Here is a 72,089-nt window from a genome sequence, read left to right as displayed (position 1 = left end):
AGCATTCTCTTCTACGCTGCAGTCTGCTGGGGGGGAAACATCACCAAGAGGGATACCGGACGGCTGGACAAGCTCGTAAAAAAGGCGGGTTCAGTGGTGGGAAGGAGCCTGGACTCTCTGGGGACGGTGGTGGAGAGAAGGACTAGGAGTAAGCTGCTGTCCATCAGGGACAACCCCAACCACCCCCTCCATCATGTCCTCGCTGGGCAAACCAGCAGCCGCCGCAGAGGGCGGTTCATTACGATCCGCTCCCGGACGGAGCGATATAAAAAATCATTTATCCCGGCTGCACTAAGACTGTTCAATGGCAACTAAAGTAGCAGTCGGGGTCAAGGCTCCTGAATCTGTATTTATTATTTATTTTAATCACCATCATCACTTTTTTAGTATTTTAATATAAATAACTATAGCCATCCTTTTAATCCACCTTTATATCAGATCTCACTGCTTTTTATATACTGTACATGGCTGGCCCAGTGTTGTTGTCTGTCCTTTATGTTGTGTTGTGTTGTTATGTGTGGTTTTTAGTGGAGTAGCGCGGCAAAATGAATTTCCCCACGGGGATAAATAAAGTATTTATCTATCTATCTATCTACCTATCTTCGGCGACGGCGACCCCTAATAGGACGCGATCGGCTCCCGCCCCCCAAAGATTTTGAAAAGCTTGTGTTGATAACGTCTGTCAACGGACCTCCGGCCGCTCCCCTCAACCACGCTCAACTCCCGGCTCTGTCTATTTATGCTCAGAGTCCCCAGCCAGAGTCGGCGTGGCCAGGTGCATCTCGTCAGGTTCATCCTCTTGTAATCAGGGTTCATTGTTCATCCCCCAATAGAAACTCTGGTCCACCACACTACTAAGGATAGTTGATTGTTGAAGTGACTGGATGAAAAGGTAATGTTGTGGCTTATATGCCTTGTTGTGATTTTAATAGATAGCTGGAACTCAGCCATATGTTTTACGTACCATTTTCTAGCATTGACTAATTTTAGATGCACTTGAATTCTACAGGGAAATGAGGTTTTCATTGCTGACCTTCATGTAACCGCAACGTGGGTCCAGCCCCACAACTGTGATCCCATGAGCCATTTCCCAGTAAGTCAAATGATTGAGCCGGTATTAGAATAAGATAAACAGCTATGTAGACAACATTGTATCCAGCATTACAATTGGCATCCCTTCATGGGACATCAGCACATTAGCTGTGTTGGTCCTAAATACTTTTTTACTGATTTCATCAAGGTAAATGAAATTGTTTCCTAACACTAAGCCAAAAAAAACACTACATGTATGAGAAAGGACTTCATCAAATTCTCATGTAATTCATAATCATGCACACCCCAGTTAAGTGTTGGATAAAAATGATAAATGCAGTACATGGTTTTGAACAGGAACATGCTGATCAGAAGGATGCCCTTATCCTTCCACTGTGGGTTCCAGGCCACTTTGTCCTGTGTGTAAGTGTACTATACCCATATATATATATACAGAGCATAACTTTATATGCAACATATGACATCCACAGTAGTAGATTATAAAGACATACAATGTAGTTGAGCATTTCTCAGCTTTAACCTTCATATGCCATTTGCTTGTGAGTTTGTGTCTATTGTATTACCCCCAAAGTGTCCTTTTTGCTTATTGTCCAGAATGCGTTATTCCCTGTAGGTAATGAGGCCACACCAGAAATACATTTTCTTTCTAGATTCGCAGTATTTCAAAACTCCAAGGGGATTCACCTCTGAAGCCTACAGAACACTATTAAGGTTGCCCCAAATATTTTTTGCTCTGGCAGTCACGTTCCCCTGATCTGCCTGGCGGTCCCCTGACCTGCCTATGATGTGTGTCCTGGCGGTCCCCTGACCTGCCTATGATGTTTGTCCTGGCGGTCCACTGACCTGCCTATGATGTGTGTCCTGGGGTCCCCTGACCTGTCTAATGTTACTGCCATTTCTAAAGACTTGTGTTCAATCAGGAGGCATTGTGGCAATGCATGCATTATGTACTGATTGTTTGTCCAACATTCAGAAAGGATTGGCTTCCCGAAAGCTGGAGTGGACTTGACACATTTCCAACACAAGGAAAGAGAGACACAGAAAATATCCTCCTCATTGAACTTTTGCAAATAAGCATGATCGACCGACTTGCATGGTGTGAAGTGGTTCTGAAGCAGCAGTGGTACGAATGTTGTTCCTTTTTTCTCTCCTGTAGGTGGTGTGTAGTGTACTTCTTTGTTTGACTTAGTTTTATTGGACTGCCGAGAGGCCTTAGCAGCATAGGCCTGTATGGCAACGGAGCCCTCTCCCTACCAATCTCAAGCCTGGTGGAGGAGTACAAATGTGCCAAATCAAGGCTGGAAATGACTCTCACAGAATCCCGGGATCCATTCGTCAGAGGTGCTGCTCCGATCCTAGCAACGGGGAGGAAATGGAAGCCATCTGCAGCAGTTGCGGTGGCAAAGACCGCCCTCAGACACCGGGATATAGTGGGGCATGTCCAACATGGCAGAGGGGGCCTTGGTTTGGAAACAACAACACCCACATGGCAAAAGGCTACTCCAACCGAACGGCGGAAGATGGTGGTTGAGGAGGTGCGCCACCAGGAGGAAGCAGCCAGGTGCGCCAAGGCAGTCTCCCAAGCCCAGCAAGGCCGCTGGATGAAGTGGGAGAGCGTGGAGAGGAGGAAAATCACGTGGAACGAGCTGTGGAGCATGGAGTCTAATAGGCTAAGTTTCATCATCAGAGCCACATATGATGTCCTGCCCTCTCCTACCAACCTACATCTCTGGTATGGAGAGGACCCAGCCTGTCTCCAGTGTGCAGCCCCAGCAAGCCTCAAACACATCTTGGTGGGTTGCAAGACCAGTCTAACTCAAGGAAGATACACCTGGCGCCACAACCAAGTGCTAAAGTGCTTGGCTGCCGAACTTGAGCACAAGAGGGTAACCACCAACGCCATGCCTCTAAATGCTCAGACTACCTTTCCACGGAAAACAATCTTCATCCGGGAAGGGGAGAAACAGCGGACCAAGCCATCACCTCCAGACTCAGGCCCACTGAACGCAGCCCGGGATTGGGAAATGCGGGTAGACCTCAGCCAGAGGCTCACCTTCCCACCCGAAATTGCAGCGACCAACCTGCGCCCAGACCTAGTCCTCTGGTCCAAGTCCTGCCGGCGTGTCTTCATCGTAGAACTGACGGTCCCATGGGAGGAGGCCATCGATGAGGCATTCGAACGGAAGAGGCTGCGGTATGCCAACTTAGCAGTCGAAGCAGAGGGGCGGGGCTGGAACGTGAAGGTGTGGCCAGTGGAGGTGGGCTGCAGAGGCTTTGTAGCCAGCTCCACCACAAGGCTCCTGAGGGCAGTAGGGATCAAAGGACAGGCCCAACGGAAGGCAATTAAAGAACTGTCCACTGCAGCAGAACGGAGCAGTCACTGGCTGTGGCTGAAACGTAGGGACCCAGCATGGGCTCCCAAATGACCACGTGGTGCCACCGTGCGACGCACACCCAGGCCTGATCAGCCTGTGGTGGGCCAACCTCGGCAGAGGGTGTCTTGTGATAAATGGCCGAAACACCCAATGAGGTCGGGGACCACAACTGAAGATGTGTCGTACTGGTGGCACCACGTGATCATTGCCAAATTCCACTCCACCCAAGAGGACATCTCCAGCTCCACTCAGTCAATTGTTGTGCTAATTATCTAGGGATTTTAACATCTAGTCCTATTAAGAATCCTATTCTTGGTTGCCCAGGGGTGTTGCTGAGAAAATTGTTGCGGGATCCTGGACAGAGAAGACTGGTCTGGATTTGGAGGTATTGTTTGAATGTTACTATCATATTATAGCTATAGTCATAATTACCTACTATTCTCTAACTGTAACTTTTCTTCGTACAGGGGCTTCCGAGGCAGACCAGTGGCAATGACTGTGGTGTCTTCATGATAATGGTGAGTTATGGTAATGCCACCAAGTGATATGGCACACTTGATTGTTCCTTAAAACCATCAAAAAATGTGTAAATGTATGTAACAATGACTGACCACCACTTAGACCTGACCAACATTCTGTTTGTGCATTTGCAAATAAAAAGGTGTGCAATAAAAGGTATTAAGGAACATTCATGTGTGCAGACCTCTCATATCACTTTCTTATGGAGTTATCAGCCATGTACATTTCATTGGATGTGTGTGACTACCTTCTCACTGAGTTATAAGCTGTCACATGGTAATCTTGGCTTTGTGTCTTTTCTCATTACAGTATGCCTGGTATTTCGCCATGGAGGCTACCTTTGACTTCAGCATTGTAAGTATTAACAAAACAAGAACCCATTATATCAATATGCTATAAGACTTTGAATGCAAATTGAGTAACTGCTCTTTCTTTAGGATGACATGTCTCTCATGAGAAGGTGGTGGTGTATTGTCTTGGTGGAAAACCTTGGGCTGGAAGGGTATGCTGCAGTGCTACAAAAATAATAATTGTATTTGTACATGTTATGTTAACACTAGAAAAAGAGTCAAGTGTGGCAGAACCCCAGAACAGACGGACACAAGAGGCAAAATAACAATAAAAGGATTTATTAAAATGATGGACAAAAATAATAAACCTACTCTAACTAAGTGGGGGGAATGTGTGGATGCCATAGAACTAGAAAATGTAAATGAGGTGTGAGTGGGACTGTACTCTGTGTCTGGGTGTGAGTGTCTAGCGTGCAAAAACTAGTGTGGTGTAGATATGTAGATGAGTGAAGTGTTTAAATATGTACGTGTACTAACCAGTCCAGAGCAGGGGGAATAGTCGGCAGGCAGGCAGGGGGGGTTAGGCAGGAGAGGATGTCGGCAGGCAGACGGGGGGGGGTTAGGCAGGAGGATTAGTCGGCAGGCAGGCAGGGGGTTAGGCAGGAGGAGTAGTCGGCAGGCAGGCAGGGGCATAGGCAGGAGGGGTGGTCGTTAGGCAGGCAGGGACATAGGCAGGAGACGTAGTCGATAGGCAGGCGGGGGTCTAGGCAGGGGAGGCAGGTTCCTTTGGGGAGCGAGGGTAAACAAAGAAAACAACTAGAGTTAGCAAAATAACAAACAAACAAAACTCGGAAGTGAAACTACTAGAACCAGAATTAGACAAAGGGAGAGCCAAACAACTAACCACATGGGGTCAATATAATCAAGCGTCGGAGGAAGGTTTCTGGGGCTTCTTATAGGGCTGCCTCTTCCTGAGATGATAGCCACCTGCTGTGGAAGGTCCAGCTGTCTCCACTTGAGCCTGATGAGGCTCAACGAGCGCCAACGAGGCAGGAACGAGCGGAGCCGAAGAGGGATTCACAACAGTACATTTAGGCCCTGTCCACACCTATACGTTTTTTTGATAAACGTTTTTCGTATATAAAAATATTACCGTCCATACCAGCATGTTTATAAACAATGTCTGTGTCCACATGCATACGCATGAACGCAATATAAACGCTGTCATTGAGCATTCCATACCAGTAGTCGGCGATATAATATTATCCCCATAGCCCCGCTGGCCAATCAGACGCCTCTGTCTCTCAATGTTCTCGATCATTAACTGTGCATTTATCTGTGAACAGGTTAAAAGTCAAGTTAACAGTGAAAGAACTAGAAGCACTTTGTTCACATCCATTTTCCTCTCTTGTGTAGCCTCGAACACCGTTGCCTGTTGTAAACATAGTAGTTACTGGTGCTAGGATATGACGTTGGAGGGAACAGCAAACAGCTGCAGTGCGCATGATCATAGAAATCTACGCGCATGATGACGTGACGAATACAAAAAGCTCCGTCTATCTCGTCCACACGTCAAAAATATACGGCGAATATACAGCGTTTTTAAACATCTTCACTCTGGCAGGCGTTTTTAAACATCTTCGTTTTCAGAGGGCAAAAACTTGTTTGCGTCTGGACGAACCCCCCAAAACGAATATAAAAATCCATGTTTATCAAAAAAACGTATAGGTGTGGACAGGGCCTTATTATCAAGAGGACTTTGGGGTAACACCTGGCCCTACAATTCAACCTTCCGGTGAAGAGAATGTGTGTTAATTTCAGATTTGGAAGGAAGTTTGCTCACTTTAGTGAGGAAGGCAGAGCGACCCTTCACGACAGTGTCCCACCTGTATTCAGGACCTATTCAAGTCTTAAAAGGAGGCATGCAAGCAACACCATGGTCAGTGCATCTCTCACTAAGTATCTATGACCGTGTGCCTGTTTCTGAATGGGCTACTGCTCCTAAAACACATACTCTGTAAACGAGAAAGTGAGAGATCGCGGACCGTCGCAGATCGTCTCATCGGGGATTGTCCAGCCAGACGTTTTGGGGGTCTCGGCTAGAACGGATATATTTCTTACGCAAACATTTACTGGGATTTACTACCGACGTGTGCGATGTGGAGAATACAAGTGGTGTTGTGGTTGACTTTCTCTGTGCTGCTGTCCTTGTCTGGAGGGGAGATGAAAGCCCGGAGCTGCAGCGAGGTTAGACAGGCTTACACGACCAAAGGTCGTTAACCTCCCTCCCCCACCCGGCGACGACCCCCCCTCACCCCTCCCTCCCCCACCCAGCGACGACCCCCCCTCCCCCACCACCCGGAGACTCTCTACCGAAACCGTGGAACAATGGACAACCCCCCCCATCCCCCAATCCTCACCCCCCTACCTGGTCTACACTCTGAGCAAACGCAATGTTATTATGTCGCCCCCCCCCCTCCCCCCCGCCTAAATCTACTGGTGTTTTTGTACCCCCCCCCCCACCATGACCACACACTGTACATACTTGTTGTTTTGTCCCCCCGCCCGAACTACCCATTGTACATATTATATGTCTGTCCCCCTGCCCGAACTACCCACTGTACATACTTTGTGTTTTGTCCCCCGCCCCCACCTGTGGTGTATGTCCCCACCTGTCCTACCCGCTGTACATACCTTATGTTTTGTTGTATTGTTCTTCCCATGTTGGATGTATGTTTATCTTGTAGATAGTACTAGTTATTTGTCTGTATTATCTTGTAGATAGTACTAGTTTGTCTGTCTTACATGTAACGATTAATTGAATATCAAGGACCCCAATTGAAATAAGCCAGTGGCTTTCTTGGGTTTTTATCCTGTTAGTTGACCTTGTATGTAATATGTACTTTCATGTACCTACTTCTGCAAATCTTCTAATAAAGTTTTCAATCAATCAATCAAACTCCATGCAACTTTATGGCACATGCAATATGTTTAGTGGTACTGTGTCATTCTGAATCCAGCCTGGATCTCTTTTTGAAGTAGTTAACCCTTTCATGTAAAACATACTGGCAATAATGGTGGACTCTGTACAGATGCCACTGGACACTGACGAGGACCACGCGTACTTCAAGAGGCCTTACAGCTTTCCTCCTAAAGAATTGGTTTATTCCATACATAGTTTATTGCATACAAACATACTATCCACCATTCAAAGCTGTACACATAGTCATGCTTATGTGTGTATCCATTTAGGAAAGTGATGTTACCATGGACAAAGATGTCAGAAGCCTGGATAGTGAAACCACACTTTCTATCAAGACACTTGAGGTAAGTAAGGAAGTGCAAATTATCAAGGAAAGAAAGTGACTCATTCAGTACTTAACTGCACCTTTTCATTGTAACATGGTTAAGCACTGTATTATTACATTTTAGGAAAGGGCTCAACAAGCCCAACACCAACGAAGAGTGACCAATGACTTGTTAGTGGATTTCATCACTCAGGACAAAGGCTTACTGCAACATCTTGAATCACTTCTTTATAACATTTTGTCTCAACAGTGAGAAGCAGCTGTCTCACCATTATGGTCGAAAAGTTGAGCAAAGAACAGAAAAGGAAGCTGAAAGACCATAGAGACAATGTTGAAAGAGCACTTGCGATAAAGTGCAAACAGCAATGATGTCACGGGGTAACAAAGAAAAGAACCTGTCATTGTTTGTTGCTGTCTCTTCACACAGAACCTTTTTATTTGTGTTCTGTTTCCCTCCTGGCGGTAGAAGCGCACCATTTCTGTTGTTCCTACTCCTCAACTATACACACGCTGCTGGTTAGCAGTGATTGGGGACTGGGAGTGACACTGTTCCCCTTTGCTCTCTATTTAAGGCACCAGCAAACAGTAGGAGGGGAGAGTGGTTTGGGAACGAGGGTTACGACGAGGGAGTACAACGAGACAGAGAGCGACAACAAGACAGAGAGCGACAACAAGACAGAGAGCGACAACTAGACGACCACCAGACGAAAACCTGCCGAGTACCAGAGGGACCTGCGACGTTGGAACGAGAGAACACCTGATACACGCCAGGCGCCGAGCTGTGGTCCCGAGCAGAGGGACGACTGGCCACCAACGGAGCTGTCCGTGTCTGACCACTGGGGGTTGTGATTCCAGAGGCCTGTTGGGAAACTTGGGAGGGTGCAGCCAGCGCCCTTCCCAAAGTTAAGTGACTTTTTGTTTGCTTACTTTGGAGGTTGAGGGCTAACCCTACTGTCTAGCATAGCTGAGAGCCAGTTGAAGGACTGTGGACTGTGTAGTTGCCTGTCACTCGTGCAACCTGCTGAGTCACTCTTTCCTGTCCTCAGCTAAGTGATTGGAGCCACGCTGGGTCGTGAGGATGCGCCGGACCTCCCCATAGGCGACGGGGTACAGTCTGGAGTCAACCCTGGGCAGAGCCCCGGTCAAGAGTTTATCGTACTATCCTATCCCATCGGACCCTGCTGTTTTTAAAGAGCCTTTTATACTGTTCCTGGTCTCTGACATTACTTATAAGATACACACCGGCTAGACCCCTACGGTCTAGTGGCACTTTTCCTGGAGGCGCTGTGTACAGGTTTTTCGCCCCTGCTTGCCTGCCATGCGCCGGGCTCCTTGGGCCTCTCCTCGGGGCCCCCGGCCGGCCTGCGTGCTTGGTCTGTTCTGCCGCTGGGGCACCTGACCCGGCTAGCCTCGTGCAGGGCTATGATAGTCTGAGCCTGGTGGCCTGGGCCGGGTGCGCCGGTGGTGGGGCGGGTCGGGCGTGTGGGGTCCCCCCGAGGGGCTTGTGGGGGGCCGCGGCTTTGCACTGGTGGGCAAACTGGTAAGTAGTCGCTCTACCACTAGAGGGCTGCAGGGGAATTTTCCTTGATGCACAGTGCACAGGTTTTTTACCCTTGCGTCCTTTTGACGAAGCTATCACTGGAACCTGGACACTGGACACAACACTGAACACTACACTACACTGGACACTGAACATCTGTCATTACGTGAAGCGCATTGAGTCGCATCTTGTGAGAAATGCGCTATACAAATAAAACTTGAATTGATTTGATCCCTTGTACACTTTTTTGGGCATTTGTGTTGCAACACACCTGTACATTGTGCACTCTACCCTAGGCCCTTATTTTACTCTAGACAGAAGGGTTGTAACACTTGTTATTAATTCCATTTGGTATACCTCAAACTTTCTTGCATTTCTGGTGTTTGCATTTGACATATTCTGGTGTTTGCATTTTACATATTCTAAATATGCTATCTACATGTCGCACTGGATGGGGTTAGTGCTGTTGACTCATCAGAAAGTAAAGACTAATTCACAGAGTGTATGAAGATTCCAGTAAGGGTTTTGTGAAGGAGCCCTAGTGCTGTTGACTCATCAGAAATAGAATGTTTTATTTAGCTCATCAGTGGGCACTCAGCACCATGGACACCTCCAGCCCAGCACCTTGCACCACGGTTCCTGCCCTGCTCCATGAATTACAACGATGATCGCCTGACCCTTGCCTGACTCCACCAAGTCCTTTGCCTGACCCCTCAAACCTGTTTGACCTAATAAAGTCCCACACCTGGGGTCATTGACATTCATTTATTTATATACAGTTAGGTCTGGAAGTATTTGGACAGTGACACAATTTCCATAATTTGGGCTCTGTATGCCACCACAAAGGATTTGAAATGAAACAATCAAGATGTAATTGAAGTGCATACTTTCAGCTTTAATTCAAGGGGTTGAACAAAAATATTGTATGAAACATTTAGGAATTGCAACCATTTTTATACACAGTCCCCTATTTTCAGGAGCTCAAAAGTAATTGGACAAATTAACAATCATAAATAAAATGTTCATTTTTAATACTTTGTCGAGAATCCTTTGCAGGCAATGACTGCCTGAAGTCTGGAACACATGGACATCACCAAATGCTGGGTTTCCTCCTTTGTGATGCTTTGTCAGGCCTTTACTGCAGCAGTCTTCAGTTGTTGTTTGTTCGTGGGTCTTTCTGCCTTTAGTTTTGTCTTCAGCAAGTGAAATGCATGCTTGATTGGGTTGAGATCAGGTGATTGACTCTGGCCATTGCAGAATATTCCACTTCTTTGCCTTAAAAAAGTCCTGGGTTGCTTACACACTATATTTTGGGTCATTGTCCATCTGTATTGTGAAGCACCATCCAATCAACTTTGCTGAATTTGTCTGAATCTGAGCAGACAGAATATCCCTAAACACTTCAGAATTAATCTGTCTGCTTCTGTCTTCTGTCACATCATCAATAAACACTAGTGACCCAGTGCCATTGGAAGCCATGCATGTCCATGTCATCACACTGCCTCCACGTTTTTTCACAGATGATGTGGTATGCGTCGGATCATGAGCCGTTCCAAGCCTTCTCCATACTTTTTTCTTCCCATCATTCTGGTACAGGTTGATCTTAGTTCCATCGGTCCAAAGAATGCTGTTTCAGAACAGGGCTGGCTTTTTTAGATGTTTTTTGTCAAAGTCTAATCTGGCCTTTCTATTCTTGAGGTTTATGAATGGCTTGCACCTTGTGGTGAACCCTCTGTATTTGCTTGTGTGAAGTCTTTCTTTTATGGTACACATGGATAATGATATGCCTACCTCCTGGAGACTGTTCTTCACTTGGCTGGATGTTTTGATGGGGTTTTTCTTTACCATGTAAAGGATCCTGTGATCATCCACCACTCTTGTCTTCCATGGACGTCCAGACCTTTTTGTGGTGCCGAGCTCACCAGTGCATTATTTTTTTCTCAGAATGTACCAAACAGTTAATTTGGTACCAAACTATTAATGTTCCCACTATCTCTCTGATGGATTTTTGTTTTGTTTTTACAGCCTAAGGATGGCCTGTTTCACTTGCATTGAGAGCTCTGTTGACTGCATGTTGTGCGTATACAGCAACAGCTTCCAAATGCAAATGCCACACTTGGAATCAACTCAGACCTTTTACCTGCTTAATTGATAAAGAAATAATGAAGGAATAAATAGCCCACACTGGCCCATGAAACAGCTTTTGAGTCAATTGTCTAATTACTTTTGGTTATTATAAGAGCTATAATTCATAAACCCTTCCTTCAATTTGGATGTGAATACCCTTAACCTAAAGCTGAGAGTCTGCACTTTAAGCCCAGTAAATTCTGTTGGAAATCTCATATAAGATACGTTAGATCCAAAGTATCAAGGAGTATTGCAGTATTGTGTAGGGCAAAACATATTCTGGAACAGAGGATGTTGTATACTCTATATTGTTGTCTTGTCTTACCCTATTTGAGTTACTGTGTGGAGATTTTGGGAAATGCATATAAAAGCACTTTAAACCCATTGATTACACTACAGAAAAAAGCTATGAGGATTGTACATAAGGTCGGATATCGTGATCACACAAATTACTTGTTCCTAATGTCAAATGCCTTAAAGCTCATGGACTTATTCAAATTTAAATTGGCACAGTTAATGTATAAAGCAAAGACTCAAGAACTCCCAGGTAACATTAACAAATGATTTATAGAGAGGGATAAGGGATATAATTTGAGAGGTAACCACAACTTTAACAAGGGTTATGCTCGCACCCATCTCAGGAGCAGGTGCATATCATTCTACGGAGTTACCATATGGAATGGGCTAGAGGAAAATATGAAGGAAAGCAGAAATATTGCTCTATTTAAAAAAAGGTTTAAAGAAATTATTTTTGTTAAATACCAAAATGAGGAAAGGGAAGGTTGTTAATCTTCTGGAAACTAAGGTGTGGTTTTCTGTGTCTTTTTCTTCTGTGTTACATTGTGGATACTGATGTTTGTTATTTATTTATTTTGTGTTGTTTCAGTATTAAGAATGGAAAAATTATGTTTATTTATTTATTTTGTGTCAATATTAAGAATGAAAAAGTATTAGAACGGATGATACTGAAATATATGTATTAATTAATTGGATTATATAATGTAAGCATAATTGTTAAGTATAAACACTAAACAGGGGTAGGACAGGCTTCTTCCTACTCCTTTTCGAACAATTGATAGGACTGTACTCTACATATTAGTTATTTGTTATTTATTATTTATTATTTTTTAAATCATGTTCGAAATAAAGATTCATTCATTCATTCATATTCATTATATGACTGTAACTTGTGTATGACTGTAACTAAGATGTTTAGGTAAACAGCTAAAATAACACAAATTCTGTCTGTGACCAAATATATATGGGCCTAACTGTAGAATCCATTGCTGGAAATGTGTTTATTTGGTTTGTTTAAAAAAAACTAAGCATTAAGTGAATAGGACGAAAATTATCTGTCATATCCATAAATACTTGAAATACGAAAATTATCTATCTCATAAATGATCTATCTCATATCAAAATATACCAACGCAGGTAAAATGAACTCAGGTGAATGAGGTTTGTGTTATGTTTGTTATTTCCAGTATTCCTACCTAGGAATAAACAGGCTGGGGTTTCTTAACTGGCTTTTAATAACACGTTGCACATCTGTCTTCCAGACACTCTCAAGCTCCAACCCCGGTCCCCCGGTCCGGGTACAACAACATAGGGCGGAACCAATATTATGTACTATAATAACAACACATCTTCCCTTCTTTCAAAACAAAACAACTTGTTCTTTTCTTGTAGTCATATAACAAAACATTAGTTTCTGACTGTTCTTAAATCTGTGCATTCCAATAATAAACCTGCATTTCAAACATGAACCTATGCATTCAAATAATAAGCATATGTATCACATATCTCTTTACAACTTTTTTTTTTTTTTCCACAAACATTTTCATTTACATTTAACTCTCAACAATAAGTGTCCTCTTTTCTTTACTCTGTCTCCTGCCCACAGTCCACATGGTTTTTAGCACTGTGCAATAAGTCTCTCAGGAGGTTTAACAGTCCTTTTAGGCCTGCAACAGGTCTCAGAGGGTGTGCTGCCCCCCTTTGGCATGACGGAGTCACTGCGGTCCGGAGAACTCTGACCAAACTGCTCACTCCTGGGAGCATCTAACACTTCTGCAGTGCTTTGTTGTTGAGAATCTGTCTCTGGGACCGTTACCTGTGGTCTTAGATCCACACGATTTCGTCTCAGAGCTGCACCATGGTCTGTCCGGATCAGGTATGAGCGTGGTGCAACTTCTCTTTGCACGCATCCTCCTTGCCTCCATGTGCCTTTTGTGTGATCCAGGATACGGATTGTATCGCCTGGCTTGAGGCTTGGTAAGTGTTTTGCCTTCTTGTCATGTTGCAACTTGTGTTTCTCTTTTTGTTCTTGTTTCCTTGTCCTCATTGTGTGCGCTCCTACAGGTGTCAACAGGTTCTCATGGATAGGAAGGTTAGTGCGTAAGCGCCTTCCCATCAGCATCTGGGCTGGGGACAAACCATTTTCCAAAGGGGCACTCCTGTATACCATCAGACTCCTCTGGAACTCCTCCTGTCCATCTTGAGCCTTCTTCATGAGAGCCTTGACAACCTTGACTGAACTCTCTGCGAGCCCATTGGATCTCGGGTAGTTAGGGCTCGAGGTGGCATGGTGAAAACCCCAGTCCTCTGCAAAACCAGCAAACTCGCTGCTGGAAAACTGTGGCCCGTTATCTGAAAACACCTCACAGGGAACTCCATGTCTCGCAAAGACTGTTTTAAGGTAGGCTATGACTGTTCTGCTGGATGTTGACTGCAGTGTTGCAACTTCCGGGTAGTTGGAGAAGTAATCTGTGACTACAATGTTGCTTTTACCGTTACAGTCAAACAAATCCACTCCGACCTTCTGGTACGGGCGATCAGGTACAGGGTGGGGCATGAGCGGCTCTGCTTGTTGTTTGGACCTGTAGGTGAGACATATTTCACATGCAGCTGTGGTGTGGCTGATGTCTTGGTTGAGCCTTGGCCAGTACATTACTTCACGCGCTCTACGTTTACATTTTTCCTCACCCAAATGTCCCTCATGCACTTTCTGCAGCATTTCCTTGCGCATGGATGACGGGATGACAAACCTGCTTCCTTTGAAGACAATGTCCTTAGCAACTGAGAGCTCTGATCTGCATGCCCAGTAATCTTGGATCTGACTTGGGCAATCACGCTTTTGCACAGGCCACCCTTTCAGTATGGTCTTCTTGAGCTCTTTCAGTGTCTCGTCTAGTTCAGTTGCTTTCCTGATCTTCTCTGTCCGCTCCGCAGACACAGGAAGTGATGTGACAATCATGTCAACATAGGCTTCTATTTCGACGCTTCTCTGTTCATTTGGACTTTCCATCTTGTTGACTGCGCGTGAGAGCGTGTCAGCAGCAAACATGAATTTTCCTGGTGTATAGACCATTCTCACGTCATATTTCTGCAGTCTGATTGACAGTCGCTGAATCCTCAGAGGACAATCATTGAGGGGCTTGGACATTATTGATACTAGGGGCTTGTGGTCTGTTTCCACTTCAAAAGCCTTTCCATATATGTACTGATGGAAACGTTCACATGCATATGTGCTGGCTAAAAGTTCCTTCTCTATTTGTGCGTATCTAACTTCAGCACTTGTCAATGCACGAGACGCGTAGGCTACGGGCTGCCAGCTGTTGTCATACATCTGTAGCAGTACTGCCCCTAGGCCGTACTGAGAAGCATCTGCCGAGATCCTAGTGCTCCGTTCTGGGTCATAAAACTTGAGCACTGGCTCCTTGGTTAAGATCTCCTTCAGCTTATGGAAGCACTCTTCCTGCTCATGGGACCATTCCCACTCGTTCTTCTGCTCTAGAAGCCATCTGAGTGGTGCTGACTGGGCAGACAACTGGGGGATAAATTTAGCCAAATATGTGACCATTCCCAGAAATCTCCTCACCTCTTCTTTGTTCTGTGGACGTTCCATGTTCATTATGGCTGACGTCTTCCTTGGATCTGGCTTGACACCTTGCTCTGAAATCACATCTCCCACAAAGGTAAGGCTTTTCACTGCAAACTCACACTTGTTCTGGTTTAATTTCAGATTGGACTTGCGTGTCAGATCCAGTACTTCCCTCAGCCGTGCATCATGTTCTTCTCTTGTGGATCCCCACACGATGATGTCATCCATCATGGTCTCCACTCCCTCTATGTGCTCATAGATCATATGGATTGTTTTATGGTAAACTTCTGGCGCAGACAGAATACCGTAAGGTAAACGCAGAAAGCGAAACCGTCCTTCTGGTGTGTTGAACGTGCATAGTTTTGAGCTTGCCTCATCAAGCTTCATCTGCCAGAAGCCTGTTGACGCATCCAGCTTGCTAAACCATTTAGCACCAGCAAACTGTGACATGATCTCTTCTCTTGTTGGTAGCTTGAAATGCTCACGCTTTATAGCCCTGTTTAGATCCCGTGGATCAAGACATATGCGTAGAGCTCCACTTGGCTTCTGCACAACCACTAGTGAGCTCACCCAATCTGTTGGCTCGTCTATTTTCTTTATGACGCCCATCTTTTCCATGCGTGCTAGCTCTTCTTTGAGTTTGTCTCTCAGTGCAAATGGAATCTTTCTGCACGCATGAACTACAGGAGTCACTGTGTCATCCACACATATCTTGTGCTCACCAGGCAAGCATCCTAGTCCCTCAAAGACATCGTTGTTCTCCTGCATAATTGCGTTGTGGTCTGTGCTAGTCTGGGAATTCACTACAAACACCCTTCTCACTAAGTCAAGCTTTTCACAGATACTCAGACCTAGGATTGGCTGTACGCTCTTCTCTACTATGAGCACCTGTGTCTTTAACTGCTGTCCCTTGTGCTTTAGAGTCACTATACAACAACCTTTAATTGGAACTGTCTCTCCTGTATAGCCTGTCACTTTTACTTTCACCGGGTGTATTTTGCTCTTAACTGTGAGGGTCTTGTAATCATGTATGGACATAAGGTTGACTTGTGCACCAGTGTCTATCTTGAATGGAATTATGGTCTCATTCACAGTTAATGGGACTAACCATTTGGCCGCATCTGCTGTGCTAGACTGTACTGAGTCAACCAAGAACTCCTCTGGCTCTTCTTCCACTGTGTCCACTTTCATCCCTGAAGCCTCAGCTTTGCAATACCTCCCAAAGTGGTTATCCTTCCCACACTTGTGGCAGACTTTTCCATAAGCAGGACATGACCTAGGCATATGCTTGCCTCCACATCTTCCACATCTACTGTTTGGACTTTGCTCTGTAGGCTTTTGCTTTCCAAACTGTTTTGGGCGCTGTCCCTCTCTTTTCACGGCATGCACTGCTGCCGACTCATCCATGCACAGCTCCTTTGCTTGTGCGCGAGTGCTTTCTGCTGCTCTGCACATGTGAACTGTTTTCTCTAGCGTTAAATCACGTTCACGTAGTAATCTTTCTCTAAGCCCATTATCAGGAATCCCACATACTATTCGATCTCTGACTAATGAGTTTCTTAAATCTCCGAATTCACATGACTTGCTCAAAGTAAGTAGTTCAGTTAAGTACTGATCAAAACTCTCACCTGTCTTCTGAGCGGCAGAGAAAAACTTATATCTCTCAAAAGTGACATTTTTACTGGGCACAAAGTACTCCTCGAACTTTGTCACTAGCTCAGTCAATGTTAAATTTCCCTCATCTATTTGAAAGGTGTTGTAAATGTCCAATGCATCTTCTCCTATTACATGCAAAAATATAGACGCTTTTAGCTTTTCATCTCCTCCCCCCGCCCCGCGGCTGAATTAAGCCAAGTGCTATAATATCGGGTAGTCTGGAAGCGGGAGAGGGCAGAGAAGGGTGGCTTCTCGGTAAGTTGCATTTGTAACTTTGATCATGACAACTAACCAGGCAAATGCTTAGTAGGCTACTCAAGTTGTAAAAGAAAATCAGGGGAGGTGGTGGATTTTATCATATGAGGACAATTTTAGCATCCCCTCAGCGTCAGTGACTTCAGTGTCAGTCACCGCTGGACTGGCCATACAATCTACCTGCCCGCTGGCAGGTGGGCCGCGCTAGTTTTGGGCCGGTCGGGCCGCCCCCCCCCCCCGCCCCGCCCCCCCCCCCCCAAAAAAAAAAATAATAAAAAAACTAGTGCGGCCGACCCCAAACTAGCGCGGCCCAAAATAGCGCGGCATCAACTAGCGCTGAATCAAGCGGCGGCCCCCGTTTATACTAACACATAGGCTGGCCCAATCACATGCTTAGGCCCTGCTGTCCATCGGCCCCCTCCCCCACTCTGATCCCTCGGCCGACAACCCAAGTGCAGTGTCATGTTCGTAGATAAGATAGTGAAAGGGGGTGCCCAGAAAATTAGGGAGAAAAAAAGTAAGAAGCTAGCAGACAGAGGATGCCTCAAAATGTCAGAAACTGACAGATATGTTCTCTGGATCGACTGTGGGGGCTAGGCCTACTACAGATACAGCAGCCATGTCTCATCACCGTGGAGTACGTCAACAGTGAGTGAGTACACTGGTTCACACTTGCATTGGTATACTTGCTGTCCATGTCACTTACTCCGCTCTATAGTTTTTTTTTTTACAAAAACAGACTGCCAGCATGTTGATCGGCGGTGTCGGACCGATTGTGTTGGTCCGGTCTGAGCCACATGGCAGGGCCTAATTTTTGTCCCAGTCCAGCCCTGGTGTCAGTAACTTGGTAAAAATGTCATTGCATATGTGCGTGCACCCTCGCACCTTGAAATAGCAGTAATACCACGTTCATTGATAAAATGACATAAAGTATGGAAAGAGGGGATGGCCGTTTTAGAAGGGGGACGACTTTGACTGTTTTTATTTCAGGGGGGATGCCATCCCCCCTCATCACCCCTCAACTCATGGCTGCGAACTCCCTTTGCGAACTCCCAGACACCAGAGAAAATGCAGTATCATTTAGCGCGTGGCCGGGCAAGGTCCGTTGTGGAACGCACTAGGCATGTTGAAGGGGAGATAGACAGCTCCGGAGGGATATAAAGAAAGACTGAAATACAATCATAAACATCAGTTCCCTTTAAATCTTGAATTAAACTAATTTTCTCGGCTGATAACAACATCGTTAATTTTATTACGAGTCACGTTCACTTCGCATGAATTACAGTTTAGGCAGTGCGGCTCACATGCCTGTAATAACTCCGCATAACCAGTAGGTAATGTGCGTACGCAAGGTGAATACACGACGTAGAGCTACGATCGTTTCCATGGTCAAATTGACTCACGTTGAAATTCTATTCTATAAATCACTACGTTGACGTGGTTTTCTACGTACGACACGGGTAAGATCAAAATCTTGATCTAAGCACTTTCTATAAATGAGGCCCCTTGACATGTGGCCAGCCGGAGTCCGATCTGACAACCTTGTAATCATTAGACGCCGGCTCTACCTCCTGTGCCACAGCCGACCCAAAAAACCATAGTATTCATAATTTGTGCTTCTTACATAATTTTTTGGTGCACACATTTCTTTGTGCATACATTTCTTTGTGCATACATTTCAGTTTGTGAAGAAGACTCCTCAATGTCGGTTTATAATATTTATTCAGACAAAGATGTCAACACCCTGTGGGTGGGAATACAGCGTATGAGTAAATACAATTACCATAACAAGACATACATAACAAGATATAAACAAACATGAACGATTACTGTTCACCACAATCTGATAACAAGATACATATAACTAATAACAGACTTACGTATAACAGGCAAACACGTCCTAAAGAGAGAGGAGAAACACCGTGTATCCTCTGACCACCTGGCATCCACAATGGCAGCCACAACTTCTCCTAACTCTAACCTCTTAACAGAGAGTACTAAACACATAAACCAATACTATCGCCCCCTAGCGGTCGGGAGTACACTCCACCCTGCAGTTTGTATAATTCTTTCCTGTAATATGTGGCATCCAGGTAGAAATAAGCATTTTGTGTTTACGGTCTCTGTTGTATATGTAACAAGTATGTGCACTGCTCTGAGAAATTAAGGGAACACTTCAAGGATATGCCCCCCCAGACCATCACTGACACGCCAAAGCGGTCATGCTGGATGATGTTGCAGGCAGCATAACGTTCACCACGGCGTCTCCAGACTCTTGTCACATATGTCACATATGCTCAGTGTGAACCTGCTCTCATTTGTGATGAGAACGGGGCGCCGATGGCGAACCTGACAATTCTGGTGTTCTCTGGCAAATGCCAATCGAGCTGCACGGTGCTGGGCTGTGAGCACACTAGTCCCACTAGAGGACGTCGGGCCCTCATGCCTCCCTCATGGAGTCTGTTTCTGACAGTTGGTACCTTAACTGTACATAGCTCATAACTATATGAATGAATGAATGGTCTTTATTGTCATTGATATAGTACAGGTACCAAACAACGACATTTGGGAGGGGGGGCTCCCCTGGTGCTAGGAAAGAAAAAAAAAACTAAAAAAACAAGAAGGGAAAGGAGCTGGTTTACATAAATAAAGGCTATGTACACTATCCACTATACTATACTGTACAGATAAAACACTGTGCTGTACTCTATAATATGCTATACCTATTCTAACATTTCCTATTTCTCTGCAACCTTATGTACCCTAGGGTTGTCATATTGCACATAGTGTTATTGCACATTCATTTAAAGTGTCGCAGTTTGCAGGCTTGAAATGTACACATTTGTGCCTCAGCACTACACCTGATTTTTCAATCCAGCAGCTGCCATCAATCCGTCCAGACTGTCCAGGGCCCAGAACCTAGGTCTTTGCTGTGTTCAGGGCCTGGATGGCCCTGGGGTAGAAGCTGAGCTTCAGTCTGTTTGTCCTTGCGAACATGGTCCTGTACCGCCTGTTCGAGGGCAGCCGAGCAAAGTGTTCGTACCCAGGGTGGGATGGGTCTCTGGAGATCTTGGAGGCCTTCCTGAGGCAGCGTGTGTTGTACAGCTCTTCCAGAGAGGGGAGGGGGGCGCCGGTGATCTTCTGGGCCGTTCTCACGACTCTCTGTAGCGCATTCCTCTCTGCGGCTGTGCAGCTGGAGAACCAGTTGCAGATGCAGTAGGTGAGGATGCTCTCCACTGCGCAGCGGTAGAAGGCCACCAGTATCTCCTGTCTGGTGTGGTCCTTCCTGAGGACTCTCAGGAAGAAGAGCCGCTGTTGTGCCTTCTTGATGATGGCTGCTGTGTTGTTCTTCCAGGACAGGTCATCCTGTATGTGCACCCCCAGGAATCGGAGGGTTGAGACTCTCTCCACGCTCCCTCCGTCGATGAGCAGGGGCTGGACCTCAGATTTTTTCCTCCTGAAGTCCACGATGATTTCCTGGGTCTTTGACTGGTTCAGCAGCAGGTTGTTAACCTTGCACAGCTTGCTCAGCTGCTCTACCTCATCCCTGTACGCCGCCTCGTCCCCCCCCCCGAGATGCAGCCCACCACGGTGGTGTCGTCTGCAAACTTTACGATGGAGTTGCTGGGGTGGACGGGGGTGAAGTCGTAGGTGTAGAGGTTGTAGAGGATGGGGCTTAGCACGCAGCCCTGGGGGGACCCAGTGCTGAGTCTGAGGGCTGTGGAGGTGTGGGAGCCCACCCGCACCCTCTGGGGGCGGTCGGACAGGAAGTCCTTGATCCATGCACATATAGAGTGTGATAGTCCCAGGTCTAGTAGTTTGGTCACTAGCCTGTCTGGAAGGATGGTGTTGAAGGCAGAGCTGAAGTCCACAAAGAGCAGTCTCGCGTAGCTGTTTCCCCTCTCCAGGTGGGATAGAGTGGAGTGGAGAGTCGTCGCGATGGCGTCCTCTGTGGACCTGTGGGCTCTGTAGGCGAACTGGTATGGATCCAGGTTGGGCGGGAGGCGTGTGACTATGTGGGCCCGGACTAGTTTCTCGAAGCACTTCATGATGATTGGTGTGAGTGCCACCGGGCGGTAGTCGTTTAGGCAGCTCACCGTGCTTTTCTTCGGGACTGGGATGATAGTTGAGGTTTTCAGGCAGGGTGGGATGGTGGCCTGGGACAGGGACTGGTTGAAGATGTTGGTGAAAACCCCGGCCAGCTGGTCGGCGCAGTCCCTCAGCACCCGTCCCAGGACGCCATCCGGCCCTGAGGCTTTCCTGGGGTCCACCGCCTTCAGCACGCGTCTCACTTCATGCTCTGTGAGGGTGAGGCTGCTGAGAGCTGGAGAGAGTGGTGTTTGTGTTGTGGTTACCTCCGTTCGCCCCTCGTCGAACCGGGCGTAGAAGGAGTTCAGCTTTTCCGCCAGCAGGGGGTCGTCCTCTGCGGCTGTGAGCCTGTTGGCTCTGAAGTTTGTCATGTGCTGAACCCCCTGCCACACCCGCCTGGAGTCGTTGCTCAGGAAGCATTCCTCAATCTTCTCTCTGTGGTCTGCCTTGGCCTCCCGGATGCCGCGCTTTAGGTTAGCCCTGGTGGTGCTGTACAGCAGTGTGCCCTTCCCTGCGAAGGCGTTGTCCCTCTCATTGATCAGTTTTTGGACCTTCCCAGTCATCCATGGCTTCGTGTTGGGGTAGACCCGGACCCGTTTGTCCACGGTGACTGAGTTGGTGCAGTTCACTATGTGGTTCAGAACCGACGACGTGAACTGTTCCAGGTCCTCATGCTCATATTCCTGCCATGAGGTGTCATTATACCTCTAACTACCGTACTTGCCATACTGTACCTATCACTATCACTGTCATGTTTTTATATCATGTTTTATCACTATTTGCACTTCTGGTTGGATGCTAAACTGTGTTTCATTGTCTGGTACTTGTACTCTGCAATGACAATAAAGTTGAATCTAATCTAATCTAATCTAATTACAGTGAGGCAGCGGAACACCCCCCCCCCCTCCATATCTCTATCTATCGCACATTACTCTCTTCTCACTCACCTTTCTCTTTTTCTTTTTTTTCCATGCTCTTTTGTTTTCCTTATAATATATTGTATGTTCTTCTTTTGTACTTTTTTTTTTGTACTCCTTGGTTAGACAAAAGCCTCAATGGACAATCATTTTGATGGAATAGTTGGACTAAAACGGACATGGGGGAGGTAGGGTTGGGAAGGGAGGGGAGTGGAGTGGAGGGTTGGGGTAAGGATGTTAAAAGGATGTTAGTAAGGATGTTGAAAAACCAAACAAAAAAGAAATGCAGACTGCTCTACTCTTTATTCTGAGAATTAGATAACAGACACGGTCTCATAGATTCTCCAATATGGAAACACAATTTAATTTGTTAGTTATTACAATCATAATTCATCGACAGTTAAGAAACGACGATATCGTGCCTGACGCGAGATCCAACCATATTATCCAGTGGGCGTTCAGATGTAACATGTTCTATACTGTTCCGTCTTTACACAGTGCAAACTTGTGACTGATGATGTCAATCAGTTCACAACATCTCAGAAGGTGAAGCCCTGTAACCTTGGCTGAAGGTCAAAGGTCAAAGAGGAACAATAGAGGTTAGAGAGGATATGTTTGGGTGACAATAGTCGTCAGCCATCATGGCCGGATCGACTTTAAAACCTGTGACCTTGTTGACTGTTTCTGCCGTATCATCACAGAAGATGTGTGTGTGGGTGGGTGCATGTGAGTGTGTGCATGTGGGTGTGTGTGAGTGTATGTGCATGTGCATGTGCATGTGTGTATGTATGTGTGTGTGTGTGTATGTGTGTGTGTGTGTGTGTGTATGTATGTGTGTGTGTATGTGTGTGTGTGTGTGTGTGTGTGTGTGTGTGTGTATGTGTGTGTGTGTGTGTGTGTGTGTGTGTGTGTGTGTGTGTGTGTGTGTGTGTGTGTGTGTGTGTAGCGTTTGGAGCCTATACTGAATCTCTGGCTGGCTGCTCTCATTGAGATTTGGCCACTGTCTCAGGGGAAATGTGCATATTATGCACTTACAAATTCTTCAATGTAAAGTTGAATTGTCCATTTGTAATAACTGCAACGTAAACAGTGGCACGTGTATATTAGAGACTGGTGTCTATTTCCATAGGAAATCATTATTACTTAACTACAGGTACCCATATAAGTGGTCAATCATACATATTACAGTAACTCATCCATAAATGCAACATGTACCCCCTCTACCCCTATCTGGTCTAGCCTCTACCTCTAAAATGACCTAATTCACTGCGTGACTGGCAGTGGATTTTGAATCCTTGCTGTCAACATGAAGGAAATATACCGTAGTTACATTTATTCAATTATCTCCAGATTTCTGAAGTGCTGTTTCCGCTGTCCTTCCCGCCCTGACAGGGGGCGTGTGGCTTGGCGCCAGAGGCCGCTGGTCCGGCTAAGTGGATTGTAACTCTGACGTGAAGGAGTGTCTCTATAACAGCCTCAGAGTCTGAAGGATGTGGAGGGAGTTATACAACACTTTGGGCCGGTTTCACAGACAAGGCTTAAGACTAATCCTAGACTAAAAAGCATTGTCAATGGAGATTTTACATTCAAAGTGTGTGATTTAGTCCAGGACTTGTCTTGAGCCTTGTCTGTGAAACCGGCCCTTTGTTTGCGAAGGTTTCCAGCTACGTGCTACATGCTCAAGCTTCTAAACCCAATAAGGCGTTATAGAACAGCTATCATTTGCATGGTAGGGACTTGTGATAAGATAGATACAGTAGTTTATATACCTACCTAATATATAATATACCTATAACGTTTGAATAGGCATCAACCACTCCATCCATCCTATCATCCAGTGTGCTCCTCTCATCGATAGGAACTCTAACCTTGTGGCCCTGAGGAACACAGGTTGTGGTTGTGGCCCTGAGGAACACAGAAGGTGAAGGTGAGAAAATAATATAATTCTTTCACCATCACCGCCGTGTCCTTCTTTGATGAAAAGAGACAATAGGTCAACACGTTTTCGGTGGGATAAGTGTATGTCTTTTCTGCTGCCTTCAAACCACCACACTCACACACACACACACACACACACACACACACACACACACCACAGACAGACTTGAGAAACACTAACACACACACACACACCACAGACAGACAGACTTGAGAAACACTAACACACACGTACACACGTACACCCAGTCCCCTGGTGTTTCCCTGCGTTGGCGTCTGACCCCTGATCTTTTCTTTATTCATGCATTCGTTATTTCTCCTCTGGCTAATAGTGGTAACTATCCTCCTAACGAGATCTTACTATTCCCACGCCGGTCCTACACACAACCACACAACCTGTTGTAATATGAGAATTAACACTCATTTAGAAAAAGCTCAATCTGAATTTCTAATTGTGTGATTTATTCCCGAAGAACAACATCTTTTAAATGTCACTGCATTTATTGTGTTCAAAATTCATGTATTGTTAAGCGAACCTGTTCGATAGATCGTTGACTGTCTCTCTCCTAATCTCATGGGGCTGTGACACCACGTCATTGTGCTGCAGGTATGAGGTCAGGGTGGATATTGTTCTTTTAGGTCTGTCTTCATGGCTCCCCGTGACTTCTTCCCTGCAGCCCCATCACGTTGGTTGCCTGGCATACAGATGGGCTGGTTTAGTGGTAACACTCATTCATATTCAGGTGATATTTGCGTTGTCTTTGCTGTAAAGGACTGACAGATACTCTGCCTCGCGTTGCCGTAAACAAAATGGAATATTTCTGATGCAGCTCCTGACTCTTTTTGAAGATGCTCTCTCTCTCTCTTTCTCTCTCTCTTTCTCTCTCTCTCTCTCTCTCTCTCTCTCTCTCTCTCTCTCCCCCTCTCTCCCTCTCTCTCTGTCTGTCTGTCTTGTCTGTTTGTATCTCTGTCTCTGTCTCTCTATCTGTCTGTATCTCTTGCTCACTTCATCCATCATATGGATGTTTTAGACTGCCATTGTGTCATAGCATGTCAAATACGCATATCACACACCAGTGGTGGCTGGTGGAGGTAGAAATCGGAGGATGGGCTCATTGTAATGCATGGAACGGACACACGTGTTTGATACCACTCCTCACTCCTTTCAGTACAATGGGCCGTCCTTGGATTTCTATGTCCACCAGCCTCCACACGCCAGTCACACACTTTTCTAATGGAAATTTCTCCGTTCTAGTCTGAGGTTGCTGTCTCATGGGGGTCCCAGGGAAAATGATTTGACATGAATGATCAAGATTCAAGATTGCTTTATTGTCTGTCACAGAGTGACAGAAATTCTCCTTTGACAGGCTTTGTGCAGTTCATGAATCCGGTTTCCACATTAAAAACACACATAGGTCACATACATACAATAAAAACAGACAGATATAACAGTGTTTATAAAATGTAGTGCCTATTTAAGTCCAGTCATTTAAAAATAATAGTAAAAAAAAAAAAAACATCTTCAATGTTTTCCCCTAAAAGTAATTATTTCATAGATATATGAGGCTGGTGGTGGGGTAGAAATCGGAGGTATTTGATAACGTTCCTTATTCCAGGAAATGCCATCACGTCCGGAAGCAGTGTTGAGATAAAATTGAACTCAGTTGGCCTCCACTCTTCCGCCAGTCTTATTGTTCTTCTCCTCATGCATTACCACACCATTACCACAATTCTACTGAAACAAATTTCCTTCCACTCTTGAAACAGTTCACACAATCTGCCTATATCCCTGATTGCACTAATCAGGGCCTACTGGCACTCCATCAGTCAGGATATGAAACTATTTCATAGATTCACTGAATATAAAATGTGTTATAAGCTACTGCATGTTTTGTGAGAAGGAATTGTGCGAAAATGAACTTGATCGAATGGACTAGCCTGACTATATGACAAGGGCAGCCAGTGACAACTGTCCGTCATGTTTAATCCATTTGGGACAGAGAGAGTCAGAGTTATGTGTCTACAGGTGAGTCATCGGATGATCAGGTTGGACATCGAAGCGGTGGAGGGGAAGGGGTGTGATGACGTATGGAGCGGAGCATAATCAGTGTTCGGCGACTCGTATAAATAACGGAAAGTCCGAGAGGCGGGGAGAAGCGCTCTCTCCCAGACTCCGCCGTGCGACAGGTAGGGCTTTTCAACTTAAGAGTTTATCCGTTGCTTGAAAAAGACTTCTATTTGATACATTTTCGTTAAATGATGGCCTCTTTCGTTCATCGGGAACGACCGACTTGTTTGAGAAGCCTATAGTATTTTTAAAATTGTGATTATTTTTTTGCCTCACATGATATCTGATAGTTTTTATCATGGTGCTGCTCGATGGACATTTCTTCTGCAGCTGGTTTATGTGTTATAATAGTGAAATAAAAACACATAAAACAAAGGCTTTGTTACAAAATGCGTTCTTGCACTCTATCTAGAGCGTATACCAAGTGCAGTAGCAAGAACACATTTTGGAACTTTCTGACTGCAACAAACGAATGTAGGCTATAATATAGTATAAATAATAGAGTAATATTTTATTTGGGCAGGATATATACACAATACTTAAAATTATTTTAAGATGGTTATCATTAAATGCTTGCAGATAGTCCACTGCAGATCGATATGAAGAGACATCCACCGTGCAAGTTCTTTTGGCTACCTCCAATGGATTTTGCTTCATGATTTGGTCTCAAAGTAGAATCGATGTTATTTATTTCGTTCTGTTATTTATGGTAATTAACGAAACTTGTACGCAGTTATTTTCCCAATGCGCCACGTCCGAGCGTGCGTAAAAGCGAGTACAGGAGGAAACGTGAGTTGCGCTTTAATCCTTGGTGTTTAACAATGACCGCTCCGTTTTCCAGTGCATGTCGTGTGGCCACGGGGACAAGGGCCGCTGCTTTGGCCCCAGCATCTGCTGTGGGGAGGGAATGGGCTGCTCCGTGGGTTCCCCAGAGGCAGCCAGCTGTGCGGAGGAGAACTACTTGCCATCTCCCTGCGAGGCTGGAGGAAGAGTGTGCGGGTCTGAAGAGGGACGCTGCGCAGCGCCGGGGGTCTGCTGTGACACAGGTAAGAGGGAGAGCATATTCTCTCCTATGTGTCTGTTTTAGAGCAATCGTCTGTTTGCTTCTTGGACATCGATAAAAGTGTCTAGTTGAAGTGTGAACTCCACTGCCCCCCCTCCCCCCCCACACCAGGGGAAGCTGCTGGAGGTAGTCAGAAATCGGAGAACGGAATGAGGAATGATACCAGTGGTATCAGTACCATGTTTGATACAATTCCCTATTCAACTCCATGCATTACAATGAGCATGTCCTCAGATATCTACCTCCACCAGCCCCCCCTGCTCCACACTCCCTACCTCTTGATACCACACAAGCATCACCCTCTCTCCCCCATGTAACCTGCCCTTGTCTCTGCTCGTACACTGGTTGGTAACACACACTCCAGGCTATCCCACTCCTCTACTGCCTTCAAACCACTTCACCCACCAACACACACACACATACACACTCCAGGCTATAGGCCAGAGCTACAAATCATGCTGTATAAATATGTGTGATTAATGTATTTTATATTTCTGCAGAGGGCTGTACACTGGACCCAGACTGCCTTGGTGATAGTAAACATTGGCCTGCCGAAGAGCAGAAGGAAACCCTTGAATTCGATTAAAGCAGATTTGGACCGCTGGGCTCCTCTACCTCTCTCTTGGTTGGGCAGGGTTGCCCTCATCAAAATGAATATTCTTCCTAGACTTCTCTATCCTCTACAAATGATTCCACTATTATTATCTAATAAGGTCATTAAAGAACTCGAGGGATGGCTAAGCTCTTTCATATGGAGCAAAAGGAGACCAAGGTTGAAGCTAGCTAAACTCCAAGTGTCTGGCTCCGATGGGGGCCTAGATTTACCCAATCTTAGATTCTATCAGTTAGCGGTGCACCTTTGTGTAATGGCAAAGTGGTTTAAAAATGACCCAACATCAGTTTGGATTGATATTGAGAATTCTCAATCTAAATGCCCCCTTTGGAACCTGCTTTTTCTTAAAGACCTTAAATCTCTTTAAAAAGCATGCTCTAATCCTATTACACTATGTACAGTGAAAGCCTGGAATTGTACTCGTAAGATAGAGGGTCGTGCTGAATTAACTTCTCCCCTTACTCCAATTCTAGATAACCCCGATTTTGAACCAGGCCGTGCGGACAGGGGCTATAAGAAACTGCATGCAAAAGGCTTGAAGGTATTTGGGGATATGTTTCAGGGGCAAACTTTACTGTCTCTCTCTCAGCTAGAGCATCAGCTCGGCCTTCTCAAATCGGATCATTTTAAATATGTACAACTTAAACATTTTATTGTTAAGGACAGCACATTAATAACTAACAACACAGTCTCACAGATTGAACAGATCTTATCTCTCCAAGTTCCTGTACGAATTAACACTCTCTATAAATGTTTCATCTCTATTTTACCGCCTACCTCCCTGGCCACTAAAGTGGCGTGGGAAAGAGATCTGGGTATCTCTATTGGAGCCCCAGACTGGCAGCAGGTCTGGACATATGCCAAAGATATATCTGTTTGTAATCGGTTTAAATCAACTCAACTCAAAATTCTCCACGTATACATATAACTCCTGCACTCAAAAACAAAATGTATCCAGATTCTTCCCCAATGTGCTGTAAATGTCAAACCTTTATTGGTGATTTTATTCACTGTTTTTGGTCATGTTCGAAGATACAGAATTATTGGTCAAGTGTAGTAGACGAACTGACCTTTATTTTTGATGCACCTATTGAGCTTAACCCTGTAAATCTGCTTCTTGGCTTTACCGACTGTCATATTACAAGACCCAGTCATAAGAGACTGTTTAATTTGCTCACTTTTGCTGCAAGGAAGAACATTCTACTATACTGGATTAAAGAAGCCTCTCCTTCAAAGAACTCCTGGCACAACATTATTATGAGCTGCATTCCTTGTGAATTTGTTACAGCAATGTTGCACTCCAGAACTGACCATTTCCACAGTATGTGGGATCCATATCTGGCCTTTATTGGCCCAAGACTGGCCTCTACATTACTGCAAGGACTGCACAGTACATAAGTGGCTCTCCCTGTTTTGTTTTTTTTAGCTCTGAGATCATGGATGGATGGCTGTCTGATTATTATGTTCACGCCCTGCCATGCATACCCCCCCAAAAGAAATGTACCTTTGTACCCAGATTTTTAAAAATGTATTTATATATTTTTATTTTTGTTTGTCTGCTTCATTGTTTGTGTATTACTTGTATCTTGTTTGTTTTTGTTTTTTTCCCCGTTTGTGGCGTCTGTCTCTCCTGTTGTTTGTTTTTCTGTTCAAGTGTTTTGTGTTTTTTTGATGAAAAAAAGAAATGAATAAACAGATTATAAAAAAAAAAAAAAGGAAACCCTTGGAGCTTCAGCGGGGGATATGCTGCTGCGAATGCTCCACGCCACCAACAGGGGGCGACCTCAGTAATGAAAATTAACCACCGTCCCTGCCTGACATGAGAACCCAATTCACTATACACATCCATACAAACGTTACTGCTGCAAAAAAATAAATAAATGCCTGGTATAACACACATATACACATATACATACACACACAGACACACAGCTGGAGGAAGTGAGTGAGTAAACTATAAGCTCTAAAATGTATGTTTAAAGTGAGTAAGTTGTCTTAATGCTTCAGTTCAAATATGCATCGTACAATCCACTGGATATGGAAAGAATGGAAAGAATGTAAATATGTAGCAAATAAATCTTTACTTGCACTATTGAAGTGTGTGTGTTTCCTAGGTCACATAAAAAACGAACTGACATGTGGATTCAGTGTGTTCAGCTATTCTATGCCTAAGAAGGACACGTGGATGCAGAAGAATGACCCACAAGCACTCAAGGGATTGTGATATAAAACAGTACCTTTATATTCCTAAATTATGAACAATTTGTGGTTTTAAACCTTCCCTACTTTTGTCAGGGATAAACTAAACAGATATAAAACACTGCCCAGGTTTAACATTTAACATTCCTGTAAACAAAGCAACAAAAAAGTGACCAACAGTCTGAACATTAACTGCAAACTTCTGCTTCACAGTCAGGGAGGGAGGGAGGGAGGGAGGGAGGTTCTTCAAGTCTTCATCGAAGCAGCGCAACCTTTCATGGCTGAGAAGAGGGAGAGACAACTGCTTACGGGGCCCTACTACTTAATAATAATAATAATAATAATAATAATAATAATAAGTAAAACATTTCATAACTTAACGAAGACTTCCTAAAATGGAGGTCTGTGGTTGTAGGTCGGCTGTACCTTGTGTTGCTGTAGTTGCTGTTGTTGTTGTTGTTGTTGTTGTTGTTGTTGTTGTTGTTGTGTGTTTATGTGTAATGCTATGAAGTCTGCTGGTAAAGACGAGGCCTGTGGAAGTGGTAGCCTGTTGTGTACCTCGTGTTGCTGAAGCTGCTGCTTCCCTGAGAGTCTGTCCCACAGCTGCAGCAGCAGACCTCCAGCCTGGGACTCCAACTCCTACAGGAGGGGAGGGGGGGGGGGGAGGAGAGAGACAGAGAGGTGAGGATGGAGGGAGGGAGGGTAGGATGACTCAGAGAGAAGGAGGGAACAAAGGATGACCCAAAAAGGAGGAGAGTGAGCGAAAACAAGAATGACCCAAGAAAGGGAAAGCGAGATAGAAATAGTAGATAATAATCACAATTATAATAGAAATTGTCCAGAAATGAGGTGAGAGGGATAATGTGACGTGCGTACTAACATCTGTCGCACCTCTCTCTCTCTCTCTCTCTCTCTCTCTCTCTCTCTCTCTCTCTCTCTCTCTCTCTCTCTCTCTCTCTCTCTCTCTCTCTCACCTGTCCGTCTCTGCTGATCTGCCTCTTCTTCTTGTCGTTCAAGGGGTTGAGGAGCTGGTGGGCGTACTGGAACGGCAGGCTCTCCTTCCTGATCCACTCCACGCAGAACACCCCCCCCAGCCCAGTGGACTCGCAGTCCTGGCAGCGCTCCTGGCCGATGTCAGACGTCATCCTCGCGTAGCCCTGAGACAAAACAAAAACATTTGAGTCTGCGCTCTCGCTCTCTGTCTGATGCACAGTTGTGTGTGTGTTTCTCTCTCTGACAGTCTCTCAAACACACACCTATAAAGTACATGACAACCCCAGACTTTCTAAAGCCTCTTTCACACATAGTTCCCTGTAATTTCCATGGAATCCCAAGCTGTGTCGACCGGGCATTAATACATGTGGGACGGAGGTATGATATGTGGCAGATAAGGGTGTGTGGCGGTCTCGCGCGCCTGTCTCGTTCCAGCGCGTCAACTCGTATTACCAGCGCTTACCATCACCATGTTCGCTCGCCAACTAAAGCACTTGATTACTGTTGATATAAACATACTATACTAGTCCATAAGCACAGTATGGGAGAACTTGGTGATAAGCATAATACAAGTTATACATATGCGCTCTGCGCTGCGGGCTATGCGCGATGCAAGATAACTGAGAGGAGACGGTGTGTGTGCACTGCTTCTATATCATAAGATGTACATTTGATAAGTACAAGTAAGCTAGCTAAGTAAGTAATCTAGCTAACTATGCCTGCTGGTTGCGCGATGCAGGACAGCTGTGAAACGAGACTGACCAGGCAATGTTCAGGCTTCCGTTCAGACAAACCATGACACGGTACTTTCCATGGAATTATACGTGGTCTCGACCAGGGTAATTTCCCTGGTCAGACGCATTCAGACATACACCGCCACGGGAAATTGCATGGAATCTACTGGGAAGGCTCGTATGTGTGAAAGGGGCTTAATTCAATGCCTTCCAGATCAAATTCCATCCAGGTCACACAATCTACCAGACACTCTCCTCATGTTCTGGAACATGCTGTACCTGGAAGTGTCCCGAGCCATGGACAGAGAAGACTAGCAGCACCAGGCTGCCCTCCTGGAAAGCTCTGTTGAGTTTGAGCTCGTTGGAGGGAGTGGTGGACCAGATGCCTTTCTGCTGGGAGATGTCGATGTTCCTCAGGTTACAGCTCTTCATGATGAAGTAACGCACCATTGCACTGCCTTGGCGAGGGGAGAGGGGCTTGGAGCACTAGAGGGTGGGGGGGCCCCGGGTGGAGACGAGGGATGGAAGAAAGGGGAGGGTGAGAGTGAAGAAGTGAGTGAATGGATGGAGGACAGTTTGTGTGGAAATCATTTTCTGTGTACCTTTCCTGAGGAGGTGAGCTGTTATAGGGATTGGTAAAGACCACAGAGTCTGTGTGTGTGTGTGTGTGTGTGTGTGTGTGTGTGTGTGTGTGTGTGTGTGTGTGAGTGGGTTGGGTGAGTGAGCATGTGTGTGTGTGTGAGTGTGTGTGTGTACCTTGCCAGAGGAGGTTAGCCGTTATGGGGGCTGATAAAGACTACAGAGTCAGTGTGTGTGTGTGTGTGTGTGTGTGTGTGTGTGTGTGTGTGTGTGTGTGAGTGGGTGGGTGGTTGGGTGGGGTGAGTGAGTGAGTGTGTGTGTGTGTGTGTGTGTGTGTGTGTGTGTGTGTGTGTGTGAGTGGGTGGGTGGGGTGAGTGAGTGAGTGAGTGAGTGAGCGTGTGTGGGTGTGTGTGTATGTGTGTACCTTTCCTGAGGAGGTGGGCGAGGGGCTGTTACAGGAGTCAGTGGACTTGGTGGAGGAGTGGTCGTCTGACGAGCGTTTGGAGTGAAGCAAGGGCTTGTCTCTGCTGTGGGAGGGTTTAGGCTGGAGGAGGGCTGGGGACAGCCTGGAGGACCTGGGGGGGGGGGGGGGGGGTTCAATCGACAGTTCAATCGTTTTTAGACTAGGATCTATTCATACAACAAGGGACACAACACTGTGGCATTTCGAAGAGAGAGCCTCAGCCAACGTTGGACCCGGAAACACGTCACGACTTAACAACCGAATAGCCATGTGTGTTTGAGGTCAGGCACAGAGTGAAACCTTGAAGAAGGAGGCAGCTTGGTTGAATCACTCATTAGCATCATGGGGAATCACTCATTAGCATCATGGGGAATCACTCATTAGCATGGGAGTGAGTACGCAACTCTCTTTCTATCGGTTGACGTCCAGCCTATTTGTGGTTGTGTGTGTCTCAGGTCAAGTCTCCTGTTATAGGGAGCTGCTGCCATTCAAACAACTACATTTAGACGACTAGACCATCTTCCTCGTTATTCCTTTCCTCACAATATATATATATATATTTGTATATTATCATTGGAGACGACAGAGATAAAACATTCAATTCACAGTTGCTCAACGTTCTTTTATCTCTTAACGTTAAGATGTGTTGCTGGCTACCTGTCCGTGCCATGTGGGTGTGTGGGTGCGGGGGAGTCGTCCAGCAGGTCGGCGGTGTCGTTGGAGGCGGGGGTCCGCCTGCTGTTGCTGCTCCTCGAGGAGGCGGCGGTCTGGGGGGGCTCCTCAGAGGACATGAAGCGCGGCCGCTGGCCGATGCCAGTGGGCTGCTGGAGGCCTGACGACTGCTCCTCCGCACCCAACACCTGGGACAAAACAACACAATGACTGGACATTATTCTATTCTTTTGTTAAATATGTTTTAGGGCATTTCGGCTTTATTGGGATAGAGACAAGTAGAGATTGACAGGAAGGATGGGTGAGAGAGAGAGAGAGAGAGAGAGAGAGGAGGATTACATGCAGGATATGTCGACGGCCGGAATCGAACCGAGGACCCTGCGATGATATGGCATCATGCTACGCCACTTACACACCTCTATTATATTTGTAACATCTTTTTTCATCTTGCTGTAACCAAATGGGGCAATAAAGACATTCTGAATTTGAATCTTGAATTCATGTCATTCATGTCAAGGGGTCATTGAGAGAATTAAAAGTGCACTGTATGCTGTTTATACAACTTGAACGTTCACACCTACAAACGTACTGTCCAAACGTGACGCGGTCTGGTCAATTAGTCCGCAAGTCGCTGCGACACAATCGCTAATCAACTAACACAGCTTGTTTTGTGAGACTGCTAACAATGTAAAGTAGTGTTATAATTTACTAGGTAGCAGTGGGGATTACTCACCGAATCCATTGCATTGTAGTATTTTGGCTTGACTAGTGAGTTTGTGTTGTGATTTTCAACAACGCTGAAATGTATTTCCGTGTTTCAAAATAAAATTGGTTGCTGACTTGCAGCCCAAATGACCAAACCGTGTCACAAATATGTGAGACATCCATCCATCCATCCATCCATCCATCCGTCCATCCAACTATCACCCACCGAGACCAGGGCCCTGATGGTGGCCTCGTCCAGCTGGGACCAGGGCGTCAAGGGAGAGCGGATCCTCCTCAGGAACAGACCATGCCACTTCTGTCTCAACTCAAACACCAGGCCTGCCATCTGAGAGAGAGAGAGAGACGGAGGGGGAGAGAGAGAGAGACGGAGGAGAGGGGGGAGAAAGAGAGAGGGGGAGAATAGTTTAATAAAATGTCAGAGAGTGAGAGGCAGAGTGAAAGCTGCTTTTCTGATGAAACACCCAGCTGTCTTCAGGGCCCAGTTGTTCAAAACTTTTAATCTGGATCAGAACGAACCTGATTCTTTTTTTGCTATCCAGGATCAGATCGAGCTGACTGATTTCCCCTATACGACTCAAAATCAGCCAGATAGATCTGATCCTGGATAGCAAAAAAGAAGAATCATTCTGATCCAGATTTAAAGTTTTGAACAACTGGGCCCAGGGGTCAATATGACTCCTTTTTCAGACTGAAGGTTGAACTGCTAGCCCTGCTAGCCCGAGTCCTTTCACTATGGCTGAAAAATGTAGATATACACACCAGGGTTTCCGTTAGAAAAATTTGCCGTCGGACATCGTGTCCGGGAAGAATTCGATTTACCGGACAAACGTGAATTATTCCGGTCATCATAATTAAATAATAATTTAATAATTAAAATATAATATAGCTGTTTGTCGCGGTGATTACTGTTGTGTAGCGGCCTATATATGCCATTTAATGTCTATTTCTCATCCGATACGATTAGATGCGAGCTATATAATATATAATAATATAACATGATTTGACGCATGCGCGCTATGCCATGCGTCAAATCCAGCGCTGAACGGGTCCAGCGCTGAACGGGCGCCTCACTGGGAACTGAACAGACAGCATCAATGAACGGACTGCACATTACGTTAACTGAAGTTTGTTAAATTGTTTGGGATTAATGTGAGTTTTCTATTTTCTCTTTCCAGTTTTACCCTTTTTTTAAAAATCAATAAAACAACGTCATTTCTATAACCAGGTCTCGCTGGTTGGGAAGGCATTTCGTTTAGCTCGGGAGTATGACAATGAGGAGAACATAACTGTTTATTGAGAAACAATTGATAGGCAGTCTGGGATACGTATATAAAGAAATACCACAATGTCTAGATGTATAACATTTTATTGAACAGTAACAGTGCACGCATGTAGGCTTCTGGCGTGACACGGCTAGCCTAATTTCCGTTCATATGCCTTTTATCAGATAAAATAAAATAGAATAAAACTCTTTGAAAATAAATAGGCTTTAAATTAACTTGCAATGCGTATGTATAGGCTAATTTCCGTTCGATGTTACAGCCTAGGCCTATCGCCTATGCCTTTTCTCAGATAGATAGGGGATAGCCTTAAATAAAATAGCCTAGAGTAAAAACTCTGAAAATAACAATGGCTGCTCATATAATTCAGCTACTTATTAGGCCTACGTCGCTTTTTGGCAGCATTGAAGCGTGCAGCTGCGGACTTGAAATCAAAGCTGCAAAGTGTCTCTCCGCAACTTGCAATGCGCATTAGCCGTGTGACCTTGCCCTCCCCAAGGCGACTTCGGTCCGCAGTTTTAATTCGGTTCTGCAGAGAGAATCCTCTCTCTGCAGGCACACTGGAGACGGGAATCAAGCAGGCTATCTTGGCCAGTGTGGCCCACTCTGGGTAAATTTCGCTGAAGTCTCGGATGAGGACTTCGCAGGCTGTTGAGAAACGCAAGCCCCCATAACCACGAAGCGCTGTCATGACACCGATGGCATCTCGTTGCACGTTTGTGGCATCGATGACCGGGGCTGTGGCTGGTGCTGAGTCATCATCGCTGGTCATTTCTTGGCCAAAATGACCAATGATGGTCTGGATGGCCGGTTTAGCATATTCTTCAAGCACTGAGGGGACGGAATGAGTGATAATGAATCAGTGATGGCCTATTTTTTTTTATGACAAAATGACATCAACAGCCAGATTAACTGAAAAGTAGGAAGGTTTAAATGTTATCCTGTTGTTTTCATCATTGTTGTTATTATAGCCTAATAATTATTATTGTTATTATGATGATGATAATTATTATTAGCCTATGATGGGCGGCGGCCATAGTCTACATTTCGCAATTTAGACAAGCATTTTAGGTTATTCAAAAAGGATAGGCCTAAGAATTATACTATGCATTTTGCAACCAACTTAATTAAACAGGCCTAGCTTCTACTTACCATCCTGCGTCTGTGGGTATTGGGAGGGGTTCAGAAGGATGTCGAAGCTGTTCAGTACATCTAGGGAATCTTCGGGGAATCGCTCGTGTAGTGCATCTACTAGATGCTGGATGTAGCGTGCTCGGGCATTTTTAAACGCCTGAACGGACCGGTCACCTACATGTGTCACTCTGACATCATTGTACAGGCCGTCTTGGCAGTCCGCCTGGAACTTCACTTCTTCTGGGCCTGGGGCATCTCGTAGCTGTGTTAGTGCCGCTACGGATGCGTGAACCATTGGTCGGATCATGGCCAGATTGACGTCGTCTTTCTGGAAAACCAAGTTCAGTTTGGTCATCACCGGTAGCACATCAGCCAGTGCGTGAGTCCAGGCGATAAAGCTATACGGCTGGATTTGACCTAGGATGCCTTTGGCTTGGGCATTTCCTCCCACAGCCTCTTGATTTAGCTCCATCACCAGAGCAGGCCAGTTACGTTTTATACCCTCCACTGCCCTGTGCAAGGATAGCCAGCGGACAGCGCACGGCTGCTTTAGGCTCGTCATGTCTTCGTCGCTGAGATCTGCTGTCACCTGACGGAGGCGATTGGTCCTGCTGGCTGAGTGCTTGTAAAAGGAGTACACAGAAGCAGCTGTGCGCTTGTAGGCTCCTACCTGGTCAACAGCCTTTGCCGCATCTAGCGCGGCCAGTGCAACTCGTGGGCACCACAGTGCACCTGAATGGAAAACGCACTCTGTTTCTTCAGAAGAGCACCAACTCCAGCACGCTTTCCCATCATTACACTGGCCCCATCCGAGCCCAGGCCAATGACGCGGGACAGCTCCACACCTCTCTCGCGGAGCACCTCCACCACTTTGTCAAATATACACTGTGCGGTCCCGGAGTGCACATCATAATTGCCCAGAAAACATGTCTCAACTCTTCCTTTTATTTCCAACTTCACGTATATAATCAGCTTCTTGTCCACGGTGATATTTACTGTCTCATCAATGATAATGCCAATGAAGTCACTCCCCTTTAGCTTTTCATCCAGCTGATCCATCACAACGTCTTCCAGTGCCCTTTCCATGTCATCAACAGAGTCGCTGTGGCGGTAAATGCCCTCACTCGAGACAAAATCTGGAGCCTTAACTGCTTTCAGTAGCTCAGTCAGACCCACATACTGATGACATGCGATGCCATTTTTTGCCATGTGAAAGGCAACTTGTAGCTGAGAGTGCAGCTTATTGTTAGCCGTTGCATTAGCCTGCTCACAGTGGCCTTGCATAGCGGTTTGCTGTTGCCTCAAACTGACCGCCGATATGTGGTCACTGTCTGCACCGACTGTGATCAGTGAGAGCCGACATTCTCATATTAGTTGCTCCTCTCGTGAATCCATTATTCCTCCCCGATGTTTCGCACGGTGAGCAGAACATTTTTCCGGCTTCCTCATCTAAACGCAGCCAGGGGAAAGTTTTTTTCCATTCAACTCTGAATCCACGAGACTTCTTGGCTGGAGGAGCCACGACGGCGTCAGCCGCCGCGGCCTCCATCTCTTCAGAGTCAGACTTCTCCTCAGGCTCAGACTCATTGTTGCTTGGCTTCATGAAGTAATTGCTAAGCTTACTTTGTTTTGCCATCTTTCCATTAATTTAATCGCTCGCTATGGTGCACTTTGAGCTGCAACGTTTGCGTATTATTATGGTGGACGGGTTGGCAGGGTTGCCAGATAGGCATGGGTTACCGCCGAATGGGCTACTGTGTTTAAGCGGTAATAGACTGGTTAAGCTGTAATCCCATCTGGCATCAATCCCATGTGGCACCTGTGCGCTGTTTCGCATAGGCCGGCCTACACATTAGGAGTCATCATCATGCCGGTGTCAAATCATATCATAATAAAAGAAATACATAGCCTATATATTCGTCTTTTTTACAGGGTTCCCACACTTTTTCACCAATGATTTTCCAAAACTTTTCCATAACTTTTCCATAATATTTTACCTAATTTCCATGACTTAGTTTATAGAGCGCAATAATGAGCCTCAGCAGTGTAGCAAAAATGTAGCATGGTTAATGTAAGGGAAGTTGTGTCTATCCAACATTACCACCTATCCTGGGGCATTGCACAATGGCGTTGGAGTCTATGGCACCCATACAGGAGCAGTGCAATAAATTAGAATATCGTGGAAAATGACTTGGATTCTGTGCCTCTCCGCTCTTCCTCCAGTCCCGACCAAATGAACATACGCTTCTCCCATGTTACTAACATCAAACGTTTTCACACACACTCTACATGCAGCACGGCCAGGGTCTGCCTCTCTCTTGAGCCATGTTTTATATTTGTTGTCCAAAAGCCATAAATTATTGAAGGAACATTTTCCAGGCATTTTTCAGCAGCAATAGATAGCTACTTGTAACTATGTCCATGCACTTTCTAAATTCTGCCACGAACTAGCTTTCCCGCCAACTAGCTGATTACATATGTTATATCACGTCATATTAGTTTGAACGGTCTATTGGTGCAGGATTGCGGTAACACTTTTTACCAAACATCTTTTAGGAATTTTAACCCCCAGGGGTCTATTGTTCTATTTTCCCAATTTTAATAATTTTAATTTGGAATAAGCTTATGTAATCCCAAATGGAACTATCAAGTGTTGCATATCATTGTATTCAGCGCAAAATGCTCTTTTGTGGTATGTTATCATATATAATTTTAGGAGACTATGTGTATTTCAAAATGACCACAAAAGCAACATACAAAATAAAACAAAAAACAGTTCTAAAACTTTACAATATGTATTGATTACAAACTGTACAGAATGAGATAGAAGACTTTTGGATGTTGAAAATTGTTCTATGAGGCCTTAGGTATAAATACACTAAAATAAAACACTCCACACAAGTATATAACTATAGACAAAACTGTTAGCTCAGTTCACAGACGTTTTTGGACAGAATTCACATTTCAAAGCAGTTTCTTATTCATTTCTTTGTATGTGTCTGAAAGCCCTGTGGAGGACATGGTGCGTTCTGGTCTGCAGGTGCAGCTAGACTGTGGACAGAAACTAAACAATGGTCCTTTTGAAGCCAACTGGCCCAGATTTATTTCCTGCTAAGGGACTAAGCAATAATAAGAATATAAGAACATCAAAACTAATGAACCTCCTCCCTTCTCCAGGCCACATTACTATACTGACCCCCAGCAGTGTTTTTCATCTCTTGTCTTCTCTCCTCACCACGGCATCGCGAACTATACAAACTAATTATTATAGGCTATACGATAGCCAGCAAGTAGGACGAATCTGCAAATCACATGGATAGGCTGTGATATACAAAAAGATCTACCTACTGCCGATCATTATTATGTAGCATTAGCGAACAAGCAAGTTAGGTGGCATCGCACTACATGAAAACATTACCTCCGATTGGCTCGTCGATATTCATAGCTTTCAGTCACGTGGTTTCTTCCCTAGCAACCACCAACCTGACGGGCAAAAAGTATCATAGCAACATCGCTCAAAATGGCGAGTGGACGCAATTTACCGGCTGCCTACTATTTAGACCACCTCACCCATGAAGAACTATCAAGATACACGACGGTGATAGGAGAGTAGGATTGACACCATTCAAATGGTTTTGAATTCCCTGGCTTCTCCTCTATCCGGACACGTTGGAATTATTTTCCTAACCCCCGGAGAATCAAAGTTATTAACCCGCAAAAGGTGCTTCCTTGACCGGCTTTGTCCGTGAATAACACCGGTTATGGAGGTGGTACAACCACAAGACTATTATTGCTAAATTCACCATCATTATACGGTCATTTTGAGCCCTTAACCACCTCGCTGACACCCCGAGAAGATATACTTTTAATATGAAACTCGATCAACCGGGAGTTCTACCGCTGCTGGACGAAACTCCCAACTCCCGCTGTTAGCGGGGCGAGGGAATATTTATATCCGGGAATTCGCTCCTTGCTGTGTCCACGGTGATAGGAGTGGAGGATCGACTCCATTCAAAAACTTTTGGATTCCCTGGCTTCTCCTCTTTCTCTCTCTTACACGTTGGAATTATTTTCCTAACCCACGGGAAATCAAAGTTATTAACCCGCAAAAAGTGGGTTTTGCCCGTGGGTTTTGCCCGCAAAAAGTGCCTTTTGCCCGTCAGGTGGGCGTTTCCACTATGCTGTGACGTCACATGAAAGCTATGAATAGAGACTTCTGGTTGGTCTAGACGCGGGGGTGGGCTCTACTTGTAGCTACAATGTAGGTTTCACCATACAATGTATTGTTCCTATGCGGAACGAGAGCGAAGTTATTATACAACAGTGTTCGTTCCATGTCGCCGGCGACATGCTCGGTGAACATATTTTAAACACAATGTATATTTCCAAAACTTTTCCAAAACAGTTAAGTTAATTCCATAACATTTCCAGACTGGAAAATAGTTTTTCAAATTCCATAACTTTTCCAGGAATTTCATGACCGTGGGAACCCTGTTTTTAAAATAGAAGGAATCAGAATGTGAACTTTAGCGAATTGTATTCAAAGGGAATTATTTTCACCGGACAATATGTCCGACGACTTTTCAATTTGTCGGACTTCAACAAATTTTACCGGATAAAGACCGGTAATTACCGGTTAACGGAAACCCAGATACACACACCGCTACAAACAGGTCATGTGAGCGCTGCAAAAACAACACACACACACACCTCTCTAAACTCATAACATCTCCCTCACCTCTCTGTCGAGTTTGAAGTTGACCCACTCGTCAATCTTCATCTGGGCCAGGTGAGATGTGGAGCGGTCCTCCATCTCGCTGTCGCTGCTCTCGTTCACCTCCTCATCTACACAGAGAGAGCAGCGGTAGTGATGGTTACCGGCACATGTATTACCTCATGTATTAGTGGTGGTTACCAGCACATGTATTCCCTAATAGACACGCAATCGATACACGCAAGACTTTCATGAATCGAGGTTACGACAAGCAATCTTAGTCTTTTTTTTTTTGCTTTATTGTCTGTCACAGAGTGACAGAAATTCTCCTTTGACAGGCTTTGTGCAGTTCATGAATACGGTTTCCACATATATAACAGTGTTTATAAAATGTAGTGCCTATTTAAAAAGTCCAGTCAATTAAAAATAATAGTAAAAAAAACTGTATTATGATTTAAAAAGCTAAAATGTTGTGGTTTAAAAGAAAAACAGTGTGCTTCCTATTTTAAAATGTTCAGGGCGGTGGTTGCAGTGGGAATGAATGATTTTTTATATGTGTTTTTCCGGGCCAGTGGAGTTCTGTAACGGCGGCCTGAAGGAAGTGGCTGAAATGATTGCATTCTAGTCGATTTTATTGGCTATTTCGTTTTAATTTCGTTAATTTTCGTAGCGATAATTGACATACAAAAAGGATGCGCCGTTTTTCATCCGATAAAGAGAGAGAAGTCTAGCTTACCTTTCTGCATGGTGGGCTCCTGAAGGGCGCTAACGGGGAGTTTGGCGCAGCCCCCAAATAGGGCCACCGAGAGGGGAGTGACCGCGGTGCAGCAGCGGATGCTGGCTATCCTATGAGCTCGCGTCATCTCGTCATAGATCAGCCAATCGGTGGGCAGGGACTGGACAGCCACCACCTGGCCATTGGCTGGGGGGATCTGAGGGTTGGGGACAAAACAACAACATGGAGTTCCTACAGTCACACGAGCATACCTTTGTAGAATGCATTGTCAATAGTAATAGTTCATTGTAAATGGTAATGTAAATGGCATTTGTCTCTTTCATGGTGTACTGAGTTGGGGGTAATACTGTTTACGTACTTTGGGACACTTGAGTATTTGCTGAGGATGATGTATAAAGCTTGGTCTTCCACAGAGAGTAGAGAGCCCTATAAAAAGCAACTCTAGCGCTTTCTGCTTCTTTTCCTGCTCTTGAGAACACAGACCTAATTGATTCACAAGCCTCCTACATTATGGGTCAGTTTCCCCTGATTGAACAGGTTAAGCTTAATAATCCGAACACTTTACTAAAAAAAGCATCGTCAATGGAGAATCTTCTATTGAAAGTGTGTTTTTAATCCTAATTTGTAAATTGTTTTTATTTTAGGGTATTTCTGCTTTATTGTGATAGAGACAGTAGAGATTGACAGGAAGGATGGGTGAGAGAGAGAAGGGATGACAAGCAGCATAGGTGGATGGCCAGAATTGAACCAGCGACCCTGCAATTACATGGCATGCACCTTAGTGAGCTACGCCACGCAAACGCCCCAGTGCTAGTTCCTATAACGGGTGTATGGGAATGTGTAGTGTTTGGCGGCCTACCTTTTTGTACTGTGTCTGGCTGAGGACGGAGGTGGGGTGCAGGCGGACCCTCTTCTCCTTGGTCCCGGACAGAGAGCAGGTCTCCCGGTCCACGTGGATCAGGTTGGGGTACAGCCCGGCCACCAGGGCTGCCTTCACCACCGGCCAGCTCTCACTGTTCTGGTTGACGTCGCGGATGTCCCCGGGGCCGGGGCCGGGGCTGCGCGACCGCACACACCCTGGAAGAACACAAGAGAAAAAAACATCAAGAGAGGGAGCGGTCCTTACAGAGTTACGCTAGTTGAGTAATCTGCTAACGAGAGATAAGATATAAAGACTCCTGACCCTCCCAACCAGAGGTGGTAACGGTCAGGTAAGTCTCACCAGTAGTTCTGAGATATCCATGGTGGCTTATAAATGCTAGACTAGGCTAAGCTCAGTAATGCTAGGCTGAGCTCAGTAATTCTACACTAAGCACAGTAATGCTAGGCTAGGCTAAGCTCAGTAATGCTAACCCAGGCTAAGCTCATAATGCTAGGCCAGGCTAAGATAGGTGTTTAACAGGTAAGTCTCACCCATAGCTCTGAGCTGCCCCAGCAGCTGTGTCCTCATCCCTACGATGATCTCCAAGGTAGCCTGGGACAGGTAGTTCTTCTCACAGAAGGACCTCTCCCAGCCGTCGCCACGGGCCTTCTGCCACGCCTACAACAGAAGACACAGGAAAGGCAGACACATGTCACCTTATTCAATGTGCTGTCTCTATCAGGACAGCTTGAAAAGGTTCCCACTGGAAAGAAATGTTTTGATTGGAGACACAAGAGATAAAAGTCTGTAATGATCTGACGATCTGTGAAAAAGTGGGGTGCGGGGGGGTTGAACCCGTGTTTCCCACATGGAAGACACCACTGCAACCATTAGGCCTAGAGGACATCCTCATGGTCTGAGGGAGATGCTTGAGTTGTACATGTCTCAGGCAGGACTACCTCATCAAAAGAGCATGACTCCAATCCACCTCCGCTACAGCTATATGGCTCTAGTCTGAAACTACAACAACAACAAAAAAAAACAGGCTCCCCTCTGTCCTCACCTGGAAGGCTCGGAGAAGAGCCATGTGGTCGCTGAAGGTGCCTGCGGTGAACTGTTGGCGGCACAGCATGGCGGCCCTCTTCTGGGAGGCCTGGGTGGGCAGCACAAAGGGGTCGCGGTGGGCCAGGGTGCAGGCGATAGTCAGGATGGGGTCCAGACACTTGAGGACCACGGCACACAGCACCATCTTCCCCAGGTGGGGCTCCACAGGCAGGTCCGCCAGGTGGTGACCCAGCTCCGTCAGGTCCTCCCATTGGTCCATGGCATCTATGGTCTGGAGGAGGGGGAGGAAGTCAGTGGAGGTCAATGGAATAGTCTTGTATACCCCCCCCGAACGTCAGGTAATATACTAGTAAATGGCATAACTAAGATCAGATGTTATCTAGGCAGACAGTCTCCTTAAACCTCCATCATTTTTTAAAAACAGAATCGTACCTGTGGAATTAATTAATTCCATCAAACATTGATGGAAAACATAACTGCACACAGAAGTACTGCTTAAATCCGATATGCAGACAACAACAGTGTGGAGTGAGGGGTTGTGGGGGAAGCTAGCGTCTCTTACCTTGAGCATCTGCACAGCGTTTTTAACAATGATGGCGGGGGGAGGCTCAGGTGCTTTGGCCAGGAAGTCAGCGATGGGACAGTTGATGGGAGCCAGCAGTTTGGTGTGGAGACAGAGTTTCTGGAGGAGGGAGAGAAGTCAACCCTACAAATAAAACTATGCCAGTGTGTGTGTTAGTGTGTGTGTGAGTGTTTTAGTGTGTGTGTGTGTGTGTGTGTGTGTGTGTGATTGTGTTAGCATGTACGTACCTGCAGGGGCATCCTCAGCAGCTGAGGGACCTGGTACTCCAGCATGTTTTTGAACCTGAGGCGACTGAACAGGTGGTAGCATATCCCCGGCCTGCAACGCCCAGCTCTGAGGAGACATTAGTTTTCAACTAGGGTTTCATAGAAAACATAATGAAACATAATGAGACTTCTGCTGCATTTAAGTGTTGCTCAGGAATGGTGAACTCAGAAAGGTCCCACTAGGAAATTTGTATTACTCTGAGATCTCAATGAAAGGCACTTTTTACATAGACAAATGTAAAAAAGTGCTTCACATCATAAACAATAAAAATATATACGTATATATAAACAATAAATACAATACAAACAAATATGCTCCAACACCAATAGACCCCCCCAAAAAGAGCAGAGAAAAAAAAAAAAAAATGAGTTTCCCCACTGAGAGCCATCTCAGGAACAACCAATAGGGTGTGATTTCAGGAGTTTCCGAGGAGCACAGAGGAGAACCCACTCCATATCATCATCATGAGTCTTGCAGTGGATGAAATTAATAAAGTATATCAGATTCTGATGGTGAGTCTCTGAACGTCTAGGACTCACCTCCCCTTCCTCTGCAGAGAACTGGCCCTGGAGATCCACACCATCTTGAGCATGGTCACGTGGTTCAGGGCGTCAAAGGACTTCTGTCATGGGGAAACGTCGGGGGAACGTACACATCGTTAACACATTGGTGATTGGTTCATGACTCTGAAATTCTTAAGAACGAGTGCACTCAGTATACTGTTGTTATTGTTGTTGTTACTCTGCCATAGAAACGGCCCGGGGATGGTATAACACAGGGTGTTGTTTTCAAAGTGAATCTCACTGTACCTCTTTGACCTTGCCTGAGTCGATGACAAAGACCACGTTGTTGACTGTGATGCTTGTCTCTGCGATGTTGGTGGACAGAATCTTGAAATAAAGACAAAAACATACACACGGGTGTTAACACTCAGGGTATTCATCTACACCTCGTGCGTTTGTGACAGGGGAGGATAGTGGAGGTAGAAAATCGGAGGGCTGGCTCATGGCAATGCATGGAACGGAATGAGGAATGGTATGAAACACGTGAAAAAAATTAGGAATGGTATGAAACACATGAAAAGAAACTGCTGACGTACTATTTTGCGGACACCGGTAGGAGTGTTCTTCAGGACTCTCTTCTGGTCTGCGGTCTGCATGTTGGAGTGGAGGGTGAACACCTGGTACCTGATGGACCAGCAACAACATATGTCACGACAGGCTTGAGACTGAAGCAGGTTGAGGTCAGGGGAGGCTGGTGGCCTAATAGATGTGAGTAGTGAGTTGGACTGGTGATCAGAAGGTCAAATCCCACCTGGGAACACCACCACTTGAGTAAGGCACTTAGCTCTAAGTTACTCCAGGGAGAACGTCCCTGTAATCTCTAATTGTTGTTATCGCTTTGGATAAAAATGGTTATAATGTAAAAATAGTGGAGGTGGAAATCACAGGCTCATTGTAATGCTCAGAGTGGGAATGAGGAAAACATGTTTGATACCATTCCTCATTCCGTTCCATGTGGTACAATGAACCCGTGCTCTGATTTCTACCTCCACCAGCCTCCCCTGGTTGAGGTTAACCCTACACTAGGGATGGACGGTTTCAGGTTTTTGAAACCGAGAAACCGGTTAAACGGGATTCAAAATGACATTGTTGAGCCGACAATTTCAAATAATGGAGCCCTATTATACTACTACAATACATTCATGTTGAAAACACCAGAAGCACAGTTGCAACACAATTAGATTACTTCATAGTTTGGGACCATTGCTATTTTTAGAAACCCCGGTTTTCGGTTTAACCGAAAACCCTCACAAAGGTTGGGATTTGTGAGGGTAAACAAATCCTAGTTCTGTGTATTGAATATTGTGTAATTTATTTGGCCATTTTTTGTTGATCTATTGATGTCACTGAAGCTTCCCCCACTCTCTCTAACCTGACTTGCTAAAGTGTTGGGTGTAAATCTACAATCTAGGTGCCTAAACAGGAAACACAGTAACATTGTGAAAATGAGTAGCAAATGACAACAATAACAAAATAACTACGAAACCCAAATAGACTGATGGATAGAAACATTAGCTTCCTTGATATACAGATGATTCAATCATTCAATTGTTGACAGTTGTCAGAATTACTCCTTGTTTAACTGTTTTTACTTTAGCGTGACCCACCGTTAGTGCCATACTAAGGTGCATGTTTTGATGCCATTATTACCTGTGAGAGTGCTCAGAGAATCTTCTGTCGTCGTAGAGGATACGGTCCCTTAGTCCCACGATCTCATCATAGCCAGGCAGGAAGATCAGAACAGCACCTGGAATGGAAGAGCAAACATGGAAAAACTGAATTTTAAAACAAATCAATCAATGTTTAGGCATAGTGTGAAGTTAGTTTGGCCCTTTTATATCATTGTTAAATGGCCTAGCACTGACAAAACAAAAAAAGGAAAAAGATATGCATGACTCTAAATTAAGTTCCATTTTGAATAAAGTGTTTCTGGATGCTGTATAGCCCAATTGTTCAATGCATAATCAGCATCATCACTGTGGCTTCAGCCAACCCTTATGAGATAGTGGTGGTGGTGTTGGTGTGCTGGCTAGCTTGTTGCTGGTTCGGGGGCCCTAGCTCAAATCAAATCAAGTTTTATTTGTATAGCGCATTTCTCACAAGATGTGACTCAATGCGCTTCACATAATGACAGAGCCGCAAGCAGGCAAAGGTAAAAAACCTGTACACTGTGCAGCCAGGAGAATTCCCTTGCAGCCCTCTACTCATAGAGCGACTACTATCAGTTTGCCTACCAGCACACAGCAGTGGCCCCCAACCCCCCCCCCCCCCGGGGGGCCCCAGCCGCCCCACACACCCGACCCGCCCCGTCTCTCACCGTCCTCTGAGCTGGTGCAGATTTTGTGCAGCAGGTGCATGATGAGGTCCAGGTCCACCCTCTCGTCGTCGAAGCTGTGGTGGTAGCCCTTCAGCAGCTCCTGGTCCTCGGCACTCAGCTCCGTGGCGGCCGCCGCCTGCACCAGGGATGACTCATCCAGCTTCCCAGCCTCCAGCGACGACCTGGGGGTGGGGGTGGTAGTTGTTTGCATTTTTGTGTTAGTAGTTTTTTATGTCCGTTTCTTTTCCTTGCATTCACATGAGGGTATATCCAGCTCTAATTGGAGTTTGTTTCACATTGCAGAATTAGGTTTGGCTAAATCAGTCATTCTTTGTTAACCTGGCCACAATATGGAATGTTATTTTAAACAGCTCTCACAGGGAGGATTCTAGTAGATCCAATGCGTCAGCCTGCTGGAAGTGCATGGCCCAGTCCAGAGCAGTCCTGAAACAAAACAAGAGGATTGATCAACATCTCACATATCTCTGCATCATCAGGTGTTCCTGAACCAAGGGGCCTGATGGAGGTAGAAATCAGGAGGCCTCATTGTAATGTATGATTTGCACGTGGTTGATAACATTCCTCATTCCATTCCATTCGTTACAATAAGCCTGTCCTCCAATGTTTATCTTCACTAGCCTCCTCTGTCCTGAACAAAAGGCTTTGTAAAATTAAACGAGGACAAAACAAATCACAGTAGTCTGGTAACAGCTTCCCAGAACGTGGGTCGAATTACTATTAGAATGTTTTCAAAAATAATTAGAAAATATTGTTGGCTTGAACCTGCCTGGAGTTTGCAATTTTGGAACTACTCAACTGGCTCAATTGTGTGCAGGGAAAACTCAATCAAGCACAGTCAAGTATCTGTACTATTTCAAATACTATTCAAACCCAGGTCCGCTGCCTTACCAGCCGTTGGAGGCCTTGATGTTGACATTGGCTCCCATGCTCAACAGCTGCTCCATCTGACTGAGGAAGCCCCGGCCTGCCGCCGCCATGAGAGGAGTGACACTGGTCCCACTGTGCATGTAGTCCACTGAAGAGGAGGAAGAGGAGGGAGGGTCAGCCTGGGAACTACATTACCCACAATCCCTGTGTTATATTAGTATAACATACATTCATTCAAAGAGGTTTTTGTGTTCATTGGGCAGGTTTCCCAGGACACAGGTTAAGCTTGATCTTAGACTAAAAAGCGTCTTCAATGGAGGTTCTATATTGAAAGTGGGATTTACGATCTAAAAACTAGGCTTAATCTGTGGCCCTCAACGTATACAGGAGCTAATGAGGATATTACAAGAAAGGATGAAAAATAAAAGCCCTGTCGTACCGCTGACGTTCTCGCTGAGGATGAGGTTGAAGAGCTGGACGAAGGCGTCTGCGTCCTGGTTGAGGAAGATGTCAGAGATGCAGGCGTCCATCTCCTTCAGCAGCCATGGGTCCAGAGACGACACATCCTTCTCATTCTGACAAGACAATCAGACAAGGACATCTGACTGTTGGGAAACATACTGTGCTCAACAATACTGTAATGTCTGTTATGTTTTGTTAAGATGTTGTGATCAGGAGGTCATGAGTTCAAATCCCACCTAGGAACAGCACCAGTAGTGTGCCCTTGAGTAAGGCACATAGCCCTAAATTACAGCAGGGAGACGGTCCCTGTAATCTCTAATCTCTGCTAAATGGTTAAGAAAAAAAAATAATGCTATCGTCTAACATTCAACCTCACCATTCACAGAGTACACATATCAATCAAAACAAGATCCTGTTGGTGAATCAGTATGGACTGAGAACAAAAGACATTGAGAGATGCATCACAGAATGGCTAAGGAAGAAACCGAACTGCCCTTTTTCCTTACCAGCTGGTTGAAGACTCCGTCCCCTCTGTCATCCAGCAGGTCGTTATCCTGTAGGACACAAGAGGGCGCTGTCTTCTTTCTCAGAGACCCCTGGCGAGCGCCCCCCTCCTGGACCTTACACCACTCTGTCAGAGACGTCTGCTGCTTCTCCTCTGGCGGGGGAGTACGCACGCGCACGCACGCACACGCACACACACGCACACGCACACACACGCACAGACACACACAGACACACACACACACACCCCCCCACACAGACACCCACACACACACACACACACACACACACACACACACACGACAACAGAGACGACACACGCTTGATCATCCTGGACATTGACTGATTACTTACTGTGAGGGGAAAAACACAAACATTTACATTTCTAGAGGTTACGTTCAGAAAGCAGGTAATTAAGCAGTAGAATATGACTGACGGTTACCTCTCTGCATCTCTGTCTTGTATGTGACCATGTCTTTGTTAGTGTAACCCGTCGTCCTCAAGATGTCCTCCAGAAACAGCTGCCTCACCTCGAAGGGTTGTCCTTTGACTAGAACAGACCAGAACATAGTAGTCATCCATTTCCAAAACTTACTTTCAGTAAAGGCTGCCTTTAGTCCCCGTAACATGGTTAAGTCATGATCTCTTGAAATGAGATCACCCATATGAAATGAGACGACCCTAAATGGTACCATCATCTCTGTATCCGCAACCCAAAATCAGTATGGCTGCCTGAAGATCAAAGTTGACTTTGCTATGGATGAGGTTTGACTTTGCTATGGATGAGGTTTGTTTGACTTTGTTATGGATGAGGTTTGACTTTGCTATGGATGAGGTTTGATTGACTTTGCTATGGATGAAGGTAGTCTTACTGTGTATGACAGGACAGGGTCCGAAGTATCGGAGGAAGAGGTCTACGTCGAGGGCAGCGCTGGAGAGGACCAGCTTCAGAGTGGGCATCTTCTCCAGCATGTCCCTCATCTTAGTCAACAGGAAGTCAGTCAGCCCGTCTCGCTCGTGAACCTCATCCTGATTGGACAGAGAGACAGGAAGTTGAAACTATTAGTATTACACCAATGGAGTAACCAATCAATGACTCACTTTTTATGTGTTTCCATGTACTGCAGATAAAACAGCTAACTATAATAAAAATGACATACGGCTAAGTCAAATCTCTTTCTTGGGACACTTTGAAGTGGTTGCACAGAAGGTGCACTTTGTCCCTTTTTCTGTGCTTCGGGCTGATTTCTAGGACACAACAGAAGACTAATCCCGAGACTAGAATGCATCCTCAATGGAGATTTTCAGACCGAAAAGTGTATTTAGTCCAGGACTAGGGCTTAATCTCCGGTAAACCAGGATCTCTCAATGTTCCATTTGGCCACGTGTGTGGAGCATTTACATGACATTTTGACCATTTAGCAGCTTTTATACAAAGCAACTTACGATTAGAGATTACAGGGACAGTCTCCCTGGAGTAACTTAGGGCTGAGAGCCTTACTCAAGGGTGGTGGCTCCCAGGTGGGATTTGAACTCATGACCTTCTGATCACCAGTCCAACTCACTATCCACTAGTCCACCACCAGCCCGGGGGATGGTAGAGCTTACCACGATGACGTGAGTGACAGCGGCCAGGGTCTCGTCGCCGGACATCAGAGTCCTCAGAAGGACTCCGCTGGTGCAGAAGGTCAACAGAGTCTTAGGGGAAACCCTTGGAGGTCAAAACAGAGAGAGGTCAATCAGGGCTATTCTCATTCATATCAGTAGGTACTGTATGTAGAGACTTGTCACGTATGGAATGTGAGGTACAGTAGGTAGGTGGGGAGGGGGCAACCAGAGGAGTCAGTGAGATTTAAGCTAATAAAAAAAATAATAAACTCTTTGATAACAGGGCTGGAGGAATTACTTTCAATACAGCGCACAGTGAAAGAGGACAGAAGTGTCTACCTGCTCTCCAGGCGGATCTGGTATCCGATGGTCTTGCCGATGGTCTCCCCTCTCTCTGCTGCCACGCGCTCGGCCACAGCGATGGCCGCCAGACGTCTGGGCTGGGTGCAGAGGATCCGACACGGGATCTTGTTCCTGCAGCCGTCGTCCAGGAGGAACTGAGGGATCTGGGAAAAACAAAAACACTTCCCAGTTAAGTTTACAGATAAAGAATTATTCTCAGCATTCACACAAATCTCAAGGCAAACGAGATATCGACAAACACCTGTGCGGTTCTCCCAGAGCCCCCTCTATCTCACCTGAGTGGTTCTCCCATAGGGCTTTCACACCGGCAAAGAACCGTGCCGGTTCGCATTCGCGTTTGGGAACCTCCGAACGTTGGCGCTGTCTGGCGAACGAGCCCGCGTTCATCGGGCTCGTTCGCCAGACAGCGCCTACGTTCGGAGGTTTCCGAACGCGACCGGCACGGTTCTTTGCCGGTGTGAAAGCCCTACCAGAGCTCCCTCTCTCTCACCTGAGTGGTTCTCCCAGAGCCCCCTCTCTCTCACCTGAGTGGTTTTCCCAGAGCCGGTCTCCCCGATGATGAGGACCACGCGGTTGCATTTGATGACCTGGACGATCTCCTCCTGGCGTTCGTACACGGGCAGGGAGCGGCGGAAGGAGTCCAGCTCAGACGGGCTTCTCCTCTCGGGCACCTGGCGGACGCCCCTGCCTAGCCGCCCGCACGTTCTGATCTTGTCCCGGCTGTTCTCTGAGTGAGTGAGACAGACAATTCATGTAAAACTCTAATTAAGCCGTAGCCTCTCCCCCGGTCCTTACGCACAAAAACCTGTGTCGGACCCATCCCAAAGGATTTGCTTACGTTGGTCAAAACCTTTCAGATCTCCATAAGTGTGGGCACATAGACACAGGGATAGAAACAGAAGATCACCCCCCTTTCTTTCTTTCTTTCTTTTTCTCTCTCTCTCACTCTCACACACAGACACACACACACACACACTCACCAGGCTCCGGAGCCACTGAGCACCACCTCTCAGCGCGAGGCAGCAGGTCAGTGCGTTCCTTGTTGGTGATGGGGAACCTCTGCAGCAGGCTGCGCACCAAGTGCTTGGAATTCTGGGAGAGGTGAAAGGTCATGATGGACTGGGGAATCTCAGAACCGTCCTTCTTGCTGATATGGAGGGTTCGGCTCGATCCCTTACTGAATATGAGACAATTAAAAAGTTAGTCAAATGTATTTGTTGTAAGACACTTTGGAATAAGGTGCTAAATGCTAAAAAATGTACAAATCGCGAGTGTTCATACTTTTCTATGCTACTACTGATGACCTGATGTATCAGGGTCATGAAGGGTTATCCCATTTCATAGGGGACGATTTCAACCACTAGCCCTTGTAACTCTGTTCAGAGGGGTCAAGTCGAAAAGCGAGGGGCACTCGAAAAAAGAGGGGTAGGGGTAAAATAAAAATAAAAAGGGATTGGGCCCATGTTGTCACGTTTGTTAGAGGGGTTGGTGAAGGCAAATACAGATCTGTGACCAGGCTGTATCCTAAAGCAGATTTTCCCAAAACACTATACACTAGTCCCATTCTAAGACCCCTACTCTAGATAGGAAACGGATGCAATTCTGGCTAGCTTTACCCTCTGCTTTTAGAGATGTAGCCAAGGGACTGGGCCAGGCGATGAACGAAGGCCCTCTCAGTGCTGGAGAAGGAAGAGGGAAACTCCATCTCTGTGGAATCAAAAGACATACAGTTGATATATTGAGTTCTACACAAATAATCCGTTGAACTTGGCTAATCTTGCAGAGCCAGACAGTGTGGGATGTTAGATAAGAAATAATAACAAATCAACTGTCCTCCTGCACTCATTGTCATTTCACTGTTACCTTTCTGCTCACTGTACTGGAATCTCTCCAGGGAGATGTTCACCGCTATTTTCACCTCCTCTTCTATGCCTTGTATGTCTTTCAGCCCTTTGCCCCTGGGTCCCCCTCCACCAGGATGGTTAGACTTGCCCGGGGTAGACTGGGGGGAGGCTGTACTGGGACGGGACATGTTGATGCACTGTACAACACAGAAATGTACCATCATATAATCAACATTAGCAATGATCAAACTGACAAAGTAGCTTGCTATATTCTTATCACGTTGCTAGCTAGGCTACTGATTAACTTAGCTGACTTTAGCTAAGTTAGAGATGGATATTAACGGTGTTTGGCTAAATGGCTAGATGCAATGACCTACTACTACTACTTGCTAGATGACTGTCCCAAATCTGGCTTTAGCTATTACCTGAACAAAACTACAACTCAACTTTCACTACCTCTCTGTCTGAACTAGGCACTGGAGCAGTTCCCAATGAAGCTAAACAAGTTAGCTCGCTCGCTAACACCCGGCTAGCCATCAACTCATTTGTTAGCACCAGAAAATACCGAACAAATGTGTCACTTCGTTGTACCGACTCATTGGTGAATCATACACACATCGTTGGATACAACATTCATATATGTTTTTTAAATATAAAACCACACTATCGCATAGCTTGCAGCTAAGCTACCTCTGAAGTTCCTCTTCGTGTACACAGTCTCTTGTTCCCGCTGTCTCTTCGGTTTGAAAACAGCGGGAAATCTGGTCAGCACTCGTGGAATGCCTCTTGTCCAATCAAATTACTTGGTCCGTTTATGACGTTGAACCCAGTGTGCGCTCCGGCGCTCTCAGAGCACATTTACGAACGCACCCAGAAACGTCACGCAGTGCACGCTCAGCGACGCTCAGCGTAGGAAGCTCTGAACAACTCAGGGTATCTCAGGAGAAAGTTAAAGAAGTAAGGAGATTTAAAGCACGGATGGGTGGCAACCCAGGGTTTTCTTTGGGTGCTTGTCGTTCCAAGTGCGAAAGTATGAGAGGCCCCCGCTTAGATGCTTCAAATGTCAGAGATTTGGCCACGTAGCTGCGTCATGTCGCGGCAACCAAAGATGTTCAAAATGTGGGGGGGGGTCATGATCTACTAAACTGCGAAATGAAATGACCGATAATGAGCCGAAATGTTGTAATTGCGGGGGCGCCCATATGGCATCATTTCGGGGATGTCCTCACTTTGAGAGGGCGAAACGTGTTCAGGACGTTAAAGAGCAGCATAATATTTCGTATGCGGAGGCTGTAAAGAAAGTAGACGGGAAAAGCGACAGGGGGGCTGTGTATGTTGGCTCATCTCAGATGTCCCCATCAGCAACCCCATGGGCCCCTCCCCCTTCGGTACCAGCAGATTCAATTGTGGTTAAAAAAGAAAGCTTAATAGCATTCATAGTCGATGTGGTGGTGGGTACAAAGGATAAGGAGTTAAGCAAGTCAGACATCTTGAGGGCGGTGGTTGAGGCAGCGGGGAGGTTCTTGGGAACGGGGCCATGTGATCCCGCAGCACTGCATAAGTACATGAACATCATGAATAGCTTTGACAGGCAGTCAGGGAAAGGCTCCTCCTATTTCTAAGCCACGGCAGAGGGAGGTAGAGGAAATTGAGGTTGATCATGCGTTGGTTTTTGATGGAGATTATACTTAAGCTAATCATTATGTTTTGTATTCTACAATGGAATGCAAGGAGCCTTATTGCAAATGGACAGGAACTTAAGAAATGTGTGGACATTGGAGAAGATAAGCCTGATTTAATATGTATACAAGAGACTTGGCTGAAGCCGTGTCTAGACTTTGTTATACCAGGTTATGAAGGTATAAGGAAGGATAGGGGAGAAGGAACAGGTGGTGGGTGTGCAGTGTTCATCAAAACAGGGATTCAGTACAAGGCAGTTGACATACAGTCTAGCCTTGAATGCGTTTTAACAGAGATATGGAGTTCACAGGGGAAAGTCACCGTAGTCAATTTTTATAATCCATGCAAGGTGTTAACACTTGAAGAGCTAGACGCCATTATGGAGCAAGTCAGCTCCCCAGTCATTTGGGTGGGGGACTTCAACGCCCACAACCCGTTGTGGGGAAGTGAAAAGAGGGATAGGAATGGAATCACGTTGGAGGAGTTTCTAGAAAGGCACGGGTTGATAGTTATGAACGATGGCAGGCCCACTAGGATTCAGATAGAGACAGGAAAACTGTCATGCATAGACCTAACACTTGCATCCCCAGCGCTGGCCAGAGTTGGGGAGTGGGAAACCATAGAGGAAAACACAATGGGCAGTGACCATTTTCCTATACTGAGTGGGTTTGGCAGGGCTTTGACAAAGGAAGTGGAGGGCAGGCCCAAAGTATTTAATTTCACCCGCGCAGAGTGGGAAAAGTTTGAAGAAGAGACAGCAGCCCTAGTGGGGGAAGTTGAAAGTGATGGAACAATTGACGCCTTTAATGAGTCATTAAGCTCAATGATACTCACTGCAGCACAAAACTCAATCCCCATAAGGCAGAGCCCGAAAGACAGAGTAGCTGTCCCGTGGTGGAATAAGGAATCTGATGTAGCCTTAAAAGATAGAAATAGAGCATACCGTAAACTAAGGAAGTTTCAGTCACAGATTAATGCAATTGATTACAAGAGACTAAGAGCAGTTGCAAGGAAAACTATTAATTAATTAATTTAATTAATTTTGCCATTTAGCAGACGCTTTTATCCAAAGCGACTTACAATTATGAATTACAGGGACATTCCCCCTGGAGTAACTGAGGGCTAAGTGCCTTACCCAAGGGCACACTAGTAGTGGTGTGGCTTCAGGCGGGATTTGAACTCACAACCTTCCGATCCCAAGTCCAACTCACTATCCACTAGACCACCACTACCCTATTAAGGAAGCCAAGAGGAATTGTTGGAGGAAATATTGTGGCACAATAGGCCCTGACACCCCCCTTAGGAATGAATGAATGAATGAATGGTCTTTATTGTCATTGCTACAGTACAGGTACCAAACAACGAAATTTAGGAGGGATGGTGGAAGTGTGGTCAAGAGTCCATAGAATGTCAGGAAAATGTAGGAGGTACACAATGCCAGTTTTGAATGACGGGGTAAGGGAGGCTGTAAGCAACGGAGAGAAGGCGAGCATGTGTGTCAGAGTATTCCAGGCTGTGCATAACTCAACCGCCTTGGGGGAAGAAGGGGTGAGGAAAAGAGCTGAAGTGCTGAGGAACGAACAATGGAAGCTTAACCACTGCCATGAAAATAGTAACCCTTTTAATTTGCTTTTCTCTCTCAAGGAACTGAGAGATGCTATTCAGGCCGGGGCCAACACTGCCCCAGGAAGAGATAGACTGAGCTATGAGATGTTCAAACATTTAAATGACCTTGTGCTGGATGAGATACTAGCGCTGTTTAATGCGATATGGGAGGCAGGTAGTTTGCCAGCAGAGTGGAAGCACGCAGTCATAATCCCAATACTGAAGCCAGGTAAAAATGCATCAAGGCCTGACTCATATCGCCCCATAGCTTTGACATCAGTAGTGTGCAAAATAATGGAGCGTATGGTAACCAACAGGCTGGTGTACTTTTTAGAAACTAGAGGAGTGTTTGTTGACTACCAAAATGGGTTCAGAATAGGAAGAGGTACAATGGACTCTGTAGCAGTCTTGGACTTAGAGATCAGAAAGGCTATAGCTAACAAGGAAGCCATGGTAGGAGTGTTTCTAGACATTGAAAAGGCCTACGACTCTATGTGGAAGGAGGGAGTACTAATTAATTTGCATGATGCAGGGGTAAAGGGGAGGATGTTCAATTGGATCAAGGATTTTCTCATGGCTAGAACAATCCACGTGAGAGTGGGTGGGGCCTACTCCGAAACAGTCCATATAGAGAATGGCACCCCTCAGGGTTCAGTAATCAGCCCAGTACTATTTAATGTTATGATCAATGACATCTTTAAAAATATAGGGCAAGGATTTGGCAGGTCTCTGTTTGCGGATGATGGGGCCATCTGGAGGAGAGGCAGGAATGTGGAATTCCTTTTTTTTTAAATTCAAGAAGGGCTAAAGGCGATAGAAGAGTGGGCAGATAGGTGGAGCTTTAAAATGTCGGTGCCAAAGAGCAAGTTCATGGTGTTTGGGCTAAAACGGAAAATACCACAGGTACAGCTAAAACTATATGGGGCTCCCCTAGAGCGAGTCAAGGAATTCAAATTCCTTGGAATGTGGTTGGATGAAAGGCTAACATGGAGAGTCCACATAGGGAAAGTGAGAAGCAAATGTGAAAAAGTAATTAACGTCCTCCGGAGCCTGGCTGGATGTGAATGGGGAGCTGAGAGGGGGACAATGTTAATGATTTATCAGGCAATGGTCAGGTCAGCAATAGACTATGGGAGCTTTGTCTATGGATCCGCTGCAAAGTCCACTTTGGACAAACTAGACGCAGTGCAATCAAGAGCTCTAAGAACTTGCTGTGGGGCGTTTAGAACGACTCCCATCCCAGCCCTGCTTGTGGAAACGGGAGAGTGGCCATTTAGAATTAGGCGCAGAAAGCTAGGACTGCATTATTGGGCCAAACTGAAAGGTTCTAGTCTGAGTCTTTCAGCCAAGTGCCTAGTGAATAAGAGTTGGGAGTTTGCTGATGGGAAGAAGAAAGGAAATTTCCTAGCTGGCGCTGGAGAGTTGGCTGAAAGAGTGGGAGTAGACAAAAATAAAGTAGGCCTAGTACATGCATTCTGGTCAGCGGTGCCAGTGTGGCTACTCCCAGAGCCCACTGTAGATCTAACTCTGTTAGACTGGAAGCAGGAGGGAGGCATCACAAGCTCGCGGGTAGAAGGATACCTAAATCCGGCATCGGGGACGCACATGCAGGTCTTCACAGACGGGTCTAAGGACCCAGATAGCCAAAGGGCAGGGTGTGGAATCTACCTGGTGGGGCCCCAAGTCCAGCAAGGCTTGCGAGTCACAGACGGAGCATCTGTTTTTGCCACAGAGCTAATGGCAATCATTTGGGCACTCTGGTGGATTGAACAAGTTAAACCAAGCAAAGTCATAATCTGATCTGACTCAGCTGCCGCCTTGATGGCCTTGAGGAGTGGGTCATCTAGAGCTAGAGCCGACCTGGTGAATGAGGCCATGATAAGCATATATAGGTCACAGAAAGTGGGGGTCGATATAGGCTTCCTTTGGGTCCCAGGGCATGCAGGGGTAGAGGGGAACGAAATAGCTGACAAGTTGGCCAGAATGTCACTCAAGAGGCAGCACATAGATGTGGGAATCCTGCTGGGCAAACCTGAGTTCTACTGTTCCATAAAGGAGGGGCTTGAGAAACAGTAGCAAGAGGAGTGGAATAATGAAGAGAGAGGGAGGCTGTATTTCTCAGCGCAGGCATCTGTCAAAAGGGGGAGCGTGTGCACGGAAGGTGACAGAAGAGATTCAGTCAAACTGACTCGGCTAAGACTTGGGCACTGAGGGCTAGCCAGTTGCCTGAGAGTAGTGGGAAAACACCCGGATGGCCTGTGTGAATGTGGAAGAGCAGAGACTGTTGTCCACGTCCTATTTGAGTGTGAGAAATACAGGACAGAAAGAGCTCAGCTATGTGAGGAACTAGCCAATATTGGGATACCCACTGTGGAGTACAAGTCCCTGTTCAGCCGGGGAAAAGAGCAGCATGCTGTGAAGAGAAGTGTCCTGTCCTTCCTCCACAAGACAGACCTCTATAAGAGGATATAGAGTGCAGAGCGAAGTATCACTTTGAACTGTAGAGGGCAGTAATGCGCGAAAGCGTCTACACTGCCGGAAATTCGAACAGAAGAAGAAGAAGAAGACCCAGGCGCATACAGTACATCTGGCTCATGTCTCTATCACAACCACAGCCCGAGCTACGCGCGACTCACGCGAAGGGGAGCAACATATTGATTGATTGATTGATTATACTTTAATGTCCCCGCTTCAAGTGCTACAGAGACGATACATACAACATACAGCAGGCAAAGTAAACAACAGGACAGCAGCAAACATTGAGTGACATTGGCAGCAGTTTCCACCTGGACATGGCATCATTTGGTATATATATATATTGCACATAACCCTTCAAGTGGTGTTTTCGAATATTGCACATGGCCCTTCAAGTGGTGTCTAAGATAAAGCGCCGGTGCTGGTGGTCATGTCCTAATCATCGTTTCTGCTTGAGCGAATTGATTAGTTTAATGGAGAATGGGACAAATTATAGTTTTAAGAGCTTATTATTACATCTTGGCATGCGAAACCTTCTACCTAGGGGGAGAACTTCGTATTCTGTGGAGAGGGGATGTTGGGGGTCTGCGATGATCTTATTAGCCTTGTCCAGGACAGCTTTTTCATATAGTTTATTTAGGATCACATAGTCTCTTTCACCTACAATTTTCATGGCTGTTTTGTGAATGCTAGTCTGTTTTTTTTTGTACAGTTAAGTTGCCAAACCACACAATTATTCCATATCTGATTACACTTTCAACAATGGACTGATATAAAAAAAAAAAATCTCATGATCTGCTTTCTCACCCCATAAAGTCTGAGTCGCCTCAGGTGATAAAGCCTCTGCTGTAGTTTGTTACATAAGCTGTCTATGTGTGTATTCCAGCAGAGATGGTTGTCTAATTGCATACCTAAGTACTTATAAGAGGGCACCTGGATGATTATTTGGTCTTTGACGACCACAGGCTCATGGTCAGTTACCTGCCTTGGGTCTAACACAACCTCCTGAGTTTTGCTGAGGTTTAAGATGAGATGGTTGCTGTCGCACCATTTAGTGAATATGTTAATCTCACCATGGAGCACCGAGGGGTCTGTATCTTTAGCAAGGAGACTTAGAATTGCAGTGTCGTCTGCATATTTTATAATATGGTTGCTTGGGTGGTTACTTTTACAGTCGTTGGTGTATACTGAGAAGGGGGACAGAGATGGGGACAGAACGCAACCTTGGGGGACACCTGTACTGCAGTGTTTAGTCACTGACAGTGTTCCATTGACTTTCACTTGCTGTTCTCTTTCTAACATGAAGGAATGGATCCATTTGATTAAAGTACTATTGACACCCATGTCTTTGAGCTTTCCTAAGAGCACGTGGGGTTGTACCGTATTAAAGGCGGAACTAAAATCAACAAACATAATTCGGGCATAGGCCTTTTTGTTCTCAAGGTGCTTGGATACAGAATGTGTGATATAGAGAATAGCATCCTCTGTGCTACGGTTCTGTTTATAGGCAAATTGAAAAACATCTAGCAGTGGATCAATGTGTTTTCTAAGCAGAGACAGTACATATCGTTCAAAACATTGGCAATAGCCTACAGTAAGAGGAGTATAGTAAGATTTGTATGTATTGTATGTGTTATTATCGATATTCTAAAGGCTTGCTTAGATTAGTTTTAGATTAGTTTTTACTGATTAGATTTCTATTCTGGAAAAGTCTGGGGAAATGCCTATTTTAAGTAGATAATGTATAATTTGTATATTTAAACATAAAAATTCTGAAAACAATAAATGTACCCATCCATGGGTTTGACCTAGTCTCCAACCTTGCCTTCCTGTCCAAGGTGCTAGAGAAGGAAGTTGCTTTCCCTAGGTTTGACCCTCACCTGACCTTCAGTGACCATATAAAACACCTGTGCAAAACCTCCTATCATCTCAGAAATATTTCCAAACTCCGTCCCACTCTAACCCTCAGATGCAGAGAAACTTGTCCATGCCTTTATCTCCTCAAGACTGGACTACTGCAATGCGCTCTTCATCAGGATTCCTGGCAAAAGCATACAGAAGCTGCAATGCATCCAGAACAGCGCTGCCAGGATCCTGAGAGTCCGCAAATACGAGCACATAACCCCCACATAGCCCCCATTCTACACTCACTACATTGGCTCCCTTATTCAAAAAGGCCTTTGACTGTTGAACTGTGTTCATTCTTGTGTTTTTTTTTTTTTTTCTTTTGTTAAAGTTAAATGTTTTTAACTGATTATGTTTTAGGCTGTTTTTTTGTTTTTAATCTGTAGCACTCTGTAGCCTGCTGTGTACCCAGGCTTGAGACAGGGTTTTATATTGTAGTAATATTAATGTAACTTAATTTACGTTACATTTACAGAAGATTCCTTGTTTGTAGCGCCTCTAAGTTGTAATGAGATCTGCCCCAATTACTGCACCCTGACAATATTTTAGTTTAGAATAAGGTTGGTAATTTAATGTCAAACTAGATGTATTCCTCTATTTCAGAGACACGCACTAGTTAAGGCACTAGGTGGGCCAAATGCTACACCTGTTTAGTCTTCTACAAATAATTTACAATTCAAACAGTGCAGTTTTACATTTGTTAACTTAATGTTTTCCTTTTGAACCATTTATCTAGGAATCAAGGTAAGGCAAATACATTACAAAAAAGAAACAATACAAGACTATAAGATCTACTGTTCAGGAGACTCAGGTGCGTAAAAAACCCTCTCGTCTCACGTCTCTATCACAACCACAGCCCGACCTACGAGCGAATCATACTAGATTATGATATTAGACTAGAGGGAGCAAGATATGGCAGGGGACTTTTTCTGGCAAAACTCTTTTTTTGAAGAAAAGCAGTCCATACCTTTGAGAGGTGATAACCACTAATAAGCTGCCAAACCAAAAGGTATATCATATCAAAACATAATCTAGGGATGTAAAGGAATAAAAAAAAAATTTGCCCACCCAGATGGTAATGAAAAATGGTTTGGCCCAAGGACGATCTCTACTTTGTCGCTTTTACCACGTCACGCGCGGTATCAACCAATGAAAATGCGTGGGGCATCAACCAATGAAAATGCGTGGGGGATCAACCAATGAAAATGCGAAACACGCCCCCATATTTGCATACAGATCTGATAATCGGGGAAAGAATGAAAGAATGAATGTGGAAAAGAAAGAATGAATGTGGAAAACAATGTGGAAAAGAAAGAATGAATGTGGAAAACAATGTGGAAAAGAAAGAATGAATGTGGAAAACAATGTGGAAAAGAAAGAATGAATGTGGAAAAGAAAGAATTAATGTGGAAAAGAATAAATAAATATAGAAATGTATTTCGTTATACTGTGTGGAATGGAATGGAATGGAATGGAATGGACTTTATTTGTCATTGCTACAGTACAGGTACCAAACAACGACATTTAGGAGGGGAGGCTCCCCTGGTGTTTAGGAAAGGAAAAAGAAAACACATTTTAGAAAAAGCATAGATGCATAAAATCACAAGAAGGTAAGGAGCTGGTTTACATCAATAAAGGCTATGTACACAATCCACTGTACTATACTGCACAGATAGTCAACTAGGGTTGTCATATTGCACAAAAAGTATTTTTTCACATTATTTTAAAGTGTCACAGTTTGCAGGCTTGAAAATGTACATGTTTGTGCCTCAGCACTAGCTGCCATACAATCCGTCCGGACTGTCCTGGGCCCAGAACTTAGGCCTTTTCTGTGTTCAGGGCCTTGACGGCCCTGTGGTAGAAGCTGTTCTTCAGTCTGTTTGTCTTAGCGGCCGGGGTCCTGTACCTCCTGTTCGAGGGCAGCTTGACAAAGTGTTCGTGCCCAGGGTGGGTCGGGTCCTTGGAGATCTTGGAGGCCCTCCTGAGACAGCGTGTTTTGTACAGCTCCTCCAGAGAGGGGAGGGGGGCGCCGGTGATCTTCTGTGCTGTTCTCACGACTCTCTGTAGCTCGTTTCTCTCCGCTGTTGTGCAGCTGTGGAACCAGTTGGAGATGCCGAAGGTGAGGATGCTCTCCACTGCGCCGTGGTAGAAGGCCACCAGTATCTCCTGCTTGTTGTGTTGTTTCCTGAGGCATCTCAGGGTGTATAGCCGCTGTTGTGCCCTCTTGATGGTGCCTTTAGTGTTGTCCTTCCAGGCCAGGTCATCCCGCATGTTGTGTCCCAGGAATCGGAGGGTTGAGACTATCTCCACGCTCTCTCCGTCGATGAGCAGGGGCTGGATCTCAGACTTTTTCCTCCTGAAGTCTACGATGAATTCCTGGGTCTTTGACTTGTTTAGCAGCAGGTTGTTAACCTTGCACAGCTTGCTCTGTGTGTATTCATTCATTTATTTGTTCATACATTCATTTATGTGTCTATATATTTATTGTTAATTTTGACCGACTTGGTCCTCCATATTCCACCCATAGTTCTTCATTACACTATATTTGGTATATCATAAAATCATAATAGTACAACAATTACAGGTTACATTCACATACAACACAGCCTACATACACAGTCCTCCATCAACTCTTTCTTTTATATTGCAGAGGTCCATGTTTGAATTGTCCTTTCTTTAGCTCCATGTATTCTGGCTATAGATTGTTCCCCATGTAGAGTATGTCCAGGAAATACAGCAGCCATTGTTTACGCGTAAGAGTATGTGGAGGGTTTTTGAACAGCTTTTGAGTTAAACTAACATTAATAATGTGCAAATTGGAATTACAAGTTATATCCAACCTGCCTGGTTAGATCACAGTCAAAATGACACATCCGATTAGTATCAGATTTATTTTCACATATGATTGAGGCCTGAATCGGATCTGAAAATATCAGATTCAGTGTGCTTTTTTACTGGTTACACGTTCATGTTACATATCGGATCTGTGCTACATGTGAGCAAACAAATCTTTATTGTGTCACTTATACCTGGCAGTGTAAATGCGGCCTAACATACTGCCTACTACATACTGACATGGCTGACAGCACAGCCTCCCGATCGGCCTCTAGCGCCGAGGCAAAAGTCCAGTGTTGACATCCACAGGCGAGAGACCATCCCAACACCTGGCGTGGAGGGAAGAGAAAAAAGAGAGAATAATTCCCCTCAAATCCCCTCAAATGTACTCTTTCAATAGAGAGGCAGTTATTCCAACCATTCCATGTCGACTACCATAGCAGAGGCTGGCCCAGCTTCTCAGCGTGTGGCAGGCTCTCTGCTTGTCAGACTTACCCCTGCCACGGCACAGACAGAGTGTCTCACTCTTAAACGTGCTCAACGGCTAGGTATGTTGGTCTCTACACCAACAACCTCAAATCAAATCAAATCAAATCAAATTTTATTTGTATAGCGCATTTCTTACAAGATGCAACTCAATGCGCTTCACACAATGAACATTTTCAGTCAATCAGTCAATCAATCAATCAATATTGACAGAGCCGCGAGCAGGCAAAAGTAAAAACCTGTACACTATGTAGCCAGGAAAATTCCCTTGCAGCCCTCTACACATAGAGCGACTACTAGCCAGTTTGCCTACCAGCACCCAGCGGTGTGGAGGTGGTACAAACACAATACTCCTTTGCTAACTTCACCATCGGTATACGGTCATTTTGAGCCCTTAACCACCGCGCTGACACCCCGAGAAGTTATGCTTTTAACCGTAAACTCAATGAACCGGGAGTTCACCGCTGCTCTAAGCAGCAGCACGTCATGGAGGATATCAGCGGGGGGACAGACAATTTCTACCAGGGAATTCGCTCCGCGCTGTGTCATAGACCGTGATAACAGTGTCGTATCGACACCATTCAAATGGTTTCAGATTCCCTGTCCTCTCCCCTATCTGGACACGTTTGAATTGTTATCCTAACCCACGGTAGATCACAGTTAACCCGCAAAGGGTGCCTCCGGGCACCGTGTTTGTCCGTGAATAACACGGCACACAATGATACTACAGTTCATAAAGCAGACAAGTGAAGGCAGTGGTTTTAAGGGTTAAAAAAACATGACTTTATTATGTGTACATAGCTTCCTCTCTCTCTTTCTCTTTCTCTCCCAAAAAACACGGTTAATAATATACCACATGCCGAGGAAAAAGTATACGATAGCTTCAAGTTCCTCCATGTCGCTGTTGTTGTGGCTGTGTTGTGTCTCGTGAAAATATACGTCACCACCATGGCGCGCTTTTATGACGCGTAACTCCGCCTACTATCGCCTACTCCTCATACTCGTTCCTGGTCTGTTGTGTATAGTGGAAAACCAGAACTGTTCAAAAGCGTGCTGAAGCGTGCCGAAGCGACCCGACCCGAAGCGATCCGGGCCGCTGATGGAAAAGCGCCATTAGACATGAGCCTGATGCAGTGAAGGGCTCTGTTGTAAAACAAGCCTTCATTGTGTAGGGCGATGTCCCTTTCGAAAAGACCCTGCCTTGAGCTGTTCCACCGCAATGGTGTGCAGCGGCCGCTGGGGTCAGATGGGAAATTCGAAAGTTTTCTGTCAGCTGCACCGCAACTGGCGACTCAGCCACTCTCGTTGCATTACGCAGAGTGGCGAGAGAGAACAGGTGTTCTGCCAGGCTGGCTAGACAGGATGTTGAGGAGGGGGTATGCACTACAGCTCATTCAGCCTCCTCCGCCCTTCAGGGGTGTGAGAGAGACTGTTTTGTCCTGCCCAGTGAAGACATGTGCACTCCGAGAGGAGATTATGAATTTTCTGGCAAAGCTTGCAGTGGTGCTAGTCCCCAGGGACCAGTGGGACATGGGCTTGTACTCTCCTTATTTCCTTGTCCCAAAGAAAACAGGGGGAATGAGACCCATACTAGATTTGAGAGTCCTTAACGAGAGAGTGGCGAAACGGCCCTTTCGTATGTTGACAACAAAGCACCTTCTGTCTATATACAGCAGGGCGACTACGGAATCAGCATAGACCTGAAAGACGCGTATTTTCATGTGCCAATCACAGAGAGGCACAGGGAATTTCTGTGGAAGAGGAAGGCCAAGGACAAGAATAGTAGAAAGAAATAATGGAAAATCACTAAACTATTTAAATAAAATGTCCAAGAAAAAAGATACGGAGAAAATGGTGTGTGTGTGTGTGTTTGTTTGTTTTTGTTTGTGTGTAGAAAGGCAAGAAACGTTCTCATGTTCCGTCTCCAGCTTACGACACATCTCAGCCAGACGCAGCAGTCTCTCCCCCTGAACCGCACCATCCAACGTGACAGAATGAGGACAGATAGACTGAGTGTAAATGTCAGAGGGCATAAGTGAGAGAGAGAGTCTGTGAGACAAGTGAGACAAGTGTGAAGTGTGAGTGTATGTATGCATTAGCACGATCTTAACAGTCAGTTTGTATGTAAAAGCCTATCTGGCCTGTGTGTGTGTGTGTGTGTGTGTGTGTGTGTGTGTGTGTATGTGTAGATACTCAACATCTTAATCTGTGTGTATGTATGTTAAGCACCTTAGTGATAACGGCCTGCAGATTCTTGGCTGCGGCGTTACTGTGGACAGTGAGGTTAACAAGCTGGCTCCTCTCGGCTGCTCGGGTCCGACTCAGCTGGGCATTGAGCTGGCGTGCCGGCAGGGTCACCTCCTCTCTAGTGAGCCTCAGGCCCCGCGCCGCCCCCTCACTCTCCCTCTGGCTGGAGTTGAGCCTGGAGCGCAGCGCGGAGATGGAGTCCTGGGGGAGAAGGGAAATGATGTACAGTATACATTTATGAAGGAGGAGACACACGCAGTTCCACTGAGGGAGAGCAGCACTCATACTCATGTACACACACACACACACACACAGACACAGACACACACACACACACACACACACACACACAGACACACACACACACACACACACACACACACACACACACACACACACACACACAGACAGAGACTATCAGTAGAGGGTAGAACAAAGGTCATGAGATACTTTTGATTATGATTAATAATATTATGAGACATCCATTTTCACATGACACTGTTGACACAAAATGTACTCAACTGCATACCAGGAACACTTTGACTATATCTGCCTTGCTGTGTGCAGTAGCAGCTGCACTCTTCATGTTGGTCATGCAACCTCCAGCACCGAGGCCCTGCACTCCTCATCTGCGTGTCGATTTCCTGGGCTCTGCGCTGGTCACGGGCACGCAGTGACTCAAAGGCGATGTGGCGGTCCTCCGTTCTTTCGTTGTAACTGCGGAGGGCCTGCACGAGTTGACGCCAGAGGCCCTCTACCGTCCCCTCCAGCTGGATGTGTAGCGTGTGCTTCTCCTCTATGTTCTAATGAGAGAGGGGCAGGAGGTCATGGTCATTCAAAGCCCCTAACAGCTGGTTAGTAGTTGTTGTTTTGATTTAAATATGTTTTAGGGCATTTCTGCTTTATTGGGATACAGACAGTAGAGATTGACAGTAAGGATGGGTGAGAGAGAGGAGGGATGACATGCAGGATGGCGGATGGCCGGAATCGAATCAGTGACCCTGCGATTGCTCTACTGCGGAGCTGCTACTGACAGCCCTATCTTTGTACATTTAGTTTGCCTTTGATAATGTCCATCAATAACATAATGTTTCATTTCACTTCATTATAAATGTCATTTATATTTAGGTCTATCTATTTATTTTTTAAAATTACTTACTATGTTACTTTTGTAACACTTGCTAGGCTAGATGCAGTTACTTTAAATAATTACAAATAAATAACTTTAAATTATTTAGATTAGCCTACTTGTCTATTTGCATTTCCTAAATAATAGTAACGTGGTTAATTCATTTATTGTTCTATTTTTGTTGTTTTGTAGTGTGAGTTGTAGACAGAAGGAGAGCCATAGCGCTTTATCTGTTGCTCCAAATCCTGAGGAGAAACCAGGGGTGCGTGTATGTGTGAGAGAGAGAGAGAGAGAGAGAGAGAGAGAGAGAGAGAGAGAGAGAGAGAGAGAGAGAGAGAGAGAGAACGAGAGTGTGTGTGTGTGTGTGTGTGTGTGTGTGTGTGTGTGTGTGTGTGTGTGTAGGCGTGAATATATCAGAGACTACATCCACAGAATACGTCACCAGCCGAACTACAGAGGCCTCACTGCAAGGTGCTGACCTTAAACAGAAAATGGCTGCAGTACAGGCTTGGCAGAGCATCACCAGAGAAGACACCCAGTGTCTGGTGAGGTCAATGGGTTGCAGAATTCAGGCAGTTATTGCATGCAAAGGATTGTTGACCAAATACTAAACATGAACGCCTTATTTGGACATTATATGAATCTGTCCCATTATTTTTGGTGCTCTGAAATAGGGGATTGCTGTATAAACGGTGTATAAACGGTGAAACCAATATGTACACAAATACCATCAAATAGAGAATGAGAATCTATAGAGAATCCAATCTACTTTAACTTCATAGTAATTGCTTGATTTAAAATCCAAACTTTTGGAGTACAGTGAAAAGAAGAAACAATTACTTATTACATTACTTATGTAGGGAACTGTAGATTCAATAGATAATAGAAACCCCTGTTTTATATTTGGAATTACTCTGAAAGATATCATCATTGTTGGATATTCATCCAACCAAAATCTTGCAAGTGATCTAAAGACAATATGTTATTTTATGGTTTGACAATGAGTTTCCTGCTGTCATCCTGAGTTGTATATTCTGACTTGAGTGTGTGAGGATGCCTGTTGGCCACTAGCAGGACCAAGGAAGAGGGCTTTGTACTGGGGGTCAGAGGCAGCTGAGAGTAAGGGAGGAGGTGTTATTAGGGGTGGTTTGTAATTATGTCTCTCTTTGTTTAGAGGTCCTGTGACATGGGATAGAAGTGAGGGGGAGGTCTCGTGGCTGAAAAAACGTTTGTGTCAGTGTGTGTGTCTCTCCCTTTGAGGTTTTATTTCTGTTGCTCAGTTTCTTTGGTTTGCCTGTCTGTGTGAGGCTCAGACTGTAGGGAACAGGATAACCCTGCTTCACTACAATCACTGCAGTGGACCTTCCCCCTGTGAAGAGAGAACTATGAAAGTTTCATTATTCTTGTCAACTGCATACAAGCAAGACTGGATGCTGTAACCCTCTGGAAACCTACCTGAAATCAGTCTCATCTTTACCCAGTGGATCACAGACTTCTTGGTTACACTTAGTAACACCGTGAGGTAATTCGCCTATGTGCCATGCCATGCCTCATTTCAATGTAGCCTAGTTAAGGGGATAAAAACTACTCTGAGATTTAAACTGGAATATTGTTTGTTATCATAGATACAGCAAGACCCTTTACAATGCTGCTTCAATTCATAATGCGATCTTTCATTTTAGATTAATCAAGATCAAAGAGAGGTTGTTCTCAATTCTGTTTAAGTTACAGAATTGTGATGTATGAGTTGGTTTTCAAATAGGTGCCTGCCAATGTGTTTCATTGAAGAGTGCCCACAACACATATCATTTACATTAATTACACTTTTGGCATTTAGCAGACACCTTTATCCAAAGTGACCTACAACAAAATACATTTGTAAGTGAATCATCTATCCATCAGTCATAGCAAGAAAGATGTGTCTATACTAGGACATGGGGCCATTGGCAGTCATAGTGCTAGAAGAAAGAAGAATTAAGAATGTTATTTACAATATAGAAACTGTACAGGTGGGTAGAGGGAATGAAGAGGTCTTAGGAGGGACAGTTAAGATGTAGCCTGAAGAGATGGGTCTTCAGTCTACGGTGGAAGATAGGTAGTGACTGCAGTCCTGACAGCAGTGGGAAGCTTGTTCCAGCGGGGCACCAGGACATTGAAAAGCTGTGACCAAGTAGACACATAGAGGCAGCGGTGCCAGTCGGCCAGAAGAGGTGGAAGAGTGGAGTGATCGGGCAGGTGTTAGGGGGCTGACTATTGCTAGCAAATGGTGTGATGTGTCAATATTGAGTTTGTGGTCTTAAGGTGTTTATGGTGTTGACCATGGTTGTTTTGGTGGGGGCTTGAGTTGACCCTGAAAGGATTATATTGACCATGGGATAGAAGTGTGTGTTTACTCTGGCTGTTTTTTGTTGACCATCGTTCCCCCTGTGTTGCTTGCTTATAAACACCAGCCAATCAGAAAGAGTTGTGTACTTTTACCTTCCAGGGGAACATCTGGTGAGCATTCATGACCCAAGAGACACTGGGAGTTACATCTTCAATATGTGTATAGATACGTGAACAGCTTATTCATGTGTAGGTCACTATGATATTCTTCTTAGTTAATGGATAGTTTCAAAGAGGTAAAACCATCTTTTCATATCTCATGTTGTATCAGTTTTATGTTGAAGAATTATGCTAATCAATCTCATTATCTTTTCCGTTAATAAGGTGACTAGAGGAGTCAAACAGATAGATGGAGAAGCAGCTGACTATTTGCCTGACTCTTCTGCTGGCACTTGGTCTGGTCATGCCTGAGGTGTTGGGGCGTAAGGAGGCGGCCCATGGAGAGAGCGCTCAAAAACGTCCATCCAGATCATCAGAACCAAAAGGCCGCTGCTCATACACCTTCATTGTTCCTCAACAAAAATTGAAGGGGGCTCTGTGTGTCAGCACAGAGTCTGCTGGGGCCAACCACACAGAGGTGGCGGCACTACGTGCAGAGTTGAGCCGGCAGAATGTACAACTGGAAAAGCTACAAGGGCAACTGGAGCAGGAGGGGTCCCTGCTCACAGAAGTGCGGGCACTACGTAAAGAGAGTGGCAGCATGAACGCCCGCATCGCCCAGCTCTATGCCCAGCTACTGCAGGAGGTCATCCACAAGAAGGACCAGGTGATGGAGCAGCGGCGAGTAGAGAACCTGCTGCTCAATGCCACCACGCAGGTAGTGAGAGCACTGAGAGACTGGTATATACTGGACATGTGTTTCACAGTGGCCCTTAAGGGTTGTTATAACTTATATAACTATATACAGTATAACTTATATTATAACAACTTACTATAGTTCCCTCCTCCTCCCATTGTCTGCTTTGTGGTGGTGGATTGTCCCAGGCTCTGCAGGTGTCCAGTAGTTACAGGGAGCTGGAGAAGAAGTATGGAGCCCTTACCTCCATGATGAGCAACCAGAGCCAGCTCATTGCCCGTTTGGACAAAAAATGCCAGCTCAAGGCCATAACTCCACCCCCACAGGTTTTTTTGGGTTGTATCTTTAAAACATGAACATTCATTCAATGTGGACTTCCTAGAGTCAATTAAAATCAAGCTGTGACACAGACCAATAAATTGAAGTCAAATATTTTATTTTATTTGTGTTCATTTGGACAGGTCATCTCTGAACCTCCAAGTATCCAATCAAGCCGGTTTACAAATGACAGCTCTGAGTCCAGGGAAATGGCAAACGATGTTCAACGGGACCAGGGGGCCCCTCTGCCACAGGAGGAAAATGTGCAGAGGATAAAAGTCCTCCCCACCACCATGGCCATTGTCCCCACAGATGCCCCTTTCATCACCACCAAGACCCCAGGTAAATGACTTGAAACAATAATATTGACTATCAGAGCTGCTTTCAGCTGAGTGGTCACTGTGTTAAAATGAATGCCAGTAAAACAGGGTGTGAGAAAGTAACACCATGCAGCGTTATCAGATGGGTTGTTCTATTTGTTATTTCACACCCACTAATCCACACCCATTTTGCAACCTCCTAGCTTCCTGTTTGTTTCAATTTTGATGTTACTGGCATTATTGACTGACCTTGTTGGAACATCAATTGCAGCAGGTTGGTTTCTATGACCCTTCAAACACTTGGAGTATGAAACAGTGTCAGTATTACTTCTAACTCCATTATTAACTCCAGATACACAGCAGAATCTCAGGGAGTCACTGACCGGCTGGTAGGAGTGCTATCTCTCTGGGAATGCCTAAACAAGGTCTAAACAGTGTCAGCTGTTCTCATCAGATGAGAGAGGGATCTCTGTTAATGAGACACAAATGCTCTCTCACACACACACACACACACACACACACACACACACACACACACACACACACACACACACACACACACACACACACACAGTAATGTTAGCCCTTTTCAGGGCATTGCTATGGAACCTTGAATTACTAGGTAATGCCCCCTATAAATACTGCTTTGTTTGTGAAA

The 72,089-nt window shown here is 45.4% G+C and overlaps 2 protein-coding genes across 2 annotated transcripts in view; one reads left to right on the top strand and one right to left on the bottom strand.

Annotated features, from left to right (window-relative positions):
• Positions 1–30,168: 30,168 nt before the first annotated feature.
• Positions 30,169–53,438, bottom strand: LOC308150485 (3'-5' RNA helicase YTHDC2-like; the record flags this gene model as incomplete). Its single annotated transcript, XM_080523310.1, has 31 exons — positions 30,169–30,174; positions 30,452–30,532; positions 30,868–31,050; positions 31,900–32,106; positions 32,624–32,774; positions 33,320–33,522; positions 34,266–34,385; positions 41,213–41,319; positions 41,925–42,120; positions 42,784–43,001; positions 43,338–43,464; positions 43,850–44,122; positions 44,414–44,533; positions 44,662–44,767; positions 45,241–45,323; positions 45,511–45,591; positions 45,801–45,888; positions 46,915–47,011; positions 47,582–47,763; positions 47,960–48,025; positions 48,491–48,617; positions 48,909–49,044; positions 49,438–49,589; positions 49,878–49,985; positions 50,308–50,464; positions 51,044–51,146; positions 51,383–51,549; positions 51,931–52,133; positions 52,387–52,583; positions 53,023–53,113; positions 53,270–53,438. 31 exons carry the CDS (start codon positions 53,436–53,438, stop codon positions 30,169–30,171), a joined length of 4,305 nt encoding a protein of 1,434 aa, XP_080379436.1.
• Positions 53,439–68,878: 15,440 nt separating this feature from the next.
• angptl6 (angiopoietin-like 6) overlaps positions 68,879–72,089 on the top strand; it is a 5,381-nt gene continuing 2,170 nt past the window's right edge. The window contains exons 1-4 of the mRNA XM_080522560.1: positions 68,879–69,134; positions 70,322–70,814; positions 70,982–71,119; positions 71,255–71,453. Of these exons, the coding sequence (XP_080378686.1) occupies positions 70,347–70,814; positions 70,982–71,119; positions 71,255–71,453 (805 nt within the window). The 5' untranslated portion in view covers positions 68,879–69,134; positions 70,322–70,346. The remainder of the gene's footprint in view (positions 69,135–70,321; positions 70,815–70,981; positions 71,120–71,254; positions 71,454–72,089) is intronic.

This window comes from Nansenia antarctica (assembly GCF_963989245.1).
Source record: "Nansenia antarctica genome assembly, chromosome: 2".
NCBI classification, from domain to species: Eukaryota; Metazoa; Chordata; class Actinopteri; order Argentiniformes; family Microstomatidae; genus Nansenia; species Nansenia antarctica.
The sequence above is the reverse complement of the archived record's forward strand: the minus strand, read 5'-3'. Positions and strand labels throughout refer to the sequence as shown.